The sequence below is a fragment of the Vulpes vulpes genome, unplaced genomic scaffold (assembly GCF_048418805.1).
Source record: "Vulpes vulpes isolate BD-2025 unplaced genomic scaffold, VulVul3 Bu000000731, whole genome shotgun sequence".
In the NCBI taxonomy this organism is placed as follows: domain Eukaryota; kingdom Metazoa; phylum Chordata; class Mammalia; order Carnivora; family Canidae; genus Vulpes; species Vulpes vulpes.
This window is the reverse complement of record NW_027325685.1, coordinates 349,604-412,800: the sequence shown is the minus strand read 5'-3', so window position 1 is coordinate 412,800 and position 63,197 is coordinate 349,604. Positions and strand designations below refer to the sequence as shown.

The 63,197-nt window shown below is 43.0% G+C and overlaps 1 protein-coding gene across 1 annotated transcript; it reads right to left on the bottom strand.

The window, feature by feature from the left end:
* Positions 1-7,511: 7,511 nt before the first annotated feature.
* On the bottom strand, positions 7,512-62,671 carry LOC140596610 (abnormal spindle-like microcephaly-associated protein homolog). The gene is given in 9 exon segments (XM_072745126.1): positions 7,512-9,002; positions 9,004-10,364; positions 10,367-10,448; positions 47,239-47,248; positions 52,555-53,173; positions 53,176-54,455; positions 54,457-55,003; positions 55,006-55,852; positions 62,660-62,671. Coding segments are annotated over 9 exon segments (6,249 nt in total).
* Positions 62,672-63,197: the final 526 nt, after the last annotated feature.

The following is a 63,197-nucleotide window of genomic DNA, read 5'->3' as shown; positions in this document are numbered from 1 at the left end:
TGGCTTTCCTAAAGAAGATGCTCCTTCTCCAGGCATTTGCTGTCAGGTTGGAGCCATTGCCCCAAAAGAAAGCAAACACTGTCGGATCAGTACAATGGCGAGAAAGAAATAGCATTCATCATGTGCCTCTGCCCTTTGTAAACTCTCATGGATGATTGGGGCAGCTCTTTCCCTCCAGGAGGAGCTTCCTATGCCCTGAGATCAACAGTCATGAATGGTGTACTGAGTAGAAAAGGGGTGGCATTCAGCTCAGGAAAAACTGACAGGCACCTCGGTCAGGCCTCTTGGGGGTGGATGGTCACGGCAGAACCAGAAGAAAGAGGCGGAAAACAGGTCCTCACGTACATCTATAAACTGTCATGTTAACCTCCTGTTTCCCAAACCCACCCCTACCACTAGGTGTTTCACTGTTTGCACTGTCCGTTGATAGGACCCGTCTCAGAATTTACGGTAACAGTGAAACTCCTTCAGTATTTTCCATTTTATGTGTGGGGAGGAGAACCCAAACTTTGTTACCCAAGATCCTTGAATCTTGGTGACCAACCATTTCCCCAGCTATATTTCTTCTCATCCCTCTTGGGTATCCCCTTGAAGTGCTGCTTCCAGTCATTTGGACGATTCTGTTCCTGAGTTCATTCTATCCATGTTCCTCCACTTGTTTTATAATTTGACTCTGCCTACAATCTGACAGCTGTGGTTCTTTCCTGGAGCTGCCAAACGACCTGCCTGTATCAGCCCCATTTCTGGAGTGTTTATCAGAAATGCCACCCCCTGTATTGATTTTTTGCATGAGGACTATGGAGTGGCTGGAAGCACAGAGCAGTGCAAGCACCAGGAGCTAAGAGCTAAGGGAGGCTGAATGAGATGCTAAGATCTGTTTGAAGGTGCCAGGTACCTATGGTGGCACCCGGGATTTGGAAAGTGAAGGTGAAGTTCTTGAGTGAAGGGAAATGGAGGAGAAATAAGCCCACATTCTGTACCTGCTTTTCCTTCAGTCTATTTGCTGATTCATACATCAGGGTAAGCATTTGAGAATCCCACATAAAGGAACTGGCAGAGGGCCGTTGCTAACAGGCTGAGAAACCAGCTGAATGAGAAATCTCACTTGTGGGGCAGAAGAGAGAAAAATAGTTTCAGGCTGTGGAGGCAGCCAGGAGCTGAGCCCACTACTCTCTGCCCAGTGTCTCATGAGATCTTGGATATCAAGGCTCAGCTTTCTCTCAGAGCATAGGTGTTCTTCAAGGGAGCAGGGCAAGGATCTAACAGATTCATAAAAATACTGAAAAATGGGCTAACACTGGGCATAATCTCAAGGTGAAGAGAAGATAATGCTTGGGGTTCACCATCCATGAAGGAGAATGGGTCCTGGGAAAGCCACCAGGTTATCAGCTGAGACCCATGAGTCAGGATGACTCTCAAGCTTAAAAGAGTCTTACAAGCCTACAGAGCCCCTGGCTGTCCTCAGCCCCTGGTTGGCTTGGGCAACTTGACCCCACTCTGTCTACCTATTGGGAGGGTGATCTTCTGAGTCTCTTTGTTCCATAGGCAATGTCGGACAGCTCTTTGACACCTCACCAGATATGTCCAGAAACCGCATCAAAGGGGAACAGAAAGAGACCATAAGAGCAAGCTCGAAGGACTTAGTTATTGGAATCCTTAGACAAGGTCTCAGAAGGAGCTATAACAAGGATGATTCAGAAAATACACTGCACGGTGGAGAATTTCACCAGATAATGAATAGAAAAGAATAAACCTGAAATTTGGCAATTAAAGGAATTCCTTTAAGAATAAAAAGGGCATCCTGCCATTTGTAACAAGGTGGTTGAACAAGAAGCATATCCTGCTCTGTGAAATAACCCAGTCACAGGATAGCACAGCATGACCCCACTTAGGGGCTGGAGGCTTGGCCCTGGGGGTTATTGCTCAGTTGAGTACAAAGTTTCATCTGTGCTACATGAACAAGCTCCAGAAGCTTCTGGTACAGCACGGCATCTGCACTTCACAGTACTGTTCCATGTACTTCAAATTAAGAGGGTGGATTTCCGTTAAGTGTGCTTCCCACCAAAACCAAACCAAAGCATCCAAAACCCTCCAAAATTTCCCTTGTGTCCCTTTTATGTTTTGGTTTTTTTTTTTTTTTAAGTATGTTACCTTGGTCGTCATAATATCACTGGTGTTTGCATCTATCCAAACTCCTCAAATTGCACCCATTAAATGTGCAGTCCTGTGTACATCATACCTCTATGATGCTGTCAAAGAAAACCGAAAATAGAGGTGTTCAAAGGCACATTCAATGGAAAAATAAATGATCTGTAACACTCACTTCTCTCCAGGAAGCCATGAGGGAGAAGGGCAGAAGCTGAGATTTCCAACCAATTTTGGGCAGCAGCAGTAGTAGTAGTGGGTCAGGGTCAAGACCACGCTTCTGGTTACTGTGGCAAGGGGTCCCGTGTTAATATTTGTGTCTGAGTTGGCCACCCAAGCAAAATGACGGTCTGCAGTTTTCTTTCCTAACTCTGCTTTCCTTTTCTTTTTATATATATACATTTCAATTCCCTTGAATTTTTCTTATTGTTTGGCAGAGTTTAAATGTCATTATTTTATAGAAAACAGAGGAATGGGAGAAAGAACTGTACTCACAGTTCTGCATAAAATGAAAAATAATCTTAAAAATTTTTCATACAGGACATACTGTGCATTGGGAGAGTGGAGTGATTGGAGCATCACGGCTTTAGAGAGGCTGGCAGGGAGTCGGAATGCAAGCACCATCTCCGCCTCACTGGGAGGTGCAACCTAGTTATGTAACCCCCCGGAGCTCGCTGGCCCATCCTGATGTGGAGCTGAGGATGCATCCCCACCCCTCCAGCGCCACCTGAGAATGAACTGAGATGAGCTGCACACAGCACCTAATGTACAAGTCAAAAGTGCAATGCCATCGCCATCATCATACTGTTGTTCTTGTAATGGATTGTCCTAATCCTTGTCGCCCCTCCGACGGGCAGGTGCTACAGAACTAGCCAAGGCAGGCCCGACCTCCCCAGGGCACATGAGGGGGCTGCCTGTCTTGAAAGAGTCGAAGTCCCTTGGCTTTATCTTCTGAGCGCTTCCTCTGCACCAAACGCCCTCCTTATGTTGCCTGTGTTTGACGTTTTCTTGTACCAAGAGGGTCTTTGATAGAGACCCTTGAGACACATTATTTCATAGTGAAGTGTGCCCTGTGTAGGAGACGGGTCCATGAGCCATGACCTTGGGCTTGATGGGGCTGCTCTCATCACAGAGCTTGGGGGACACTCTGTGTTGAGAAATGGTGGGCAGTCAGCAGCTGGGGAAGGGTTGCAGCCCTGAGTCAGGTGCGTGGCACAACCCAGGTCTGTCACCCTCAGCGTGTGGTAACTTGATGAGTTTCTAGACTTCAGTCAGATGACACAAATTCCTGACTATATTGTGTCTGAACCTTAGTTAACAGCCAATAAATCAGTTTTAATACATGACGATGATCTTACACTTATCAATATCACTGTCCCTTTCACAGAAGGAAGTAGCTTCTAACACTAAAACTCGGCCCAAGGCCTTGTTCTTTCATGTTCTTATTTCACCAGATATTTCTGAGTGCCTTACCATGGAGTGGAAGTGGGCAGCAAGACAAATTCCCTGCTTACATGGAATTTATAGAACTTATTTTGAGAGGAAACCAGAAATAAGCACAGTAACGAACACATGGATAATTTCACGTGGGGCTAAGAGCTGGCATCGTTCAGGAGGAACAGGGTTTTGAGATTGATCGGGTGAGGATGGTCAGGGTGGACTTCCCTGGGAGGGGTTGGGGGGGTAACTATGTGTAGAGTCCTCAACACCTTAGGAGCAGGTCAAGCCATGATGATCCATGGAAGGGAGTTCTCAGCAGGGAGAGATCTGAAGCTGCTGGTAGAGGGAGGCCTGGAGGCTGCAGGGCCCCTTCCCATCACTGATTCTCTGAAAAGGACTACAAGCATCCTTTCAAATGGTCTTTTTCTAGATTGTACCATTTTCCAATGGAACTCATTATATCATGGTAGGTAGTTCTGGGACCACAGAGACACAGAACAAGGTGGGCTGTGTTCTTCTCCATCCGGCTCTGGGTGTGGGCAGCAGGAGACCATCGCAGAGCAGGGCTCCCTTCTGGCGGCCTCAGCCCAGGCACAGGACAGCTCCCCCTGGCTCTAAGTTCCCCTTCCCACAGGAAAGGGGAGAAAAGACAGGAAAGGCTGCATCTCTAGTGCATCTGACCACAATTTAAACGGGGGGGGGGGGGGGGAAGCTGCATTCCCTGCGTACTGAGCGGGAAAAGAAGTGTAGACGTGAAAACCTTTGAATAAGCAATTAACTGGGTGGCAGCAAAGGGCAGCGAAAAGAAAGATGAATTGCCCGGAATAAAGGCCGGGAAGGAAGATGAAAAGTGTTCCTGCGGTAAAGGAACTCTGATGCAGGCCACCACGAGATAAAGAAGCAATTGTTTGATATGAGAACAATGAGGTGGCAACTCTCCAGGCCACAAAGGCAGACACCTCTCATGGCTTCCAGAGGGACAACAGGTGCTTTCACTGCTTGTTGATGAGTTTTAGCTACGCTGTGCCCAGTGCCTACTACGTGCTCCTCTATTCCTCCCTGGACAGCCTGTGCTGAAAACCTCTTTCCTGACTTCCTGGCAGGATCGGTTGCTCTAGATGTTCAGTGGCTCGGGATAAGGTGCTCAGGGGCGTAACTTTATTTCTCTCCCTCTTGCTGGTTGGTGAGCTCTGGAGGAGGCGGGAGTGGGTTCAGGGTTTTTACTCATTTCTAAAAGTGTGTTTTCCTTCTTGTTGGATGGAGACATTCTTTTTAAAAGGAAATTGGGAAGATAAGCAGATAGAGATACAAGAAAGGAATCTAACTGACAGTCATCTACTAAGACCTATTAGCTCAGATTCCAGTAATCCGTAGGACAGAAGTCTCTTCTCTCCAGGAGCTCAATATCTAGAGAGAGCAACAGATACATAAAGCTGCCATTTCAGTATAATGGGTTAAAGGCTTAGCTGGGGGTGTCCTGAATGTTATTGGGGGCGCATGGGTTATTTTTCTTGGCCAGTTGAGAAATCAGGGGGAGGAGAGGCTTCCTGGAGGAGGCAAGGTCTGATCTGATTTGAATCTAGAAGAATAGATAAAAGCTGATCAGGCAAAGGAGTGGGGTGGGGGGGGGCACCATGTAGCGGCAGGCATGTGTGCAAAGACCTGAGGGCCTGACTGAATCTGGTTCTTTCTGCCAATTTCAGGGAGGCAGGGGCTCCTGGTAAGTGAGGTATGAAAAGGGGTTGGCCAAATCGTCTGGGATGGAAGCAGAGGGAAGAGGTGTCCGGGCCAGATCAGCTCAGGCTGTTGGCCATGATGGGTTCCCACTCCCCACAGGCCCTGGGGGGAGGAGCAGGAGACCTGATCAGAGTGACATTTTAAGATGTCATTCCACAAGCCAGGTTTGGAGTGAACAGGGCAGGATGAAGCAGAGAGACCATTAGGACACTGTTGAAATATCTCCTGGTGGAATTATGGTGGCTTCATCCTAGGCAAGGGCTAGAAATGAGAAGAGCCAGTAAAGGTAGAGCAATTCAAAGCAGGGATCCATGGTGCAGGGTTGACAGTAGAGAATCCGTGATGTGTGGGGCTAAATTTCAGACTTTCATCATGTCTACATTTGTATTTAAACTTAAAATGAAAAATTTAAAATGACTTGCATTCTGCAAGTTGTATGAAATAGGTTAACAACTACAAGTCAAAGAATTAGGAACAATTCAAGTGGAATCTTCTGATCTATGTAATTTTTAGGGCCTGATCCAAGAATATATGGGGCTCCTTGTTTTAAAAAAATATATATATTGGGATGCCTGTGTGGCTCAGCAGTTGAGTGTCTGCCTTTGGCTCAGGGCATGATCCTGGAGTCTCAGGATCGAGTCCCACATCGGGCTCCCAGTGAGGAGCCTGCCTCCTATGTCTCTTCTATGTCCCTGCTTCTGTGTGTCTCTCTCATGAATGAATAAATAAAATCTAAAAAATATATATTGGGGAAACAGTACTAGTAAATATTGAGGAGTCTTATGCTCTGAGTGGGTACTACCAGGAAATATTCTAAAACATGAAACTTTTCTCCTGAGGTCTCTGCACAGGCTATGGTGTTTTTCCTGGCTTTTTCATTTTTTTTTTTAACCTAGAACGACATTATTTGAGTGAATTTTACTGTTCATCTTTGTCATCTTTGCAACGTGCCATGCTAGTTTTTCTTTTTTTTTTTCTTTTTTTATTTTTTTAATTAATTTTTATTGGTGTTCAATTTACCAACATACAGAAAAACACCCAGTGCTCATCCCGTCAAGTGTCCACCTCAGTGCCCGTCACCCATTCCGCTCCAACACCCGCCCTCCTCCCCCCTTCCACCACCCCTAGTTCGTTTCCCCGAGTTAGGAGTCTTTATGTTCTGTCTCCCTTCCTGATATTTCCCAACATTTCTTCTCCCTTCCTTTATATTCCCTTTCACTATTACTTATATTCCCCAAATGAATGAGAACATACACTGCTTGTCCTTCTCCGATTGACTTATTTCACTCAGCGTAATACCCTCCAGTTCCATCCACGTTGAAGCAAATGGTGGGTATTTGTCATTTCTAATGGCTGAGTAATATTACATTGTATACATAGACCACATCTTCTTTATCCATGCATCTTTCGATGGACATCGAGGCTCCTTCCACAGTTTGGCTATTGTGGCCATTGCTGATAGAAACATCAGGGTGCAGGTGTCCCGGCGTTTCATTACATCTGAATCTTTGGGGTAAATCCCCAACAGTGCAATTGCTGGGTCGTAGGGCAGGTCTATTTTTAACTCTTTGAGGAACCTCCACACAGTTTTCCAGAGTGGCTGCACCAGTTCACATTCCCACCAACAGTGTAAGAGGGTTCCCTTTTCTCCGCATCCTCTCCAACATTTGTTGTTTCCTGCCTTGTTAATTTTCCCCATTCTCACTGGTGTGAGGTGGTATCTCATTGTGGTTTTGATTTGTATTTCCCTGATGGCAAGTGATGCAGAGCATTTTCCCATGTGCATGTTGGCCATGTCCATGTCTTCCTCTGTGAGATTTCTCTTCATGTCTTTTGCCCATTTCATGATTGGGTTGTTTGTTTCTTTGGTGTTGAGTTTAATAAGTTCTTTATAGATTTTGGAAACTAGCCCTTTATCTGATACGTCATTTGCAAATATCTTCTCCCATTCTGTAGGTTGTCTTTTAGTTTTGTTGACTGTATCTTTTGCTGTGCAAAAGCTTCTTATCTTGATGAAGTCCCAATAGTTCATTTTTGCTTTTTTTGCATTTTTTTATTGTTACATATATATTTTTTAATTTTAATACAGAGTCAGATTTTAGAAACTGTACAAAGGAGAGCCAAAAACACTTTACACATTCATGATTAGCTTTAGTATTTTTTACGGTACATACTGAAAATGTTTTTTACTAGTAAGGAATGCCAAGTGTGTCCATCACCATTTGAATAGCTTGTAGGGGATTTGTGATTTCTTCCATGTTATCTCTTCTCAAAACCCAATCTGGTTTAAGTCTTGAAACTATTCTGTTTCTTACAGGTGTTTCTGGAATAAAGGGAGTACTTATAGAAGAATTCATCTTTTGTTTATAAAGTGTTCTTTCAGTATTCATTTTATGTTTACGAGCTGTAAGCTTGTAGAGACTATAAATACGGTCAACAACTTTGGACTTACTTGGAACACTAGAGGCCCTATTCGTTGTCTTCAATAAAACAGCTAACAAACAGTAGGTTTTTGTAAAAATGCTTCCACCCTTGTCTGCAACTTTGTCACCAGGTTTTTCTCGGTACATTTGCAAAAGGTCCAGCAGTGTATCTATGCAGTTTTCTGCATCAGAAACTGCTGCAGTAGTTTTCTCATACTTAGCGACATTAAGCACGACTTGTACAGCATATCTGATGACTTCCATACAAGGAATGCTACGATTACAACTTCGGATCAAAACAAATATTTTAGAAACTGCTCCACTCTGGGCCATGTTCTCGCAAAAAAGTGGAGATAATCTAGTAACTACCTCTAGGTGCTTTAAGGCCTCAAGAATAGCAGAAAGGTACTTCTAGGTCAAAAGATAATGAAGTGCAAGCACAGTTCTTTTGTAAAGTTTGTTTTCTTCTCGAATCTCCCTGTTAACAAGTTGAAGACTTAGTCGTATAGCTTTAATTTTTGTACAATCATTTTTCTTCCTCCAAGAGTATCCTCTCCATAATGCCTGAATTCTACTGATTGCATTATTAAATTTTTCCTGTTTTTTACGGAGGAGGAAACGGCGTACTGCTTTCTGTATTACTGATGCAGCTCTATTCTGCTGGCTCATACATCCTGGAACTTCATGCTGACTTGTGAGGATGCGAGGGTATTTCTGAGCAAACCTCTTTTGCTGTAATCTTGTTCAAAACCACCTCTGGATACAGATGACTGCATTAACCTGCTTGTTAGTATTCTTCATAGACATGTGATGTTTATATGCTCTTTGAATTTTAAGAGCAGACAGGTGATAATATGCAGGTGCTGTGAAGTGAAGAAGTCTGATTTTGGTTCTTTGTTCTAAAATTCTTTTTCTTACTAACCAACCATGCACCAGTGCTTGTAGAACAACTGTAGATTTTTTAAATTCTACTTATTTTATCCTTTGACATTTTCCAGCCTTCCTGGCTCGTATATATCTCTGTATGGTCAAAGCAGCAGACTTCTGCCGGAGAAAGACCTGCCTTGCTTTGTATCTTCTAAAATTCGCTTGGATCAAACAAGCAGCTTGATATCTTTTCATCATTAAGAAGTGTTCACGAGCTATTCTTCCAGAAAGTATAGCTCTCCATTTTCTCTGAATGATAATTGTTGATGCTCTCACATTCAGAAACCGTGTTCTCTCCAGTTTGGTGTAGAAGCAACCTTGAATGATTTTTAACAGCTTTTAATACAGCTAGATAGTCTTTACGTGCTTTCCAATACCTATACCAGGCTTGAATCTTGCAGGCAGCTTTCACTTGATGTAAATATTTCCTGGCTTTATAGCTCCTCTACACAGCCTGGATTTTTATGGTGCTATCTTTAATTTTCTGAAACCTCCGTTTCTGTATAAATCCTCTCGTTCTAGCTTGAATCATGATAATGCTGCTCCTAATTTGTAAATATACTTGTCTTTGATGTTTTGTAGACAAAAAGGCTCGGTGGTGATTTTGTAAGACGACTGCTGCCTTCCTGTACAATAAAAACTGCCTTCTTGTTTGCCACGTCCTGAAGTACTGCTGGAGGGTCACCGCAGCTCTTTTCTGCTGGACAAACCTTCTCCGACACACGGCCATCTGAAGGAAGTACTGAATGCGCAGGGCAGCACACTTCTGTGTTTCCAATTTCCTTGTGACCATCTCGCAGAAAGCTCTTTGAGTCGCTACTAGAGCCTCTCTCTGGGGGTACTCGGCCTCTTGTGAACAAGTGACCAGGGAAGCTCCACGCCACTTCTGAGTCCTAAGTGCTGAGCCGTGAACAGCTGCACACTGAGCTTCGGTTCTGCAAGAGCAGAAGGCAGACTGCTTAGCACTGGCTACCACGTTTACCTCCGAGAGAGTTTTCAGTCTCTCTCTAACCTTCATGCCCCGAAAAGCAGCCTGAATAATTCGCACAGACTTCTGAACTGCCAAAAAATTTTCCCCTTCCACTTTTACTCGGATATAGGACCTAAAATAGTTCTGTATTACAGCAACGGCGGTTTTCTTTGCTTGATAATCGAGTTTGGCTCTGTGCATTCGGTAGAATGACTGAATTCGTGTGGCAGCTGGGTGCCTATGCTGCATGTCCTCTTGCACCTTACAACTTCTATATGAAGACTGTGTACACACGACTGCCCGGGTGCGCACTGCAGTTAGTGCCCTGTATCGTCTTTGGACAAAAATTACATTTGCTCTCAAGTGGAGATAATGCTTCCTTACTTTGGAGGCTTTAAAATGCTTCTGAATAATAGTGGCAGCCTGATGCTGTTCCTGAATCGGTTTCCTTAGGATCATGTCCCGGAAATCTGCTTCAGTACAGGCTGCTGCTGCATTCCTGAGTGCACTGTGTTGAAGAGCTTTCTTTTTATTTGCTCTATATTTTTCTTGTATTACTTTTGTAGCCCACTGGATCTCTTGGTAAAAAAGATACTGCCTATACATTCTGTATGTGCTTTGTATTACGATAGCAGCTCTGTGTTTTTCCCTTAAAAGCTGTCTTGCTTTCATTCCCTTATATGCAGCCTGAATGATCAAAGCAGAACGTCTCTGTCGAACAGAATTTCTCTTTGAAATTTTGCAGCCCTGTATGTTCGGTAATGTTGCTGAATTAAAATGGAGGCATGTTTCCAGGTCTGAAATGTCTGAAATTTGGATTGCATCTCATTTAATTGATTTTTAATTTCTGCCTGATTGGATCTAAATCACCAAGTAACATATGTTCTGTGCATTCTCTAAGTGGCATGGATGAAAACCGCAGCCTGTGCATCTCCTGCAGCTTCTTCTTTGCCACCAGCCTTCGGTAAGATGACTGGATTGTAATGACCGCTTTTTTTAATTTCAAGAATTGGTGCAAGTGATGCCTGGCACAAATGGTGGCCTGGGATTTTCTCTGAACAAAAACAGTAGCTCTTTTGAGGGAAATGAACCTTTTCTTCACCACTAAAGATCTAAATGTGTGCTTTGAATAAGGGTCGCAGAGGAATGCATGTTTTTCAAATGTTCCCTTTGCCTTTGTGGATGTATCTTGCAAGAAGTTACAGTGGCCAAGTTCAAAAAGTGTGCTGCCTGTGTTCTCTTCTATGATTTTGATGGACTCTTGTCTCACATTTAGATCTCTCATCCATTTTGAGTTTATCTTTGTGTATGGTGAAAGAGAGTGGTCCAGTTTCATTCTTCTGCATGTGGATGTCCAATTTTCCCAGCACTATTTATTGAAGAGACTGTCTTTCTTCCAGTGGATAGTCTTTCCTCCTTTATCGAATATTAGATGACCATATATTTCAGGGTCCACTTCTGGGTTCTCTATTCTGTTCCATTGATCTATGTGTCTGTTTTTGTGCCAGTACCACACTGTCTTGATGACCACAGCTTTGTAGTACATCCTGAATTCTGGCATTGTGATGCCCCCAGCTATGGTTTTCTTTTTTAAAATTCCCCTGGCTATTCGGGGTCTTTTCTGATTCCACACAAATCTTAAAATAATTTGTTCTAACTCTCTGAAGAAAGTCCATGGTATTTTGATAGGGATTGCATTAAACGTGTAAATTACCCTGGGTAACATTGACATTTTTACAATATTAATTCTTCCAATCCATGAGCATGGAATATTTTTCCATCTCTTTGTTACTTGCTCAATTTCTTTCAGAAGTGTTCTATAGTTTTTAGGGTACAGATCCTTTACCTCTTTGGTTAGGTTTATTCCTAGGTATCTTATGCTTTTGGGTGCAATTGTAAATGGGATTGACTCCTTAATTTCTCTTTCTTCAGTCTCATTGTTAGTGTATAGAAATGCCATTGATTTCTGGGCATTGATTTTGTATCCTGCCACAGTACCAAATTACTGTATGAGTTCTAGCAATCTTGGGGTGGAGGCTTTTGGGTTTTCTATGTAGAGTATCATGTCATCAGTGAAGAGGGAGAGTTTGACTTCTTCTTTGCCAATTTGAATGCCTTTAATGTCTTTTTGTTGTCTGATTGCTGAGGCGAGGACTTCCAGTACTCTGTTGAATAGCAGTGGTGAGAGTGGACATCCCTGTCCTGTTTCTGATCTTAGGGGAAAGGCTCCAAGTGCTTCCCCATTGAGAATGATATTTGCTGTGGGCTTTTCGTAGATGGCTTTTAAGATGTCGAGGAAAGTTCCCTCTGTCCCAACATTCTGAAGGGTTTTGATCAGGAATGGATGCTGTATTTTGTCAAATGCTTTCTCTGCATCTAATGAGAGGATCATATGGTTCTTGGTTTTTCTCTTGCTGATATGATGAATCACATTGATGGTTTTATGAGTGTTGAACCAGCCTTGTGTCCCAGGGATAAATCCTACTTGGTCATGGTGAATAATTTTCTTAATGTGTTGTTGGATCCTATTGGCTAGTATCTTGTTGAGAGTTTTTGCATCCATGTTCATCAGGGATATTGGTCTGTAATTCTCCTTTTTGGTGGGGTCTTTGTCTGGTTTCGGAATTAAGGTGATGCTGGCCTCATAGAACGAATTTGGAAGTACTCCATCTCTTTCTATCTTTCCAAACAGCGTTACTAGAATAGGTATGATTTCTTCTTTAAACGTTTGATAGAATTGCCCTGGGAAGCCATCTGGCCCTGGACTCTTGTGTCTTGGGAGGTTTTTGATGACTGCTTCAATTTCCTCTCTGGTTATTGGCCTGTTCAGGTTTCCTATTTCTTCCTGCTCCAGTTTTGGTAGTTTGTGGCTTTCCAGGAATGAGTCCATTTCTTCTAGTTTTCCTAATTTATTGGCGTAGAGCTGTTCATAATATGTTTTTAAAAACGTTTGTATTTCCTTGGTGTTGGTAGTGATATCTCTGTTCTCATTCATGATTTTATTAATTTGAGTCTTCTCTCTCTTCTTTTTAATAAGGTTGGCTAATGGTTTATCTATCTTATTAATTCTTTCAAGGAACAAACTCCCGGTTCTGTTGATCTGTTCCACAGTTCTTTTGGTCTCGATTTCATTTAGTTCTGCTCGAATTTTAATTAACTGTCTTCTTCTGCTGGGGGTGGGGTCTATTTGTTGCTTTTTCTCTAGTTCCTTTATGTGTAAGGTGAGCTTTTGAATTTGAGTTCTTTCCAGTTTTTGAATGGATGCTTCTATTGCGATGTGTTTCCCCCTCAGTACTGCTTTTGCTGCATCCCAAAGATTTTGAACAGTTGTATCTTCATTCTCATTAGTTTCCATGAATCTTTTTAATTCTTCTTTAATTTCCTGGCTGACCTTTTCATCTTTTAGCAGGATGGACCTTAACCTCCACGTGTTTGTGGTCCTTCCAAACTTCTTGTTGTGATTAAGTTCTAATTTCAAGGCATTATGGTCTGAGAATATACAGGGGACTCTCCCGATCTTTTGGTATCGGTTCAGACCCAATTTGTGACCCAGGATGTGGTCTATTCTGGAGAAAGTTCCACGTGCACTTGAGAAGAATGTGTATTCAGTTGAGTTTGGATGTAAAGTTCTATAGATATCTGTGAAATCCATCTGGTCCAGTGTATCATTTAAAGCTCTCGTTTCTTTGGAGATGTTGTGCTTAGAAGACCTATCGAGGGTAGAAAGAGCTAGATTGATGTCACCAAGTATAAGTGTATTATTATCAAAGTATTTCTTGAAATTGGTTATTAATTGGTTTAAATATTTGGCAGCTCCCACATTCGGGGCGTATATATTGAGGATTGTTAAGTCCTCTTGTTGGATAGATCCTTTGAGTATGAGATAGTGTCCCTCTTCATCTCTCACTATAGTCTTCGGGGTAAATTTTAATTTATCTGATATAAGGATGGCTACCCCTGCTTTCTTTTGAGGACCATTTGAATGGTAAATGGTTCTCCAACCTTTTATTTTCAGGTTGTAGGTGTCCTTCTGTCTAAAATGAGTCTCTTGTAGACAGAAAATAGATGGGTCCTGCTTTTTTATCCAGTCTGAAACCCTGCGCCTTTTGATGGGGTCATTAAGCCCGTTCACGTTCAGAGTTACTATTGACAGATATGAGTTTAGTGTCATCATGATATCTATTCAGTACTTGTTTTGTGGATTGTTCCACTGAACTTCTTCTTAAAGGGGAATTTTAAGAGTCCCCCTTAAAATTTCTTGCAGAGCTGGTTTGGAGGTCGCATATTCTTTCAGTTCCTGCCTGTCTTGGAAGCTCTTTATCTCTCCTTCTATTCTGAATGAGAGCCTTGCTGGATAAAGTATTCTTGGTTGCATGTTCTTCTCATTTAGGACCCTGAAGATATCCTGCCAGCCCTTTCTGGCCTGCCAGGTCTCTGGAGAGGTCTGCTGTTACCCTAATATTCCTCCCCATAAAAGTCAGGGACTTTTTTTCCCTTGCTGCTTTAAGGATCTTCTCCTTATCTTTGGAATTTGCAAGCTTCACTATTAAATGTCGAGGTGTTGAATGGTTTTTGATTTTAGGGGGGGATCTCTCTATTTCCTGCATCTGAATTCCTGTTTCCCTTCCCAGATTCGGAAAGTTTTCAGCTAGGATTTGTTCAAATACATATTCTGGCCCTCTATCCTTTTCGGCGCCCTCGGGAACCCCAATTAAACATAGGTTTTTCTTCCTCAGGCTGTCATTTATCTCCCTTAATCTGTCCTCATGGTCTTTTAATTGCCTGTCTCTTTTTTCCTCAGTTTCCCTCTTTGCCATCAACTTGTCTTCTATGTCACTGACTCGTTCTTCCACCTCGTTAAGCCTCGTCGTTAGGACTTCTAGCTTGGATTGCATCTCATTTAATTGATTTTTAATTTCTGCCTGATTAGATCTAAATTCTGCAGTCATGAAGTCTCCTGAGTCCTTTATGGTTCTTTCTAGAGCCACCAGTAGCTGTATAATAGTGCTTCTGAATTGGCTTTCTGGCATTGAATTGTAATCCAGATTTTGTAACTCTGTGGGAGAGAGGGCTGTTTCTGATTCTTTTTTTGGAGGTGAGGTTTTTCTTCTAGTCATTTTGCTCAGTGCAGAGTGGCCAAAAACGAGTTGTGTTGGGAAAAGGAGAAAAAAAGAGAGAAGGAAAGAAAAGAGAAAAAGAAAAAAGAGAAAGTAGAACAAAAGGGGGGGAAAGAAGAAAAAGAAAGAAAAAGACAGGAGAGAAACAAAGGGGGGTGGGGTGGGGGAAGCAATCAGAAATCAAGGAGAAAGAAAAAAAAAACACAAACCAAAACAAAAACAAAAAAACACGGGGAGTATCTTCTGATTCTGTATACTTTGAGTCCCTTGACCTCCCCTGGAACTGGTCCGTGTCGCTGGTCTTCTGGGGGAGGGGCCTGCTGTGCTGATTTTCAGGTATTAGCACTTGGGGGAGCTGCTCTGCCCCTTCCTGGTGCAGGGCTCAGTGGGGGGTGTTCACCCGGTGAGGCCCCAGGGGGAACAGCCGCAGTGGCGGGGCCAGCTCTGCAGCCCTGGAGTCAGCACCCGCAGTAACTCCGGGGTTCTCCGTCTGCAGGGCCTGGGGGCTCCGGGGCGGGGCCGCTGATCTGCTCAGCTCCGGGCAGGAGAGTCCTCGCTGTCCTAGGCCCTCCTGGCCTCTGCCTGTCCCCGGGGAGGCTGGATCCTGGGCTGTGTCCCGGGCCCTGTGCTCCGGGGCCTGCGCTGTTGGATTCGCTCCCGCCCGCAGCCCCCTCTGCGGAGCCGCCGCCCGAGCCCCTCCGAGCTGCTCCGGGTCCCGGGTCTCGCCGTGCGTGCTGTAGCCCTTAGGGAGCTCGGCGCACTCTCAGGGGTGCAGGTGCCTGTTAGTTTCCCGGCAGCCCGAGGGCATCCCCGCCCTCCGGGGTCCTGCTCTAATTCCTCGCGGCCCCTCCCCCTTGGAGGCCTTTTGTTTCTTCATTTCTTTTTCCCGGTCTTCCTACCTTGATAGAAGTGTGAACTCTTCTCACTGTAGAGTTCCAGCTCGACTCTCTTTAAATCTCAGGCCGAATTCGTAGATTTTCAGGATGATTTGAAGGTTATCTAGGTAATTTGTTGGGGACAGGTGACTTGGGGACCCTCCTCTTCCACCGTCTTGCCCCTCCTCCAGCACAAATTTATTTTTCAGAGTTCTGGAGAGGGAAATCCAAGATTCAGTGTCCGGTAGGTATAGACCTGCTTTCTGATTCATAGACGGCTTTCTCACTGTAACCTCACATGGCGGAAGGGGTCAGGAATTCACTTACAATCAAACCTGAGCTCTGGCAACACTCTTGAGCAGAAGCAATTTTCCTTTGGCTTTTCCTACCTAGTTCTCCACATGTGACACTTGAAGAAAGGTTTTGCCTTAAAGATGAGACATTAGTTCTATCAATAGCCAGCATCAAATATTTTACTGTATTTCAGCAAAACTTTTTATTCCATGGTCTCTACTGGATTCCCCCCTAATCAGGCTCTAAGATAGAAGACTTTGAGACAAGGGCTTTGAGTGGGAAGAAATGCTGGCAAAGAAATTGGGGAGGTGATCTAGAAAGATGTGACAGCAAGCAGGACGCGGAGGTTCCTAATAAACCAGTTGCTATGCGGATAAATGAGACTAATCCTCCAGAAAAGTTTTAGGAATTAGTATAAAACAGACTTCAGAATTATCCTGGACTGAGAAATATGGGTTATGTATACTCCTGACACTTATTAGTCACTTAGAGTACCTCTGGTGAGCTGTTAATTCTAAGCTTACCATGTTAGACAACATGGGTTCTGCAGCCCAAGGGCTGCCTCCAAAGAAGATGCAGGATTCAGGATGTCAGCCCAGGGTGCATAGAACTTGACATGAGGATTCAAGGAACATGGTGGAGGATTTACCATGTATTTCCACTAAGGATTGAAGTAGTAGGTATTAAAAAGGCCTCTTTATATATTGCCCACAATGCAGAGTAGGAGCTGATACTAGTGGATTGTAGAGCTAGAGGTGGATTTTTGTCCTTTTGCATTAAAATGGTATCTTTAGAGGGAGGGGAAGACTCAAGTGTTAGCATCTTCCTCAGATGAAGAGGGGTGAGTAGTAGAATTGGCCTTGTTCTGTCTTGAATCAAGCAAGCGCTTCATGGAAATCTCTTGAAAGCCTAATCTCAGTCTCAGATATGTAGGAACCATAAGAAATACCTGGTCAACCTTCAGGCCTGCTTGATTCTTTGCTCAAGCATACTAAGAGAACAAGGAGCACGAACACTATTTTGAGAAATAGGACCAAAGTACCCCCAAATATGAAGAAAAACATGAATCTATTCAAAAAGTTCAATGAAGCCCAAGGAGGATAAGCCCAAACAAATCCATATCAATATGTATTATCAAATTTTCAAGACCAAGGACAAAAGAATCCACTCATCATGTACAAGGGTATCCTCCAGTAAGATCAACAACAATCATTAGATTAAGAAGGCCAGAAGGCTGAAGGATAATACTTAAAGTACTGAAAGGAAGGAAGAAAAAAAAAAACCCTGTCACAGAATTCTATATCTGACAAAACTATCCTCCAAAACAAAGTCAGATTGATATTTCCAGATAAAAACTGAGTCTGTCATTAGTTAGCCCACAAAAAATACAAAAAAACCCCACAAATCCTAAACAGTCCTTCAGACTTAAAGGACATTAGACCATAACTCCATGTAAAGAAATCATTGGTATGGGTTCCCTATTAAGATGACGTAAACATTGTGGAACAGAGCAGTGATGGCTGCACAAAATTGTGGATATCTAAATGCAATGGAATCATATATTTTAAAATGGTGAATTTTGTTAAATTTCATAACTTTGAAATGTCTTCTGGGAGAACAACTGGAGAGCTATATAGGATCCATCTGAATGAACTATTGTGTACTCAAAGGATCCTCCTATCAGTAAAACCAAGATGTTAAAACCACATAATCATATTTCTAGAACTTCTAAGAGTATTAGAAGATGTGTTTGGCAGAAATATGTGTGCATAATAAATGATTTTGGTGGAACTGGCTTCAACTCAACCTTAATGAGCCGATAGTAAAGTTTTGGCTCATTAGCAGTTTCAGATGGATGCAGTCATGACCCATACTGAGATTGCCTGGGAGATCCCCAGACACTGAAAAAGGTCAGATGCTGTCAATCTTTCCAGATCTGATTTAATATCAGGATTTAAGAATGAAGAGTAGACTTCCGGTAAACCCACTGACCCCTCTTTAATTGTAGTGGTCTTAGAGGGGGGCTGGAGATGCTTTGTCAGCAGGAGCCGTCTATTCTTTGGCAGTAATGGTCTCCTTCTGCTCCTTCACACCAGAATCTCTGAAGACAAGGTCCCTTTATTCTCTTATGCCAGGTCCTCCAGGGTGAAGCCTCTATGGCCACTGTTGTAGCTTCTGTTGTGGATCATTCCTGAAGAGGAGATATGTGCACTCTATGCAGTGTATTTGGGATTGTACAGGTTCTCTATCTGGGGGGAAATGATTACAGCCTGAGCCTAGGAGGTTGAAGGAGTCTGGCCATAGTCTTTAACAGTGAAAGCTGTTGTAGACTGAGCTTTTCAGGAAGCAGCTTTTGAGAGGGAGTTGAATATACAGAAAAGCGTACTATGGAGTGCTATCAGGAGCAATGTCTGTAAAAGAAGTGATCCAGCAGGACTGGGCGGAGAAGTTAATCTATCACTTAGGAACATAAAGGCCTGGTCCTCTCAAGCATCTTGGTGATTCAGAACTCTCAACTCCACTGGAATGTGTCCCTGAGAATGGTGCTTGGCCTTTGCTAAGTAGATCTTTGAGGCAATCCCATAGAAGAGTACAGGATTTTCCTCACGTAGCACTTCAAGTAGCTGGGCTGGGGTGGGGAGAGAGATGGGTTCTTTGCATCTAAAGAGGAATGTGGGTAACATATAATCATGTCCACTATAGCCTCTGCACCACCCAGAGCCACTTCTTGGAATAAATTCTAGAGGGAGTTTCCCTAAGTTCAAGTAGGTTTCTTCCTGAAGAAACTAAAGACTGGAAAGACAAATCCTGTGAAGGAGTTCTGTTGGAGTTTCAACTGGTACATAGCGGCCCCTTCCTCTGTCCAGATTTCTCTTACCCTTATATACCCTTTTGGTGGATTCCCTGGTGGCATGACAAGGTCCTCCTCTCTCCTGGACCTGAGCTGAAATCCTGTATTTCTCAGGCTATGGATGCTGTGTACTTTATCATCAAATCAGATCACCAAGAAACCTACAAATAGGTTGTCTCCTATCCCACTGTATAAGAGCAACCCTGCTTCTTCCTGGTGACTAAAGCCAATTACCTCTGCCAAGACGATGTCCTTGTCTGATGGCCCGTTAACTCAAGGAGACTTGAGGGCTGAGGCAGCAACCATAGCTCATTTTTAAAGTAGGTCTTTGTCCCTTGATACAAGCATGTGCCTTTTGGGAACCAGTAACTCTAAATCTAAGTCCCAGAGATGTAGGATCAGGAAGAAATACAAAAGCACAACAGGGTCACTAGGAGTGCTGGCAAATAGGAGGCATGCCTACTTGGAAGCCTTTTGAGTGACCACACCCTAATGCAGTATACTTTAAGGCTGAACCTATCTATAGGGGTGTACCATTCAAACAAGTGCGTTTTAAGTATAAAAAGGGGGGATCCCTGGGTGGCGCAGCGGTTTGGCGCCTGCCTTTGGCCCAGGGCGTGATCCTGGAGACCCGGGATCGAATCCCACATCAGGCTCCCGGTGCATGGAGCCTGCCTCTCCCTCTGCCTGTGTCTCTGCCTCTCTCTCTCTCTCTCTGTATGACTATCATAAATAAATAAAAATTAAAAAAAAAAATAAGTATAAAAAGGATGGATTGTGATTACTACTGCCATGGGCCTGGGAACCAGTATTGCCTGCAAACCAGTGCTTCAGCTTTGAGGAATTGTACGGATGTACTGAAAGATTAACCCAGTACTGAGTTGTCTACTCCCTGCATGTTCTAAATAAGGGTTTGGCCCCTGCCTGGCTCTTAAGAATCTGACACCTTGGGATGTTCTGCCGGATGAGTGGTTTGTTATTTACTTGGAGCCCATGAGCCACATGAAACAGTCTGTTAACAATGTGACTTATGGGGGACTTGGGCCATGAGGTATTGGCTTGACCTCTGGAGAGGGCTAGGAACCACATGCAGAAGTAGACATCCCAGGCCTACCACCGATTAAAAAAAAAAAAAAAAAAAACCTGGCTGCCAAGGCTCACATGAGTTGCCCTGTTTCCATGTGAATGCTCACACATTACTGGGAGAGCTAAATATCTGACCCCACAGGGAGAAGACCACTAGAAACTTGTGGCTGATATCTCCTGGACTCTGCCCCTTGTACATGCGGGGCATGAGTAACAGTCACTACAATGGCGCTTCATGTGAAATCTTATTCTTGGCTTCCTCTTTCTTATGCTGCTCATCCCCACTCCCTTGTTACTTCCTTATGGAAGCACTTTGCTTCATAAACCAGTTGCATGTATCTTATGTTTCTGGGATAATTGCAAGGCAGTTGCTACCAGAAGCCCTCCTTGGAAGGAGGGTTTATGGAATGGGATCTCTTGAAGGCGAATTGCTTACCAGTCAAATGATAAGGATCTCATCCCTGGAGATAAGTGGATTATTGACAGGAATGGTAAAGCTAGAGTGGTGGTTCTCAAAATGTGGTTCCCAGGCCACCAGCATCAGCATCTTCTGGGAATGTTTTTAGAAATGCAGGCTCTTGGGCCCTATCCCATACCTGCTGAATCAAACTGAGTGGGGCCTAGTCAGTTGTGACAAACCCTGTAGGTATTTCAAGTACCTACAAAAAGGCTGACTTCCATCTCTGAACCTAGATGGGAGGGGGATGCATTGTGTTGTGACCTCTCTAGCATGCGGCAAAGAGTAAGGGAGGCCGAAGGAACAGCTGGAGTGAATAAGAACTGGAACTGGTTGAGTATGGCTGGGCAGGTCCTGTATATTAAGGCTCAGTGTAAATGTTGAAACGGCCCCCATGGTGATAGTTCTCAAAAACCTGCATTTCCTACAGCCCTGATCTCATGCAGTGAGCCTAGTTTACAGGGTTCTGTGGAGTTGAAGGCCTGTTATCTACAGACTTATTTCCAGACTTAACACCCAACAGAACACAGCTTCATCCCCAGCTTTTTGCATGTTGCTATATCCCTTCTAAAGAACATACTCACTATACTATGTTGACTGTTTGGAATTTGTTTAAAAAATAACAGAAGGCTGGATATGTGGCCTGACAAGGACTCCAAGCCAAATTTAAAAGCTAGAAAGAGACTAGTAGGATGAAAAAGCCCCATTCCAAGGGGAGATTTTTGATTGTAGGGAATTGGTCACCAATTCATATGCTGTACCTCACTGGCTTGTATTAGTTTTCTTTCTATTCACTTCAATTTGGTCCACATTAATAGAATGTCCAATATACTTGATGCTAAATAGAAGTGTCCATTTTAGCATAGCCCTTTGGACTCAGAAGGTCATGGGTTTCTGCATGTTTTACTCCACACTATTCTGAAATACAACTTCCACTTGTTGACTTATTTGCTTGTCTTAGAATCTACTTTCGAAAGGGTTGCCAGATAATAGTGCTCAGTGAAACTTGAATTTCAGAAAAACAGCTGTTTTAATAGAATGTCCCAAATATTACATGGGACATAATCATGCTATAAAAATCACCTCTTTTTTTTTTTTTTAAATCACTTCTCATTTAAACTTGGCAAACATCCTGCGATTGGAAAGCTCTGTATACTTACACAAAGTAAGGTATGTTCTTGTGCTTTAAACACCTGCTACATCCTAGCTTCTAAACTAGAAATTCTATTCATTATTCTTCTAGCAATCTTCTGAGAAATAATTTCTAACTTATACAGGGACCGTGATAGAGCCAGGATCCATTGTACTAGTTCTACCTCTTAGTAGTTGTGTGGGCTTGAGCACAGTAGTTGGCCCCTCTGAGCCTCAGATTCCAAGACCAGGGAGTAAATATTCTGGTGCCTTCTACCAGCATAAATAAGTCTGAGTCCACTGGCGGGATCTTTGCTCAGAGTGGAGAGATTCCACACTCTGTCACTCCAGACAGCTCATCGACTTTGTCTCCGTCTCTGCATTTTCCCATGTTTCTGAATTCAAAATGAACATTAAGTGAATGTCCTGTGCCTGCATGAGTGTCATTCATGTGTGTGGTGTATACACATGAATGTCATGTCCCAGAGGGCATTTTAGGCTTGTTTCTTCAACTGCCCATCACGAACAAGCCCCTGTTAACAAAACTGAGTATTTAAATCCATTAGCATAGTGGAAATGAAGACCTATCTGCCTGATGTCTGTTTCCCTAGAACGGGGTGGGGGGGGGGACTTCCTTCTACCCTAAATTCTAAGAATTAAACCTGCTATAAGACAGATTAAACTGAGACAGACATACAGATTTAATATTTTTACACATACACTGGAATTTTCAGAAGGAAAAAGAAAACCCAAGGATGATGTTAATCCTGGGGGCATCTAGGTGTCTTGGTCAGTTGAGCGACCAACTCTTGGTTTCAGCTCAGGTCATGATCTCTGGGTCATGGGATGGAGCCCCTTGTTAGGCTCAGCAGGGAATCTGCTTGGGATTCTCTCTTCATCTCCCTCGCTACCCCTCCTGCTCATGTTCAATCTCTAAAATCTTAGGTATAAATTCCAGGGACTTTTTTTCTTTCTATGCACAGAAAAAGTACAGGGATGTGACCAGCCAGTGTGGTTAGCCTGGGGGCCGTAATTTGTGGGACAACAGCTAGGATATACATGGACAAATGGAGGTTAAGGGCTCATTTAGTGGGTTGGTTTGTACAGGCTCAGACTGGTGTCATCACCTAGTCCCTGGTGACAAAATTCCCTTGAGAGAGGTGCTCACTCTGCCCTAGGAAGAGCAGAACATTTTTTAAGACTTGCTTTTGGGCAGAAATTGGGGGGTGGGTGGTCAGAAAGCTATCTTACATCTTTCAGGTTCCTTCAGTTCAAAACCATGTCAGCACAACATAGGCACAGAACCTCTTCACCAAGAATTGACTGCACTCATGGCAGTCCTAACGCAGGCCTTGTGGTCCTCTTGTCCCCATCCAGCTTATGACACTGCTGCAGCGTCTGAACCCAACTCCCTGCCTCCAGTGGTCTTACTATCCTCTGTGGGGTGAGAATGGCCAGAATGAACTAGAGTGGCTCCCAGTGCATAGAGGGTAAAGCCCAGACTCCAGCTGGCACAGAGGGGCCTTTTAGGCCTAACATACTACCTTCTAGTTCTCACTCACTTTGCCTCAAACACCTGCCCTGCCTCCTTCCTTCCATGTCTCCATGCCCATACTCCATTTTAACATCAGCCAACCAAAATTGGGAGAGGTCTTTATACTAGAGACAGGTTAATCCTGTTTCAAACTCTGCCCTGTTGTATATGAGCTCTGTGGTGATACTGGGCAAGTTGCTAAACATTTACTTGTTTGTACGATGGTAGTCCATGTATGTGAGAATTTGTAAGCTATCACAGGAAAACTGACAGGTGAGCACACAATGATGTGTGGTGTAAATACTGACCTAACCCAATTCTACTGCCACAATGAGCATGGTTCCAATGTCTTATTCCCACACCTCCTCTTCCAACCTAATTCTACCAATGCTATCCATTCTCCTGGATCTCCCAGTACTTTGTACCCTGTACTTGGCCTACTTTGCCCTTTCTTGTAGACTGATAGCACAATCCTCATCTGATTCAATTTTATATCCCCAGAGGACTTGGCAGCCAGGAAAGTCTCCATGAACACTTAAATGAACAAATGTAATGGATTGCTTTGGATTCCAGTACAGTCACTGAGTTGCCACCCCACAAGTGTACATGGAACAATGAATGACTCTACTCCAAGTTCCATAGGACGCTGGGGTTACAATAACAAATTTGCCACTACTCTATCAGCAAAGCCCACACAAACTCAGTTGCAATCCCACACATAGAGAACAAGAAACCTATAGTCATATTAGGCAATCTGAGGCTTAATCTCAAGTGTTTTATGAAGTAGTTATCTGAGGTTGCCTTGGTTGACCTTGCTCTCCAAGTGTCATCAGGCAAACTAGGTCTGTGACCAAAAAAGTACCAAATAATGGTGTGATGTCCTAAGAAAAGCTTTGTTATTTTCAGTTGAAATTATACAACAAGCTGGTTATAAAAGTAGTCTTTCCCGAAAACCTAGCCAGAATTTCATAATTCAGCATTTGTTACCAACTTGAGCTTTCAGTTTCTTGGTTCTCAAGATGTGGATCTCCTAGCTTAAGAGATGGGAATCTCAGAGACCCAGAGTTTAGCACTGTAAGGTTTGAAGTCAGTAAACAGCTAACAAATGAACAAGTGAATCTGTTTCCTCAGCACCTAGCCCCTCAGCCAGCAACCCATCAGAAAGTATGTAATAAGTGTTGGAAATCCTACACAAAACATAGAGAATGTTCTAGTAGGCTGTCAGAAGGGCAATCCCTTCCAAATATGGTAGAGATGAAATCAAAAGATGAGGATGTCCACCTTAGTAGATGGATTGTGATTGTAGTCCTTCCAAACCCTAGACTGATGTTTGGTTGAATGTTTGTGTAGTACCTACCAGGTACTAGCTGGGCTATTTGTCACATTCCTATATTGATTTAATCTTCAGTACATCTGAGGTGTGAGGAGTAGTCTAATTTTGAGGTGGGCAACTAGAGACCTTAAGTAGATGTCCTAAGTCAACCTCTTATAAGTAGCAAGGTCAGGGCGGTCTAGGTTTTTTTTACTCCAAAACCAATGCTTTCAGCATTTTGGAACTTCCTGTCACATGATTCCTATTATCTGAGCTTCCTGCCACCAAGTTAGATGCTGAATACCTTGGAAAATTCTGTTCCTTATAACACTGACTAGTCACCAACCAGCAAAACTTTTTCAGGTAGCCTAGATTTTCCTATAAAGAATAGAGACCTACAGCATATAAAGTTTAGCCAAAGTGGCAAGTAGATTCTTTGCTGTGATAAATCAGCTTCACTTTGGAATTCATCAAGTTAGAATTCATTGGATTTCACCAAAGCCTCTTGCTCCCTTGGCTGTAATGCTGCATGATCCTTCAAAACAAGAATTTCCCTGACCTAGAGAGAACCCCTGCCCATCTTACTGTACCCAGACCTGCATCTGGAGCCTGGAATGTGAGCTGGACTCTGCTTTCCTGGTTTTCTGAAATGCTGCTGAAGGAGTTCAGAACCTACTACCACCAAATCTCTCTAGCATGTTGACCATTTTGAGTTAGTCACGTTAAAAAACAGCAATCCCTCCTTTAAAAGCAGGATATAAATTCCAATGTGAAAGGCATCCTACCTGAGAAGGAATACCCCATTCCGATCAAGGAGGTAAAGCTGAAACCCAGAGAACTCTACACAAAGAGACCTTGTCAAAAACTGTTATCTCCCTTTAGCCTCCCCACAGAGTGGTTATTCTCCCACAGCTACCTCTTCATTCAACCTAATAGAAATTGTTTAAGTTTTACCTTTTTCTTTGGGCCTTTCCTTAGAAAGTCTCCATGGCAAGTAAGCGTTGTATTAAATGAACATACTTTTCTCCTGTTAATCTGTCCTATGAGGATCTAATTCTCTAGGAAGCCAAAAAACCCTGAGAGGAGAAGGTAGAGATCCTGTCCTTACCTGACTGCTGGGAAGCAGACCCAGGAATGGGTGGCAGCTAGCTCTCTCCTGAGGTGGCTTGCCCAATGCCACGTCTCTCCCAGGGGAAGATGAAATCTTCATTCTTACTAAAGTATAAGCAAAAATACCTGAGTCTGTCAGAACTGGGGTGGGGGCTGGCTTGGAGAGCATCTGGCACAGGATCCTAATTTGACAGATGGGAAAACTGAGGTACGCAGATGGGTGGATCCCTTTGTATCACAAGGCACTTGGATTGCAGAGCTGAGGGGTGCGTCCAGGTCTGGTGCAGCCAGGACTCCTGTTCTGCGTCATGATGCATCTGTCTCCCGGGGCATGGGCTAGAAGTCCGTTAATCTGGAAATGCTCATGTGCAGTTGGGGAAAACCACAAATCAGTATGGCTACTCCATACACATTTCTTGGGCTTCTCCACTTCTGGAGAGAATCTGACTTCCAGGGACACTAGATTCTGAAGCTAAACATAGAAAATGAGTATCCTGGACTGGTCAAATGCATGCAAGGGGTGACAGAAGAATGTAGATAAAGGAGTCTGACGGGGTGGATGTCTCCTGTGGCCCTTCAGAGGATGGAGTGCTAGATTGGCCCCCAAGGTCCTGTCCAGAGCTAGAGATGGAATGTACAACCTTATATTTCCTTCTAAATCAATGTGGCTTGAGTAGCAAAATATTCTGGGCCTCAGGTCCCCCATCTCTAAAATACGAGGTTTTAACTGGATTGCCCTTAACATCCTTATCAGCTTTATCATGCTCAGATTTGGGATTTTAAGACTATTTTGGCTTTTCCAATTGTATATGCATAGACTGGATTCCTGCACGGAGCCAAGAGGAGACATAAAAAGCATGCCCACCAGACTATCATCATGTACTACACATCCAGGAGGTCCACTTGGCTCTTCCTTCAGGGAGAACTCATGGCTTCAGCTACTGGAAGTCCCACCAGCAACAGCAGCTGTCTGCTGTCCCCTCCTTTTAGGGCTTTCCTGAGCTGACCCCTGCCTTGCCTCTCACCTGAACCAAGCATGTCTGTTGCTTATCTTTGGCACATGGCCTGATTCCAGTATATTTCCCTTTGCACACATGTTGACCATCTTACTGTTAGGTCACTAACCTGACACATCCTATAGCAAGAGTGTGCCATGGGACAAGGGCTGTGCTAGGCTCTGGGAGCTTCAGATGTGGCCCCTACGACCATTTGTGGCATCTCCTCTGAGGATGTCAGTCACTCCCACCGAGTCAGTGGGTATTGATGGCAGGGCCTGCTTCTCCACAGCATTAGACTGCATTCATGGCTGGTACTAGCAGCTGAGGCCAGATGCTCAGCAAACGCATCCCAGACAGAGCAAATGACTTAGGCTCCTGCCACACTACTCCACATTAGGGAATGAGCCCGCACCTTTGGACAGTGGCTTTCATCTCACATTTGTGATGTGAATGGCAACTGAGCATACCACGCTCCATAAAACCTGTATGTTGGCTCTCTTCCTACCTCTCTAACCATTCAATTCCCCATAGAGCATGAGGCTCACGTCCCTGCCCCACTATGTGGACCCCATATCTGTGATCACCCCTGCTGCCTTGTGCCTGAATTTCCAGTGATGCCAAATACCAATTAAAGATCTCACATGTAAAGAACACAGGATTTGAGGGAATCCCAACTATGTAGCAAATCTATAATGATGCCAAATCTCACCAATGAATGAAGACCTCAGAACAAGCAGTCCTTTGAGTGTCAATATCAGTGGTTAAAGGAGAGAACAACACTATTGCTGAGGCAGGGTGGGATAAAACCCTCTCCCTGCCCCTCTTTGGTGTAATGACTCTTCTGGAAAGCAATCTGACAAAGTATTTCCAGAGCCACAGAAATATTCAGTCTTTCACCCAATAATTCACTTCTGGGATCTGTGCCTAGGGATATAATTCTATGTTTGAGAAAGAAAAGTGACATCTATATAAATTTCCTGGGGCATTATTTTTTAATGGGGAAAAAACTAGCCAGATCCTTAAATAATAGGGAAATGGGTATATTAATTATAGTATACACACACAATGGACTGCTACTTATAAATGAGTCTAAAGCAATGTGGAAAAATACTTCTGGAGTAAGCAGGGGGAAAAACGGGTCACCAAATTTGTGCCATGATCTTACACAAAACCTGAAATGCCTAAGAGCGTGTCCTGAAACCAATACAAATAAGCTTTGTGATGTAATTGAGGGGAGGCTGTTAGACCTTATTTTCTGGCTTCCAAGTCTCCCATGTAGCTACACTACTTTAAAATGGTAAAAAATATATTTCAAAACTAAAATGCAGAAATGCATATTGAGGAAAAGCTGATTAAGGGGGTAAGAGGAAATTTTTACTGCTTGAAAGAAACATCAGGAAACTCTAATGACTACCCTCCTTATGGTTGACTACACAGGGAGACCCACAGCTTAAAATTTAGCTCTAGGAAACAACCCTGCCTCACCTTCTGCTGATCAGACTCAGCTGGAAGAAGCTTCAAAGAGTAATGCACTGCATCTTCTTGAACTAGAGGCTTTTTAAAAAATATGTAAGTCATCGTCCACACTTATTCTAGATCTTGGCAATGGAGCTACAGCTGCAACAGACCACTCTGTAAACAGAAATACCTACTCTCAACCCTCAGGGTATGCATTTGTCAGCTTAGAGCTCACAGGGAATTTTTACCTGTTAATGATCCTTAAAAATACTGTCAGATATAATTTATATATATATATACATACAGGTGTTATTGGAGTTCGATCTGCCAACATAGTATAACACCCAGAGGTTGGTCATACTGTTAGGGACGAATAAGTGACCCAACCGAGATCACTCAGCTATAGGTGAGAGGTGCTCCCAATCCCTTTGAATGGGCTCAGAGTTCAGTGAGCAATTTGGGTGAAATCAAATTCCCTAAGGGGAATTGCATTTTATTCCCCCTTTACAATTTACTAGCGTTGTGTCCATAGCTAGTTGATTAGTCTCTCTTCAAGATGTCTATTACCCAGAGATAACATCTATTTCACTTGGTTGCTAGGATAAAAACAAACATTCTAACATCTTTAAACTTGCCAACACAATCATGTCACTTTGAGGATGTATTACAAGTGAGCTAAATCATGACCTAAAAAACATTTATTGCCTTAAGAAAATCAGAATATGCACCCCCATGTATGGGTGCTCAATAACCTTTATTTTTGATCAATATTCAAGGCTTTTCTAATATGTTTTATATGGAAAATAGGCATTCTTCTATGAAATCAGGGCAATCCATGAGATATAGTATAACTAAATTCTTTAAATACGTTTTCATAAGTTAGGTAAAAGAACCTAGAACCTTAGGGAATTTGACTTCCTTAAGGATTCAGGCTTGAGAACATTTGATCCCTAGTGACCAGTGGGTTGAATTGTGTCCCTCAAGACGATGATGAAGTCCTAATCATGGATACTTGTGCATATTTCCATATTTGGAAATGGCCTTCACAAAGATAATCTGAGGTACAATTGGATTAGGTGAGCTAGGATTTCCAGGTCCTAGTTCAATAACTCCCTGTATGAGAAAGGGGAATCTGGACACAGATGCATAAGGTCTGCATACATAGGGAAGAAATCCATAAAAGATAAAGGCAGAGGTTGGAGGGGACTATCTATAAACCAAGGGATGCCAAGGATTGCTGGCAATCACCAGAATCTGAGAGTCGACAAATTCTTCTTTGGAGCCTCCAGAAGGAACAAAGGTTATTGTCCACTTGATTTTTGAACTTCTAGCCTCCAGAATTATAAGACAAATCTGTTTTACCCAGTTTGTGTTAAGTTGTTATGGCAGCTTTAAGAACACAATAACCCTGTGTCCAGCACTGGGTAAAATTTTTGCTGTCTGCTGACCAAGAGGGTATCATAGTTCTATTTCTGGCATATTATTTGGTCTCCAGTTAACCTTGAATGCAAGGCATGATTGTACCAGCTAACAATAGAGAACTAGATGCATCCAGAGCTGCTGGCTGCCAATGGAGAGGCTAGTGATGGCTTCAGTTATGAGGTAGCGGTAATAGTGGCCATATCACGAGTTCTGTGAAGCAGTAACCAGGAAACTCCAGAGCTTTAGGGAGCTTCTGGTCTGTACCTTGTCTGTTGTACCTGTTTGCTTGTTTTGAGAAATGAAAAGCAAAATGAGAGCTTTGTTTACAAGCAATGGCAAGTCCTTGTCAAATATCCCTTGTGCCCCAATCTTGGGCACACAAGACGTAGCTCTAAGAATGTTATCCTCCACATTCTTGAAGTTTTCAGAAGTCCCTGTAGACCCTCAACCTGCAGGGCCCTCACAGTGCTTCACTCTTTCTTGCAAGTCTCTGCTCAGATACCCCTGATACTCTCCAAAATAGAGCTTTGAACAGCTCCACCTAGAGATGCTGCTCTAGACCTAAAAACACATATGAGATAATGAGCACTCATTGCTCTTTGCCTGTGATGCAGGAGACACATGGGAGATGCTGACAAGTAGTTAGTGGCTCAGAGTCCCAGCTTGTCCAAAGTAGGTGCCACAGGTCAGGCTGCCAGCATGTGCAACACTTCAGGAGAGCTGTGAGCAGCACCTGCTTCAGAGAACTCCTTGGCATCCTCATTGTCTTGCTTCCTGTTTGGAGAGGGGTCTTTAATGGAGGCAGGGCCTGCCCAGGCCTGCTTAATGGCTCCAGGAGGATGCCTGTAATTCTTAGGGTGTCAAGTTCTTCTATCCTTCTTGAGTGTAATTCTGTTTGGCTTAAACACTTTTGAGCAGCTAGATGCAGTACAGGATCAGGAGGTCAAGAGGAATTAGCACTTAATGGGCAGCTACTCTGTACTACACATTCTCTATACCTCATGGCATCTTCTGTGCAGTCTTCTCTGCTGGTATTACATTCTCTGTGTTCTAATGTGGAGAATAAAGTGAGCTACCCAAGTACAAAGTGACTTAGTCTGTTGATAAATACCTATTAAGCAAACACCATGTGCTAAGCACTGTTATGTCTCGTCATTTGGAGCGTGTTAGCTCAAAAACTTTGGACTTTGGAATCCAATTGTTCTGCATTCAAATTCCAACTCAATCCTCTTACTAGCTGTGATTCCTGTGTGGAAGTTCCTTATCCTTTCTATGACTTAGCATCATATCTGTTCATTTAGGATACTGATGCCTCTTTGACAATCATTGAGGTGTTTAAAGGAGATTGTGGTGATGTTATGCCAGGCACATAACATATTAATGGCATAGTAAGTGCTAGAAAGTAACCAAGTAAAATAAAGGCCAAAGCCTTTCTGAATGTTGTTGCAGACAATAAGAATTGGGGGGGGGGGCATTTGAGGAAAAACACATGATGTGGTATATTTATGTGGAAGTGCTTAATGGCACTGATGGTGTTTCTCAAAATTGTGCATGAATATTTCCAGTAAGCTTTTAAAATATAGGTCCTAGCTTTTCCCCTTAGATTAAGGATGTCTACTTATTAGGAATAAGACAAGGAGATGTAGTTTATGTATACAATGGAATATTACTCAGCCATTAGAAATGACAAATACCCACCATGTGCTTCAACGTGGATGGAACTGGAGGGTATTATGCTGAGTGAAAAGTCAATCGGAGAAGGACAAACATATGTTCTCATTCATTTGGGGAATATAAATAATAGTGAAAGGGAATAGAAGGGAAGGGAGAAGAAATGGGTAGGAAATATCAGAAAGGGAGACAGAACATAGACTCCCTAACTCTGGGAAACGAACTAGGGGTGGTGGAAGGGGAGGAGAGCAGGGGGTGGGGATGAATGGGTGAAGGGCACTGAAGGGGGGGGCACTTGACGGAATGAGCACTGGGTGTTATTCTGTATGTTGGCAAATTGAAACCAATAAAAAATTATTTTAAAAAAATAAGACAAGGATGTCTACTCTCACCACTTTTATTCAACATAGTACTAGAAGTCTTAGCCATGGCAAATGGACAAGGGGAAAAAAGAGCATTCACATTTACAACAAAGTAAAATTTTTACTATTTGCAGATGACATGATACTACATATAGAAAACCCTGAAGTCTTCAAAAACTAAAACGAAGGACACCTGGGTGGCTTAGTGGTTGAGCATCTGCCTTTGGTTCAGTGGTTCAGGGCATGATCCGGAGTTCTGAGATGGAGTCTGGCATTGGGCTTCCTGTAGGGAACCTGCTTCTCCCTCTGCCTATGTTTCTAAGTCTCTCATGAATGAATAAAATCTTAAACCTAGAACTGAAATGAATTCAGTAAAATTGCAGGATACAAAATCCATATACAGAAATCTGTTGTCTGTCTCTATACCCATAATGAAGTAGAAATTAAAACAACTTAACTTACAAAATATACCATAAAAAATAAAACATCTAGGAATAAACTAAGGAGATGAAAGACCTGTACTCCGGAAAATTATAGAATATTGATAAAAGAAATTGAATACCAAAAAATGGAAATATATTCCAGATTTATGCATTGAAAGAATATTTTTAAAACATCCATACTACTCAAAGTGATCTACAGATTTAATTCAAACCCTATAAAAATACCAACATTTTTTCCCAGAATTAGAACAAATAATCCTAAAATTTAATAGAACCACAAATGGCCTTGAATAACCTAAGCAATCTTGGAAAAACAAAACTGGAGGTATCACAATCCCAAATTTCAAGCTGTAGTAAAGTATGGTGCTGACACAAAAATACATCAGAATAGAACAGAGCTGAGAAGCTCATGATTATATGGTTAGCTAAATCTACAACACTGGAGAAGGCAAGAATACACAATGGGGAAGTCTCTTCAACAAACGGTACTGGGAAAACTGGACCACTTTCTTGTGCCACACACAAAACTAAAATGGATTACAGACCTAAACAGGAGGCCTAAAACCATAAAATTCCCAGAAGAAAACATAGGCAGTAATCTCTTGGACATCAGTCATAAATACTTTTCTAGATCTCCTTTGGCAAGGGAAACAAAAGCAAAATTAAATTATTGGGACTACACCAAAATAAAAAGCTTTGGCATAGCAGAGGAAACCAACAAAACTATAACCCATCATATGGGAGAAGATCTATCATTTGCAAATATCTTAAACTTACGAATGATACATCCAGTAAGAGGTTAACAACCAAAATATAGAACTTCTACAACTCAACACCAAAACACCAAATAATCCAATTTTAGAATGGACAGACATTTTTCCTAAGACCTGCAGATGGCCAACAGACACATGGAAAGATGCTTAACATCACTCATCAGGGAAATACAAATCCTAAACCAGAGATACCACCTTACGCCTGTCAGAATGACTAAAATTAAAAACAGAAGAAACAAGTGTTGAAGTTGTGGAGCAAAAGGAACCCTCATGTACTATGGGTGGGAATGCAAACTGGTGCAGCCACTGGGAAAGGTTTAGAGGTTCCTCAAAAAGTTAAAAGTAAAGCTACCATATGATCCGGTAATTCCACGACTTGAGCATTCACACAAAGAACACAAAAACACTAATCTGAAGAGATACAATGCCCCCCTAAATTGCAGCATTATCTACAATATCCAAATTATGCAAGCTAGATGGTAGATGGAGTATTACTCAACCGTAAGGAAGAATGAAATCTTGCCATTTGCAACAGCATGGACAGACTTAGAGGGTATAATCTTAAATTAAACAAGTCCAAGAAAGACCAATACTTTGATTTCACTCATGTGGAATTTAAACAAGTGAACAAATGGGGGAGAAGACTCTTAACTACAGAGAACAAACTGGTAGTTAAGGTGGGGAGGTCAGTGAGGGGATGGGTAAAATAGGTGAAGGGGATTAGGAGCACATTTATGATAAGCACTGGGCAATGTATATGATGTTTAATCACTATATTGTATACCTGAAACCAATATAACATTACATTAATTATATTGAGATTCTCAAAATAGCTAAAGATAATAAAATGCAGATCCCATGCCCCAAGATGAGATCTTGATTATCTTGTATGAATCCAAGGATCAGTAATCCAAGCAACACTTAATCATTCTCTGCAGGTGATCAGTCTGTAAATCCTTTGAGAAACCCTAGTACAGACACATGGATTCAGAACAGCTTTGCTCAGTTTGGAAATCTAACCTACTTTGTGACTTGAGTGAGTCACTTTAAGCTGTATTGTATTATTGATGAGTCTGAAATTCAGAGCTTACCATTGCTGTCACACAGTCATGGAAGTGGACATTATTGGGGGCTGGTAAAGCAAAATGTTGCAAAAACATTTTGGCTATTTTTCATAATGAGTCCTGGCTCTGTCGCCCTATTAGAAACTGGACAGACCCTTTCAGCTGGGAGCATAGGACAGGGCCTTACAGTGCCACATGGCCAGGTTAGTCCTTGGTATTGGCAGAGATTGTGGCTCAAAACAAATACCTAGAACTCAAACCTTTCATTTTGAGGGATGTACAACTGACTTAGGGGGTTAATTTTAAGGTTACATAACTCTGAATTTAAAGAAATTAGCTAGAATGGTCCCTTGACCTCCCACATCTCAGGTTTACACTTGTAACAAAGGGATTGGAAATGCTTTCAGACTTGCTTGTATAAATATTTTCTGGATACTGATGCTGTAAATGACATCAGACAACATGGTAAGGGGAAGATTCTGAACCCCTGTTTTCTCCACTGTAAAAACAAAACAATTTCTAACATGCTTTACTCATGAGTTCAGTAAGACGATGAAACCAGATATGAATGTAGAACTCTAAAAGCTAAACAGATCTATGCAAATATTAGAGGGAAATACTCTCCTTAATCCCAGAGAGAAGGGGGCTCATGGAGTCTCTTGACCAGGATCACCTGGCCAGCTAGGATGCATGTTTTAGAACGTCTTTCCTCTGTCCATACGCCTGATCTTTCCAGGTACCCTCCCGTTCTGAGGGTCTACCTAGATCTCCCCATCTTCCCCACAGAAGCCTGATATCAAATTCATCACCCTCACTTTTCAGCACCTTGGGATCCAGGGACTGTCTACCTCAGGGGTGAGACCTAGGGGTGGGGGGAAAGCCATGTGGAGATGCTCTAGTTTCCTTCAGTTCACTGTAAATATTCATCATTAGAAGCACAGAGAAATCACTTCGTTATTAGTATGCAATGACCCTGTGCTAGAATATTTTATCTGCTTGGAAGAAGATACAAAGTAGGTCGTCTGAGTAGTGACTTGGGAAGATGTGAAGGTCTTCCATGTGATGCTGCTGATCAAAGGAGCACTAAAACATATTGGGAAGACAGATCTGGGGTCTGATCCAGCCCAGTCATTGGAAAAGCTAACACTAGCCGTTCAGCTTCAAGTGCAGGTCCCAGAGTCACGAACTCCCACCTGCTCCCCTGTAGAATGCAGTACTTATTTCTTATGGTTGAATTCAAACCACAGAAAAATAACCTGACAGTAGGCGCTAGGAAATAATTTATTTCACATCTCACAATACTATCTTGGGGAGAGGACCACATTCACAATGAGCCAAGGAATAGCATGCCTCTAAAACCCTGACCGGAGCATGTTTCCTAGCTGTCCTCTCTGAGCCAGGGCTTCTCAGGGTTTTACATGCATACAAATCACCTGTGGAGCTAGGTAGAGACGGATTCTGCTTCAACAGGTCAAGCTGGATCCTGAGATTCTACATTTCTAACAAATTCCCATGTGATGCCAGTGCTCCTGGTCCATGGACCATACTTTGAATAGTGAGGGCATTTTAACAAGATATCCACATGATTTGCATGTACAGCAAAGTCTGAGAAGCTGTATAGTACAGCTGAAGCTGTAGGCATTAAAGAACTTTTAGGAATATCCTGAGAGCTATGGCATGATAAGCTGTGGGCTAGCTTCTGGGAATAAGTTATTTTCTCAGGGGACAGCTGATGCCATTATGTGCATACAAACATTGGTAGTTCCCCAGGGTAGCAGACAAAGGATTATAATATGTGGAAGTATTCGAGATCAGCTATATTTGTTACTTAATCCTCACATTAACTCTGAGGCAGGGACTATTATAATTGCCAACTTCTAGATGAGGCTAATGGTTATGGTCTCAGATTCTACAGCTAAGTTTAAATAAACTTATTGTGTTCAAAGTTCACAGGTTTAGGCTGTCCTGAATCCCCGGTTCAGCACTCTGACAACGATGAGAAGCAGAGGGGGGTCTCCATCGTGCAGGATGGCCAATGACCTTGTGCTAGCATCCATGCTGGGCATTTCTGGGTTCTCTCTCCCCTGCACTTGAAGCTGAATGGCTAAGCCTCGCTGCTCCTGCTGTCACAGGCCCAATCCCCTTTCTCCTTCCTTTCCTGTTCTGCTAGACTTGGCTGACACCTGAGCATCAGAGGCTGGAAGGAAAATGCAGGCTACCCTATTCTATCCCTGCCTGGGGCTGTGAGGTGTCTGAACTGAAAACTATGACATGCCCCTCAGCACCATGGACAGGATCTCCAGCACGATTATTCCCTTCGCATTTTGCCCCCCACCCCACAAGGCTACTTGAGGGCATATAAGCAACCAAACTTATTTTCTCCTAAACCCTTTAATTATTGTAAAAATAGAAGGCCTTCAACCACAGTTATCCAACTGGATAACCATGAATAATGCACATTAATGCACAGGCTAAGAATAGGAGATGGGGCTGCTGATTAAGTCAGCCATGAGCAACCAGGATGCAGGGGTTAAACTATGTGTGTGGGGACTTCTAAGAGCTATTTATCCAAATACACACCTCACCTACTCTTTCGATGTAGATACCATATAAAACATCAAATAGGTTGTTTAAAAATCCCTGGACCTGCAGCATCCCTTTGAATGCTGGGCTCCACCCTTCAGAAATTTCAATCTGTTTGAACAAATCCTCCAGGTGATTCTGATCTAAGAATCAGTTTTATTTCAACAAAAGGCTTTAAATATCAGTAATTTTACCAGACCTTGAAATGTCTCAGGATAATGGAAGGAAATAGTATTGGCCAAAAGTACTCAACTGGGGTTGAGTGGGGCGGGGGATGGGGTGGTGGTTGGGGGGGTGTGGTTCTAGAGTCAGTCCCACTCAAGTCACCTGTTAGTTGTGGTCTTGGGCAAGTTGCGTCTTTAAAGAGTTGAGGGTTTGGCAGAGGGTCTGCTAATGCTCAGACAAGGATGTCACATAGTAATAGCTCAATGAACAATTATAATTCTCTCCATCTGATGTCCCCTTTTAAGCAAGAAATCACTATCCTGTGCTACATGAAATCAAAGCATTAGCTAACCAGTTCCTCGTGGCCCACAAATCTTTGTCCTGCTATTGTTAATGCCCCCATTGTACGCACTCAGAATAAGTGAAATGGAATGTATGCCAGGTGTCCATTCCACACCACTTATTTTACTTGTATTGTTACTCCAGGGAAATGGAAATCCTCTCCCAGAGAATGGAACCCACTCACACCTATGCACTGCTGGGGGACAGTCTTTGAGGATAATAGCTACCTGAGTCCCTCTCTTCTCACAGCCCACTCACATACAATGGGTCAGTTGATAGCTTCTACTTCTAGCTCCAAAACTTCCTTGAATCTCAGATCTCCGATGGAAACTCACTTGAACCAACATCTGGATCTTTCTGTTTTTCAAAATCCCTTCACTCATGTGCTGCTCCCACTGTACGAGGAATCCCACGACTCTTTGGGATCTGACACACATCATGATATGCACCTAGCAAAGTAAGACCCAGGGCCTCCCTGTGGATGCTTTGTGGGTGTGCTGTTCGGAGGAAGAACAGCCTAGGGGTTGGCCCATGATTTCTGGTCTAATCAGAAGTTGAGTTGGCTGGAGACATCACCATCAGCTGCTGCCTCTGCCCTATGAGCCACAGACCAGCAGAGTGGCCTTTCTGAAATCCAATTCTTTTGTTTAAAGACTCCTCCACAAGAGGGCAGCCCCAGTGGCTCAGCGGGGGATGTGAGGCAATGTCTGGAGCTACTTTTGGTTTCTGTTACTGGGTAGAGGCCAGGGGTTTTGGTAAACATCCTACAATGCACAGGACAGTTTCCCTACAACAAAGATGTATCCAGCCAAAACTATCAGTGCCCAACTTGAGAAATCCTGAGCTAAATCCTGAACTCAAATGTCCTCTCTTCCAAGAAGCATTCTGGGCTTGTACCTTCTTCCCCAAGGGGCTTGCGTGCTCTTGCTCTGGGCTTCCATAGAGTAACCCAGAAGGCCATCAGAGCACTTACAACCTTTAAATTCATTAAATTACAGTAGCTGGTCACTATCTTCTAGATCAAGAAGTCCTCCCAGGAAAGGACCAACATTGGGTCTTTTTTTTTTTTTTCCCTTTTCAACCTCAGATGCAGAGTGTTCATCATATCAACTAATAGAAATTACCTTCTCTGGTCTACACAGCATCTAACAGAGGTTTGACACAGTAGGTAATATTTGCCCACTCAATGATACATCTGGAAATTATAACGTACTTTAGTCCTGTTATAATCTCTTATGGTTAAAAAAATTTTTTTTAAGGGTACTGGGTGCTGTAGAAAATACAGGGCTCTCACCTACTGTGAGGAGTGGACTTCTGTCAAGGCTAAGCCGGGGGGTTGCCAGTACTTCTTGGTCACTATGCCAATGGCTGAATGGGGCCACTTGACCTTTGCTATGGACTTTGAGGCAGACAATCTTTGGGAACGATCCTTCTTTGCCTCTGATCTGAAGGCACTGAAGCAACACTTCAGTATTGGACAAGAAGTTTTTGGGACTTCAGGGAAACTGGATTTGGAACAAGTAGACCTAGACCCAGACTTATCGGAGTAGTGGCACCACGAATACTCAAGGGACAATATGAACCTACATCTTGCACAACCACCCTAATTTGAGCCTTGGGTTTTCTTTCCTCATTACATAAGTAGTCCCCCCTTACCTATGTGCTGAGCCTTGGGACCTGCTGTACAATACTCAAGCACCACACCTACCACCATGGACATCCAGCATTTTGTTGGAACACTTGAAAAAGAAGCACCCTCTGGGACACAGAACAGCCCTGACTGTAGTTTTACACTTCCCATCCCCTGTCAGGTTTATGGCCCCAGTGAAAACTGGAAAAAAACATAAAAGACAAACTTAAGGGTGTGCAATCCAAAATTCAGGCTGCAGCTGAGTCAGCTAACTCAGTAAAATTCAGCTGAATTTCTTTTATTTGCTTACCGAACTTTTTCCAGTGTCACAAGCATGAAATTGGAGCATAAAATTCATATGAGGTTTTATTCATTGCCATATGCATTTTAGAGAAGATGCTGAAGAGGTGGCTTCTAGGTAATGCTGTTCCCAGCCAAATCTGAGTTCTTGATCATTGACATAAGCATAGCTTTGTGGGACAGGTTATCTGCTTGTCCCCCCACATCTTCCCTATAAGTCTCTGGATGAATTCCAGAGTCTATTCAGGCACTCTTACACCCCTCCATAGATGTCCCTAGACCTGAGACTCAGCTGTGCAAACCTCAGGCCTGTTACTCCCCATTCTCAAATGTCAGTCTTGTCAAGGAAAAAATAGGATTTCATAAGCTCTCCAGCTGCTTATTTCAATGATTGTCCACTACATGTTACGGCCCACTGACTAGCTATGTGACAGCCGGCCATCCCTGTACCTAATTCTTAACATCTGCACTTGCCAAACATTAATGTTTTCCTCCTCCCAAGGATAGGGATCTCATAATTTAGAAGTTTAAAGTATTCACATTCCTTATAGTTGATTAGCACAGAGTAAGGATCTAATACATACTAGTCATAGATGAAATTAGCAAGAGAAGTGTTGGTAACAGAAAACTAAAATCGGAAATACAATTCCCTGGGGACATGAGATTCCACAGTGATGAATTTGCTTGGCACATCGCAACTCTGAGAGAGGCGATTCAACAGAGAAGCCAACTCTGAGATGTCCACACAAAGCTCCCCACCTGGAAGAGAGTTTGCCATTCTGAAGTCACATCACATTTTGTCCTCATTCTTGCACAACTGGGAATAAACTGTATCTTTGTTGTTCATCATGTATTAGGATTAAGATCTTCACATAAAAATACGTGTACACCTTCATGTAGAAGTACGATCATTTTCTTGTTAGCATAAGATACTAACCTCCCAAATCATTGTCCTGATGCATTAGTTTTTTCAATGTGTGTATCCTTAGATGCAAACAGGTACAGCTTTACAGTCTGCTCTTCTATTTGTACCTAATTGTGTATATTCCTCCACTTTTAGTATCCTCCTAACTCTACTTTTATGCGGCTGCATAATCTGCCTGACAAATAGAATTCTACTTACCGTTAGATGACTTCTAGCCTTTCATCTTCTTTATAAAGTCCTGTTAGATGACTTTTTTTCTGGATATGAACTTAAGAACTGTTATTTGCCTAGAATGACTTCTTAGGAGTGTGATAGTGGGTCAGAGAGGGTATGGCATACTTCTTTCTACTTCCTAACCATTCTTCTCGAGGTGCAGTAGACTTACAAAGCATTCTGGTTAACCCCTAGGCTACTTTGCTCACAGGACTTTACTGCCCCCTCCCTCCCTGGTGTGCCCTATGGCTTGGGTCTGGTTATTAGAACCATCACTCCTTTCCTATCTGTGAAGCAAGTATGGGATGTTAACTTCCATGCAACTATCTTGAAATAAGTTATTTTCTTGCCTTGCTCCTTCTCTTCTTGGGTTTATGAGCTCCTGGAGGGTAGGACAAAGTTTTAGAGACCTGTGAACCTACCACGCTTCAGCACTCAACTGGCAGCTCTTAAGAGAATAGACCCTTCACTTTGGGCGGGGGTGAGGGAGGGGGACTTTAGCCAATTTCATCTAGTAAAGAAAGGAAAATATTGAAGTTAATGTAACTAATTTTTTAATGTGAAGCTAGGTGCCAAAATCTATTGGATTTCCTCAGGCTACTTCTAACATGCATTATCTGCCCTCTTGAATCTCCAGATCTAATTCTGAAGAAACAGACTCAAATTGCTCAGGCAAATAAGTGCAAGTTATCCTGCAAGTTAGCCCAGATCTATTACATGAGCACATGCTTACATGACAGGAGTCCCCCCTTGTCCTGCTTAGCTCCTAGAGCTACAGGTTCCCAAGGGAAGTAGGATAGCTTAGATGATGGTAGTCTCCAGAACATCCCTTCATCAGGAATACCTGCATGAAGGACCCTGGAGTGAATACTTGGGCCCCATGCCACTAGAGGGTGCTGCATGCCCAGGAAGAGGCAACCATGCTGTCCTCTCCAGGTTCCTCTACCAAGTCTGGCTGTGGTCCTGAGAGCAGTGGGTCTCTCAGGATTCACTGGAATAGAACTCAATGGAAATAGCACAATTTAGAAAATGCAACAAAACCAGCCCACGTCTTTTTTTCTACTCCTAGATTCCCTATCCTAGTGGAATCCAGCCTCCACATCTAAACCAGAATGACTCAGCTGCCCCCACAAGGCAGCCTTGCATCAACATCCACCTGTGCTTGTTTGCTTATATTTCTGAGGATCCAGAGACTAAACATCTGGAAAGGGCCTACAGAAGGTCCTTGCATCCCATGTCCCCTTTCCCTGCCTCTCCAATGGACCAGTCAACTCAAGGCAGAGCTATTGACTAGATCTTAACTCATCATTTATCCTAAGAGAATAATATGAACAAGAGATAACATTTATCCTCCCAACAACCATGCAAGTAAGAACTATTATTACCCTTTTATTTTTAAGATCTATTTATTTTTAAAGGGCATGCATATGTATATGCACAAGTGGGGCAGAGGGAGAGAATCTTCAAGAAGACTCCTCACTTAGCATGGAGCCCCACATGGGGGTGCGGAGGTGGTACTGATCCCACAACCCTGAGATCATGACCTAAGCGACCATCTCCTGATTTCAGCTCAACAGACTGAGCCACCCAAGAGCCCCTTATTACCCTCCTTTAAGAAGAAACAGACTTAAAACAGTTAATCTCAGTCAAAGCCAGAATGTGAAGACCAGTCTGTTTGGTGCCAGAGTCTGGCCTTCCTACTGAGTCACTGAGCTGCCTTTTGGCCCTCTGACTACCCTGAGTTCAGTCTGATGTATGGAAGTCAAGATGTTCATTCGTTGGCTCGTTTATTTAGCAAATTATTTGCTTTATTGTGGTAACATGCTCTACAGAAACCTGCATAACTCTAGTGTATATACATTTTGAGCTTAGACTCATGCGAACACCTGTGATACTGTCATCACAACAAAGGTACAAAACCTACCCATCACCTCCAAAAATTTCCTTGTGCCCTTTTGTGGGTTTTTGTGTGTTTTGGCAAGAACACTTAATGTGAGATGGATCTTCTTAATGCATTTTTAAGTACACCATATACTGTATTGTGAAGAACAAGTACCATGTTGTACAACAGAGCTCTAAAGTTATTTTCCGTAACAAACTTCTTACCTGTCAACCATCCTCTTCCCCTCCCCCACCATTCCATTCTCCGGGTCCTCTGAGAATCCTTATCTCTGTGGCATCAGCTGTAATGTTTTTCACTTTTGATTACATTTATTTGAATCTCTTGGCTGAGCTTCAAGTTTGTCAATTTTATCTTAAACAGATCTTATTTCAATCCTTTTTCTAGTATTTCATTTATTTATGCTCTAGTCTTATTCCTTCTGCTAACTTTGGGCTCACTTTGTTCTTGCTCTAGCTCCTTGAGGTACCATGTTGGGCCGTTTGAGATCTATCTTCTTAATCTAGGCCTTTATTGTTTTAGAACTTTCCCCATGTACTACTTTTATTAACAGCTACTGTATGCACTTCACTCTGAATAGACCTACAACATAATCTGGCATGAAGACGGACCCAAATGGTGGCAAATCTCACACCAGGGTTGTTCCAAGCACTCTACTCAAGACCCCAGAGGACAGAGGAACTCCCAAACATGGGTAGTGAGGCCCTCATCGGCAGACACCACTGAACTCGGGAGATGAGATTAGTTTCCAAAATGAGGGACTAGACTGAGGCATTGAACAGTAGCCTTGGAGCAAAGGAGGGAGAGCACCAAGGAGGTCCAATACCCTGGATCTGGGGGAGACAGAGGTTCTGAACCCTAGACCTGAGACGCAGCTGTGTGAACCTCAGGCCTGATACTCCCCATTCTCAAAAGTCTGTCTTCTCACTTGTAAAGAGAAAAATGGGATTTTATAAGCTTTCCAGCTGCTTATTTCAATAATAATCATCCATTGCATTTTATGGCTCACTGACTAGCTAGCTATGTGACAGCCAGCCCTCCCTGTACCTAATGCTTAACATTTACACTTACCAAACGTTAATGTTTTCCTCCTTCGGAGGATGAGGATCTCATAATTTAGAGGTTTAAAGTATTTGCATACCTTGAAGTTGATTAGCACAGAGTGAGGATCTAATACATACTAGTCATAGATGAAATCAGCAAGAGAAATGTTAGTAACAGAAAACTAAAATCGGAAATACAATTCCTTAGGGGCATGAGATTCCACAGTGATGAATTTGCTCGGCACATAGCAACTCTGATAGAGGCGATTCGGCAGAGAAGCCCCCTCCATGCACATGAGTCACCAGCCGCCTCTGCTGGCCTGTGATGCCCCAGCCTCCACTTCTCCAGAGAGGGAGAGGGTAGGCTGAGACTGATCCTCGGGACCACAGGGTGATTGGGCTGGGGGCGGAGTGATTGTTCATCTGACAAAATGAGGAGTTTGGACAAGATGATGCATAAAGGCCCTCCCAGGTGGGGAGATCTGAGATTTGGCAGAGGCCCAGCCAGAGGAAGTGACTCACCCCAAATCATACAGCTAAGCCTAGGCAGAGTTTGAATTTAAACATTGCTTAAAACAATGCCCAACTACAAGTGTCCGTGGGGACCAGACTGGAAATCGGGGATTTCTGGACTGCAGTGTCTCCTGCAGTACTTGGAGCAGAATGTGCTCACATGCAGGGGGTGCAGGGTAGGGCCATGTCTGAGTGCCTGTGTTTTGAATGTGGTGACAAAGCAATGTCTGAAGCCCTCAGGAAGTTCCCAGAAATGAAAGCGAAGAATGAGGGGGAGCAGGGACCTCTCTGTTCATCTAAAGGAGGCAAGATGGTTGTCTGTGCCCTGGCTAGTCAGACATGCACAGAAAAGATCTTGCAGAGCAGAAGCGCTGGTCCTCGTAGAACATAGAAGAGAGTCAGAGACCAATGCTTGTGCCAGAAGGTGCTGCTCTGAGCCTGGGAGTTCTCACCCCAAAGACTGCAGAATCACCCTCTGAGGCTGGGCCGTCCTCTCAGCATCCTTTGCCTGGGCCATACCTGTACATGTCCCTGCATTAAGAAAACTGGAATGGTATTATAATTCCTTAATAATAAGGCTCCCGATTCTGAGCACTGGTGATGTGCTTGGTGCTTTATGCTTCTGAGTTCAGTTGATTGGAAATGAGGATGAAAACTACCTTACACAATTTTTGTGAAATAAAAACACAAACTGCTTTTTTAAATCTAGGATCCAAGAGTTAGAAATCGACAGTCTTAAGAAAGGTCTGCCTGACTTTAAAAGTGTATTTTCTAGAGTCGCCTGGGTGACTCGGTTGGCTCAGGTCATGAGCTCCCCATCATGAGATCAAGCCCCAAGACAGGCTCCATGCTCAGTCCGTTTTAGATTCTCTCTCCCTCTGCCTTCCCCCTGCCCCCACTCTCTCAAAATAATCTTTTAAAAGTTTTTCTAAGATACCAGTTTCTCTCAAGCTTCTTATCCTTAAGTCCTGGTTTAATACATAATGTGCAAATATACATATTATCAAGTATAGTCGTGTGGACATGCATTTGTGCTTATAGAAAATATATGTTCACTGTGAAGTAAGGAGAAAATTCAAATATTGGCACCATCACCCTCGGATAAATAATGTTAAAATTTTTGTCTCTCTGTGTGTGTGCACGTGCACGCACACAGTCAATGCATATTTTCTCAATCTGCGTTGTAAAATGAATATATGGTCTGTATGTCGCATATGATCACCTATTTTACCAAATACAAATTTGAATACTTGTCATGCTAGTCTAGTATGTGGTCATACAGCAGCTTATTTCACCCACTTCCCCCTCCTTTCTCCCCAATGCGGGGCATTTTAAGTGTTTCCAGTTTGATTCACAAATTAAACTGTAAAAAAACAAAAAACAAACAAACAAACAAAAAAAAAAAACACTTGGGCAAATAAATATTAGTGTGCGGATCTCAGGTTATCTTCCTGGACTTGTAATTCCACTTCTGTGGATACATTTAAAGGTTTTGGGAGTTCTTACAGCTATTGGTAAGTCTGCCTACAGGAAGGGAATGGGCTCGGCCCATCAACCTGCATCTCCCCACTGTGACAAGACAGCTTCTTGCCATAACTTAACAAAGCAGCACTTGGTGATGTGCTCCTATGTGATTAGCTAACATGAGCGCCCCTATGGGCAGAGACACATGGCCCTGCAAGCTGTTGAAATCCTCTTGTGAACATACAAGTCTCTGGATGCCAGGGAATTATTCAAGGTGGAGGCTCCCTGGTATGACTTCCCGCAGCCTAGCCCAGCAGGGAACTGGCTTTCCTAAAGAAGATGCTCCTTCTCCAGGCATTTGCTGTCCGGTTGGAGCCATTGCCCCAAAAGAAAGCAAACACTGTCGGATCAGTGCAATGGCGAGAAAGAAATAGCATTCATCATGTGCCTCTGCCCTTTGTAAACTCTCATGGATGATTGGGGCAGCTCTTTCCCTCCAGGAGGAGCTTCCTATGCCCTGAGATCAACAGTCATGAATGGTGTACTGAGTAGAAAAGGGGTGGCATTCAGCTCAGGAAAAACTGACAGGCACCTCGGTCAGGCCTCTTGGGGGTGGATGGTCATGGCAGAACCAGAAGAAAGAGGCGGAAAACACATCCTCACGTACATCTATAAACTGTCATGTTAACCTCCTGTTTCCCAAACCCACCCCTACCACTAGGTGTTTCACTGTTTGCACTGTCCGTTGATAGGACCCGTCTCAGAATTTACGGTAACAGTGAAACTCCTTCAGTATTTTCCATTTTATGTGTGGGGAGGAGAACCCAAACTTTGTTACCCAAGATCCTTGAATCTTGGTGACCAACCATTTCCCCAGCTATATTTCTTCTCATCCCTCTTGGGTATCCCCTTGAAGTGCTGCTTCCAGTCATTTGGATGATTCTTTTCCTGAGTTCATTCTATCCATGTTCCTCCACTTGTTTTATAATTTGACTCTGCCTACAATCTGACAGCTGTGGTTCTTTCCTGGAGCTGCCAAACGACCTGCCTGTATCAGTCCCATTTCTGGAGTGTTTATCAGAAATGCCACCCCCTGTATTGATTTTTTGCATGAGGACTATGGAGTGGCTGGAAGCACAGAGCAGTGCAAGCACCAGGAGCTAAGAGCTAAGGGAGGCTGAATGAGATGCTAAGATCTGTTTGAAGGTGCCAGGTACCTATGGTGGCACCCGGGATTTGGAAGGTGAAGGTGAAGTTCTTGAGTGAAGGGAAATGGAGGAGAAATAAGCCCACATTCTGTACCTGCTTTTCCTTCAGTCTATTTGCTGATTCATACCTCAGGGTAAGCTTTTGAGAATCCCACATAAAGGAACTGGCAGAGGGCCGTTGCTAACAGGCTGAGAAACCAGCTGAATGAGAAATCTCACTTGTGGGGCAGAAGAGAGAAAAATAGTTTCAGGCTGTGGAGGCAGCCAGGAGCTGAGCCCACTACTCTCTGCCCAGTGTCTCATGAGATCTTGGATATCAAGGCTCAGCTTTCTCTCAGAGCATAGGTGTTCTTCAAGGGAGAAGGGCAAGGATCTAACAGATTCATAAAAATACTGAAAAATGGGCTAACACTGGGCATAATCTCAAGGTGCAGAGAAGATAATGCTTGGGGTTCACCATCCATGAAGGAGAATGGGTCCTGGGAAAGCCACCAGGTTATCAGCTGAGACCCATGAGTCAGGATGACTCTCAAGCTTAAAAGAGTCTTACAAGCCTACAGAGCCCCTGGCTGTCCTCAGCCCCTGGTTGGCTTGGGCAACTTGACCCCACTCTGTCTACCTATTGGGAGGGTGATCTTCTGAGTCTCTTTGTTCCGTAGGCAATGTCGGACAGCTCTTTGACACCTCACCAGATATGTCCAGAAACCGCATCAAAGGGGAACAGAAAGAGACCATAAGAGCAAGCTCGAAGGACTTAGTTATTGGAATCCTTAGACAAGGTCTCAGAAGGAGCTATAACAAGGATGATTCAGAAAATACACTGCACGGTGGAGAATTTCACCAGATAATGAATAGAAAAGAATAAACCTGAAATTTGGCAATTAAAGGAATTCCTTTAAGAATCAAAAGGGCATCCTGCCATTCGTAACAAGGTGGTTGAACAAGAAGCATATCCTGCTCTGTGAAATAAGCCAGTCACAGGATAGCACAGCATGACCCCACTTAGGGGCTGGAGGCTTGGCCCTGGGGGTTATTGCTCAGTTGAGTACAAAGTTTCATCTGTGCTACATGAACAAGCTCCAGAAGCTCCTGATACAGCACGGCATCTGCACTTCACAGTACTGTTCCATGTACTTCAAATTAAGAGGGTGGATTTCCGTTAAGTGTGCTTCCCACCAAAACCAAACCAAAGCATCCAAAACCCTCCAAAATTTCCCTTGTGTCCCTTTTATGTTTTGGTTTTTGTTTTTTTTAAGTATGTTACCTTGGTCGTCATAATATCACTGGTGTTTGCATCTATCCAAACTCCTCAAATTGCACCTATTAAATGTGCAGTCCTGTGTACATCATACCTCTATGATGCTGTCAAAGAAAACCGAAAATAGAGGTGTTCAAAGGCACATTCAATGGAAAAATAAATGATCTGTAACACTCACTTCTCTCCAGGAAGCCATGAGGGAGAAGGGCAGAAGCTGAGATTTCCAACCAATTTTGGGCAGCAGCAGTAGTAGTAGTGGGTCAGGGTCAAGACCACGCTTCTGGTTACTGTGGCAAGGGGTCCCGTGTTAATATTTGTGCCTGAGTTGGCCACCCAAGCAAAATGACGGTCTGCAGTTTTCTTTCCTAACTCTGCTTTCCTTTTCTTTTTATATATATACATTTCAATTCCCTTGAATTTTTCTTATTGTTTGGCAGAGTTTAAATGTCATTATTTTATAGAAAACAGAGGAATGGGAGAAAGAACTGTACTCACAGTTCTGCATAAAATGAAAAATAATCTTAAAATTTTTTCATACAGGACATACTGTGCATTGGGAGAGTGGAGTGATTGGAGCATCACGGCTTTAGAGAGGCTGGCAGGGAGTCGGAATGCAAGCACCATCTCCGCCTCACTGGGAGGTGCAACCTAGTTATGTAACCCCCCGGAGCTCGCTGGCCCATCCTGATGTGGAGCTGAGGATGCATCCCCACCCCTCCAGCGCCACCTGAGAATGAACTGAGATGAGCTGCACACAGCACCTAATGTACAAGTCAAAAGTGCAATGCCATCGCCATCATCATACTGTTGTTCTTGTAATGTCCTATTCCTTGTCGCCCCTCCGACGGGCAGGTGCTACAGAACTAGCCAAGGCAGGCCCGACCTCCCCAGGGCACATGAGGGGGCTGCCTGTCTTGAAAGAGTCGAAGTCCCTTGGCTTTATCTTCTGAGCGCACCTTGGGCTTGATGGGGCTGCTCTCATCACAGAGCTTGGGGGACACTCTGTGTTGAGAAATGGTGGGCAGTCAGCAGCTGGGGAAGGGTTGCAGCCCTGAGTCAGGTGCGTGGCACATCCCAGGTCTGTCACCCTCAGCGTGTGGTAACTTGATGAGTTTCTAGACTTCAGTCAGATGACACAAATTCCTGACTATATTATGTCTGAACCTTAGTTAACAGCCAATAAATCAGTTTTAATACATGACAATGATCTTACACTTATCAATATCACTGTCCCTTTCACAGAAGGAAGTAGCTTCTAACACTAAAACTTGGCCCAAGGCCTTGTTCTTTCATGTTCTTATTTCACCAGATATTTCTGAGTGCCTTACCATGGAGTGGAAGTGGGCAGCAAGACAAATTCCCTGCTTACATGGAATTTATAGAACTTATTTTGAGAGGAAACCAGAAATAAGCACAGTAACGAACACATGGATAATTTCACGCGGGGCTAAGAGCTGGCATCGTTCAGCAGGAACAGGGTTTTGAGATTGATCGGGTGAGGATGGTCAGGGTGGACTTGCCTGGGAGGGGTTGGGGGGGTAACTATGTGTAGAGTCCTCAACACCTTAGGAGCAGGTCAAGCCATGATGATCCATGGAAGGGAGTTCTCAGCAGGGAGAGATCTGAAGCTGCTGGTAGAGGGAGGCCTGGAGGCTGCAGGGCCCCTTCCCATCACTGATTCTCTGAAAAGGACTACAAGCATCCTTTCAAATGGTCTTTTTCTAGATTGTACCATTTTCCAATGGAACTCATTATATCATGGTAGGTAGTTCTGGGACCACAGAGACACAGAACAAGGTGGGCTGGGTTCTTCTCCATCCGGCTCTGGGTGTGGGCAGCAGGAGACCATCGCAGAGCAGGGCTCCCTTCTGGCGGCCTCAGCCCAGGCACAGGACAGCTCCCCCTGGCTCTAAGTTCCCCTTCCCACAGGAAGGGGGAGAAAAGACAGGAAAGGCTGCATCTCTAGTGCATCTGACCACAATTTAAACGGGGGGGAAAGCTGCATTCCCTGCGTACTGAGCAGGAAAAGAAATGTAGACGTGAAAACCTTTGAATAAGCAATTAAATGGGTGGCAGCAAAGGGCAGTGAAAAGAAAGATGAATTGCCCGGAATAAAGGCCGGGAAGGAAGATGAAAAGTGTTCCTGCGGTAAAGGAACTCTGATGCAAGCCACCACAAGATAAAGAAGCAATTGTTTGATACGAGAACAATGAGGTGGCAACTCTCCAGGCCACAAAGGCAGACACCTCTCGTGGCTTCCAGAGGGACAACAGGTGCTTTCACTGCTTGTTGATGAGTTTTAGCTACGCTGTGCCCAGTGCCTACTACGTGCTCCTCTATTCCTCCCTGGACAGCCTGTGCTGAAACCTCTTTCCTGACTTCCTGGCAGGATCGGTTGCTCTAGATGTTCAGTGGCTCGGGATAAGGTGCCCAGGGGCGTAACTTTATTTCTCTCCCTCTTGCTGGTTGGTGAGCTCTGGAGGAGGCGGGAGTGGGTTCAGGGTTTTTACTCATTTCTAAAAGTGTGTTTTCCTTCTTGTTGGATGGAGACATTCTTTTTAAAAGGAAATTGGGAAGATAAGCAGATAGAGATACAAGAAAGGAATCCAACTGACAGTCATCTACTAAGACCTATTAGCTCAGATTCCAGTAATCCGTAGGACAGAAGTCTCTTCTCTCCAGGAGCTCAATATCTAGAGAGAGCAACAGATACGTAAAGCTGCCATTTCAGTATAATGGGTTAAAGGCTTAGCTGGGGGTGTCCTGAATGTTATTGGGGGCGCATGGGGTATTTTTCTTGGCCAGTTGAGAAATCAGGGGGAGGAGAGGCTTCCTGGAGGAGGCAAGGTCTGATCTGATTTGAATCTAGAAGAATAGATAAAAGCTGATCAGGCAAAGGAGTGGGGTGGGGGGGGCACCATGTAGCTGCAGGCATGTGTGCAAAGACCTGAGGGCCTGACTGAATCTGGTTCTTTCTGCCAATTTCAGGGAGGCAGGGGCTCCTGGTAAGTGAGGTATGAAAAGGGGTTGGCCAAATCGCCTGGGATGGAAGCAGAGGGAAGAGGTGTCCGGGCCAGATCAGCTCAGGCTGTTGGCCATGATGGGTTCCCACTCCCCACAGGCCCTGGGGAGGAGCAGGAGACCTGATCAGAGTGACATTTTAAGATGTCATTCCACAAGCCAGGTTTGGAGTGAACAGGGCAGGATGAAGCAGAGAGACCATTAGGACACTGTTGAAATATCTCCTGGTGGAATTATGGTGGCTTCATCCTAGGCAAGGGCTAGAAATGAGGAGAGCCAGTAAAGGTAGAGCAATTCAAAGCAGGGATCCATGGTGCAGGGTTGACAGTAGAGAATCCGTGATGTGTGGGGCTAAATTTCAGACTTTCATCATGTCTACATTTGTATTTAAACTTCAAATGAAAAATTTAAAATGACTCGCATTCTGCAAGTTGTATGAAATATGTTAACAACTACAAGTCAAAGAATTAGGAACAATTCAAGTGGAATCTTCTGATCTATGTAACTTTTAGGGCCTGATCCAAGAATATATGGGGCTCCTTGTTTTAAAAAAATATATATATTGGGATGCCTGGGTGGCTCAGCAGTTGAGTGTCTGCCTTTGGCTCAGGGCATGATCCTGGAGTCTCAGGATCGAGTCCCACATCGGGCTCCCAGTGAGGAGCCTGCCTCCTATGTCTCTTCTATGTCCCTGCTTCTGTGTGTCTCTCTCATGAATGAATAAATAAAATCTTAAAAAATATATATTGGGGAAACAGTACTAGTAAATATTGAGGAGTCTTATGCTCTGAGTGGGTACTACCAGGAAATATTCTAAAACATGAAACTTTTCTCCTGAGGTCTCTGCACAGGCTATGGTGTTTTTCCTGGCTTTTTCATTTTTTTTTTAAATTTTATTTATTTATTTTTTTTTATTTATGATAGTCACAGAGAGAGAGAGAGAGGCAGAGACACAGGCGGAGGGAGAAGCAGGCTCCATGCACCGGGAGCCTGATATGGGATTCGATCCCGGGTCTCCAGGATCGCGCCCTGGGCCAAAGGCAGGCGCCAAACCGCTGCGCCACCCAGGGATCCCTTCATTTTTTTTTAACCTAGAACGACATTATTTGAGTGAATTTTACTGTTCATCTTTGTCATCTTTGCAACGTGCCATGCTAGTTTTTCTTTTTTTTTTCTTTTTTTTTCTTTTTTTATTTTTTTTAATTAATTTTTATTGGTGTTCAATTTACCAACATACAGAAAAACACCCAGTGCTCATCCCGTCAAGTGTCCACCTCAGTGCCCGTCACCCATTCCCCTCCAACACCCGCCCTCCTCCCCCCTTCCACCACCCCTAGTTCGTTTCCCCGAGTTAGGAGTCTTTATGTTCTGTCTCCCTTCCTGATATTTCCCAACATTTCTTCTCCCTTCCTTTATATTCCCTTTCACTATTACTTATATTCCCCAAATGAATGAGAACATACACTGCATGTCCTTCTCCGATTGACTTATTTCACTCAGCGTAATACCCTCCAGTTCCATCCACGTTGAAGCAAATGGTGGGTATTTGTCGTTTCTAATTGCTGAGTAATATTCCATTGTATATATAGACCACATCTTCTTTATCCATGCATCTTTCGATGGACATCGAGGCTCCTTCCACAGTTTGGCTATTGTGGCCATTGCTGATAGAAACATCGGGGTGCAGGTGTCCCGGCGTTTCATTGCATCTGAATCTTTGGGGTAAATCCCCAACAGTGCAATTGCTGGGTCGTAGGGCAGGTCTATTTTTAACTCTTTGAGGAACCTCCACACAGTTTTCCAGAGTGGCTGCACCAGTTCACATTCCCACCAACAGTGTAAGAGGGTTCCCTTTTCTCCGCATCCTCTCCAACATTTGTTGTTTCCTGCCTTGTTAATTTTCCCCATTCTCACTGGTGTGAGGTGGGATCTCATTGTGGTTTTGATTTGTATTTCCCTGATGGCAAGTGATGCAGAGCATTTTCTCATGTGCATGTTGGCCATGTCCATGTCTTCCTCTGTGAGATTTCTCTTCATGTCTTTTGCCCATTTCATGATTGGGTTGTTTGTTTTTTGGTGTTGAGTTTAATAAGTTCTTTATAGATTTTGGAAACTAGCCCTTTATCTGATACGTCATTTGCAAATATCTTCTCCCATTCTGTAGGTTGTCTTTTAGTTTTGTTGACTGTATCCTTTGCTGTGCAAAAGCTTCTTATCTTGATGAAGTGCCAATAGTTCATTTTTGCATTTTTTTATTGTTACATATATATTTTTTAATTTTAATACAGAGTCAGATTTTAGAAACTGTACAAAGGAGAGCCAAAAACACTTTACACATTCATGATTAGCTTTAGTATTTTTTACGGTACCTACTGAAAATGTTATTTACTAGTAAGGAATGCCAAGTGTGTCCATCACCATTTGAATAGCTTGTAGGGGATTTGTGATTTCTTCCATGTTATCTCTTCTCAAAACCCAATCTGGTTTAAGTCTTGAAACTATTCTGTTTCTTACAGGTGTTTCTGGAATAAAGGGAGTACTTATAGAAGAATTCATCTTTTGTTTATAAAGTGTTCTTTCAGTATTCATTTTATGTTTACGAGCTGTAAGCTTGTAGAGACTATAAATACGGTCAACAACTTTGGACTTACTTGGAACACTAGAGGCCCTATTCGTTGTCTTCAATAAAACAGCTAACAAACAGTAGGTTTTTGTAAAAATGCTTCCACCCTTGTCTGCAACTTTGTCACCAGGTTTTTCTCGGTACATTTGCAAAAGGTCCAGCAGTGTATCTATGCAGTTTTCTGCATCAGAAACTGCTGCAGTAGTTTTCTCATACTTAGCGACATTAAGCAAGACTTGTACAGCATATCTGATGACTTCCATACAAGGAATGCTACGATTACAACTTCGGATCAAAACAAGTATTTTAGAAACTGCTCCACTCTGGGCCATGTTCTCGCAACAAAGTGGAGATAATCTAGTAACTACCTCTAGGTGTTTAAGGCCTCAAGAATAGCAGAAAGGTGCTTCTAGGTCAAAAGATAATGAAGTGCAAGCACAGTTCTTTTGTAAAGTTTGTTTTCTTCTCGAATCTCCCTGTTAACAAGTTGAAGACTTAGTCGTATAGCTTTAATTTTTGTACAATCATTTTTCTTCCTCCAAGAGTATCCTCTCCATAATGCCTGAATTCTACTGATTGCATTATTAAATTTTTCCTGTTTTTTACGGAGGAGGAAACGGCGTACTGCTTTCTGTATTACTGATGCAGCTCTATTCTGCTGGCTCATACATTCTGGAACTTCATGCTGACTTGTGAGGATGCTAGGGTATTTCTGAGCAAACCTCTTTTGCTGTAATCTTGTTCGAAACCACCTCTGGATACAGATGACTGCATTAACCTGCTTGTTAGTATTCTTCATAGACATGTGATGTTTATATGCTCTTTGAATTTTAAGAGCAGACAGGTGATAATATGCAGGTGCTGTGAAGTGAAGAAGTCTGATTTTGGTTCTTTGTTCTAAAATTCTTTTTCTTACTAACCAACCATGCACTAGTGCTTGTAGAACAACTGTAGATTTTTTAAATTCTACTTATTTTATCCTTTGACATTTTCCAGCCTTCCTGGCTCGTATATATCTCTGTATGGTCAAAGCAGCAGACTTCTGCCGGAGAAAGACCTGCCTTGCTTTGTATCTTCTAAAATTCGCTTGGATCAAACAAGCAGCTTGATGTCTTTTCATCATTAAGAAGTGTTCACGAGCTATTCTTCCAGAAAGTATAGCTCTCCATTTTCTCTGAATGATAATTGTTGATGCTCTCACATTCAGAAACCGTGTTCTCTCCCGTTTGGTGTAGAAGCAACCTTGAATGATTTTAACAGCTTTTAATACAGCTAGATAGTCTTTACGTGCTTTCCAATACCTATACCAGGCTTGAATCTTGCAGGCAGCTTTCACTTGATGTAAATATTTCCTGGCTTTATAGCTCCTCTACACAGCCTGGATTTTTATGGTGCTATCTTTAATTTTCTGAAACCTCCGTTTCTGTATAAATCCTCTCGTTCTAGCTTGAATCATGATAATGCTGCTCCTAATTTGTAAATATACTTGTCTTTGATGTTTTGTAGACAAAAAGGCTCGGTGGTGATTTTGTAAGACGACTGCTGTCTTCCTGTACAATAAAAACTGCCTTCTTGTTTGCCACGTCCTGAAGTACTGCTGGAGGGTCACCGCAGCTCTTTTCTGCTGGACAAACCTTCTCCGACACACGGCCATCTGAAGGAAGTAGAATGCGCAGGGCAGCACACTTCTGTGTTTCCAATTTCCTTGTGACCATCTCGCAGAAAGCTCTTTGAGTCGCTACTAGAGCCTCTCTCTGGGGGTACTCGGCCTCTTGTGAACAAGTGACCAGGGAAGCTCCACGCCACTTCTGAGTCCTAAGTGCTGAGCCGTGAACAGCTGCACACTGAGCTTCAGTTCTGCAAGAGCAGAAGGCAGACTGCTTAGCACTGGCTACCACGTTTACCTCCGAGAGGGTTTTCAGTCTCTCTTTAACCTTCATGCCCCTAAAAGCAGCCTGAATAATTCGCACAGACTTCTGAACTGCCAAAAAATGTTCCCTTTCCACTTTTACTCGGATATAGGACCTAAAATAATTCTGTATTACAGCAACGGCGGTTTTCTTTGCTTGATAATCGAGTTTGGCTCTGTGCATTCGGTAGAATGACTGAATTCGTGTGGCAGCCGGGTGCCTATGGTGCATGTCCTCTTGCACCTTACAACTTCTATATGAAGACTGTGTACACACGACTGCCTGGGTGCGCACTGCAGTTACTGCCTGTATCGTCTTTGGACAAAAATTACATTTGCTCTCAAGTGGAGATAATGCTTCCTTACTTTGGAGGCTTTAAAATGCTTCTGAATAATAGTGGCAGCCTGATGCTGTTCCTGAATCGGTTTCCTTAGGATCATGTCCCGGAAATCTGCTTCAGTGCAGGCTGCTGCTGCATTCCTCAGTGCACTGTGTAGAAGAGCTTTCTTTTTATTTGCTCTATATTTTTCTTGTATTACTTTTGTAGCCCACTGGATCTCTTGGTAAAAAAGATACTGCCTATACATTCTGTATGTGCTTTGTATTATGATAGCAGCTCTGTGTTTTTCCCTTAAAAGCTGTCTTGCTTTCATTCCCTTATATGCAGCCTGAATGATCAAAGCAGAACGTCTCTGTCGAACAGAATTTTCTCTTTGCAATTTTGCAGCCCTGTATGTTCTGTAATCTTGCTGAATTAAAATGGAGGCATGTTTCCAGGTCTGAAATGTAACCTATGTTCTGTGCATTCTGTAAGTGCCCTGGATGAGAACCGCAGCCCTGTGCATCTCTTGCAGCTTCTTCTTTGCCACCAGCCTTGGGTAAGATGACTGGATTGTAATGACCGCTTTTTTTAATTTCAAGAATTGGTGCAAGTGATGCCTGGCACAAATGGTGGCCCGGGATTTTCTCTGAACAAAAACAGTAGCTCTTTTGAGGGAAATGAACCTTTTCTTCACCACTAAAGATCTAAACGTGCTTTGAATAAGGGTCGCAGAGGAATGCATGTTTTTCAAATGTTCTCTTTGCCTTTGTGGATGTATCTTGCAAGAAGTTACTGTGGCCAAGTTCAAAAAGTGTGCTGCCTGTGTTCTCTTCTATGATTTTGATGGACTCTTGTCTCACATTTAGATCTCTCATCCATTTTGAGTTTATCTTTGTGTATGGTGAAAGAGAGTGGTCCAGTTTCATTCTTCTGCATGTGGATGTCCAATTTTCCCACCACCATTTATTGAAGAGACTGTCTTTCTTCCAGTGGATAGTCTTTCCTCCTTTATCGAATATTAGATGACCATATATTTCAGGGTCCACTTCTGGGTTCTCTATTCTGTTCCATTGATCTATGTGTCTGTTTTTGTGCCAGTACCACACTGTCTTGATGACCACAGCTTTGTAGTACAACCTGAATTCTGGCATTGTGATGCCCCCAGCTATGGTTTTCTTTTTTAAAATTCCCGTGGCTATTCGGGGTCTTTTCTGATTCCACACAAATCTTAAAATAATTTGTTCTAACTCTCTGAAGAAAGTCCATGGTATTTTGATAGGGATTGCATTAAACGTGTAAATTGCCCTGGGTAACATTGACATTTTTACAATATTAATTCTGCCAATCCATGAGCATGGAATATTTTTCAATCTCTTTGTTACTTGCTCAATTTCTTTCAGAAGTGTTCTATAGTTTTTAGGGTACAGATCCTTTACCTCTTTGGTTAGGTTTATTCCTAGGTATCTTATGCTTTTGGGTGCAATTGTAAATGGGATTGACTCCTTAATTTCTCTTTCTTCAGTCTCATTGTTAGTGTGTAGAAATGCCATTGATTTCTGGGCATTGATTTTGTATCCTGCCACGGTACCAAATTACTGTATGAGTTCTAGCAATCTTGGGGTGGAGGCTTTTGGGTTTTCTATGTAGAGTATCATGTCATCAGTGAAGAGGGAGAGTTTGACTTCTTCTTTGCCAATTTGAATGCCTTTAATGTCTTTTTGTTGTCTGATTGCTGAGGCGAGGACTTCCAGTACTCTGTTGAATAGCAGTGGTGAGAGTGGACATCCCTGTCCTGTTTCTGATCTTAGGGGAAAGGCTCCAAGTTCTTCCCCATTGAGAATGATATTTGCTGTGGGCTTTTCGTAGATGGCTTTTAAGATGTCGAGGAAAGTTCCCTCTGTCCCAACACTCTGAAGTGTTTTGATCAGGAATGGATGCTGTATTTTGTCAAATGCTTTCTCTGCATCTAATGAGAGTATCATATGGTTCTTGGTTTTTCTCTTGCTGATATGATGAATCACATTGATGGTTTTATGAGTGTTGAACCAGCCTTGTGTCCCGGGGATAAATCCTACTTGGTCATGGTGAATAATTTTCTTAATGTGTTGTTGGATCCTATTGGCTAGTATCTTGTTGAGAATTTTTGCATCCATGTTCATCAGGGATATTGGTCTGTAATTCTCCTTTTTGGTGGGGTCTTTGTCTGGTTTCAGAATTAAGGTGATGCTGGCCTCATAGAACGAATTTGGAAGTACTCCATCTCTTTCTATCTTTCCAAACAGCTTTAGTACAATAGGTATGATTTCTTCTTTAAACGTTTGATAGAATTGCCCTGGGAAGCCATCTGGCCCTGGACTCTTGTTTCTTGGGAGGTTTTTGATGACTGCTTCAATTTCCTCTCTTGGTTATTGGCCTGTTCAGGTTTCCTATTTATTCCTGCTCCAGTTTTGGTAGTTTGTGGCTTTCCAGGAATGAGTCCATTTCTTCTAGATTTCCTAATTTGTTGGCGTAGAGCTGGTCATAATATGTTTTTAAAATCGTTTGTATTTCCTTGGTGTTGGTAGTGATCTCTCCTTTCTCATTCATGATTTTATTAATTTGAGTCTTCTCTCTCTTCTTTTGAATAAGGTTGGCTAATGGTTTATCTATCTTATTAATTCTTTCAAGGAACCAACTCCCGGTTCTGTTGATCTGTTCCACAGTTCTTTTCGTCTCGATTTCATTTAGATCTGCTCCAATTTTAATTAACTGTCTTCTTCTGCTGGGGGTGGGGTCTATTTGTTGCTTTTTCTCTAGTTCCTTTATGTGTAAGGTGAGCTTTTGAATTTGAGTTCTTTCCAGTTTTTGAATGGATGCTTCTATTGCGATGTGTTTCCCCCTCAGTACTGCTTTTGCTGCATCCCAAAGATTTTGAACGGTTGTATCTTCATTCTCATTAGTTTCCATGAATCTTTTTAATTCTTCCTTAATTTCCTGGCTGACCTTTTCATCTTTTAGCAGGATGGTCCTTAACCTCCACATGTTTGTGGTCCTTCCAAACTTCTTGTTGTGATTAAGTTCTAATTTCAAGGCATTATGGTCTGAGAATATACAGGGGACTATCCCGATCTTTTGGTATCGGTTCAGACCCAATTTGTGACCCAGGATGTGGTCTATTCTGGAGAAAGTTCCACATGCACTTGAGAAGAATGTGTATTCAGTTGAGTTTGGATGTAAAGTTCTGTAGATATCTGTGAAATCCATCTGGTCCAGTGTATCATTTAAAGCTCTCGTTTCTTTGGAGATGTTGTGCTTAGAAGACCTATCGAGGGTAGAAAGAGCTAGATTGAAGTCACCAAGTATAAGTGTATTATTATCAAAGTATTTCTTGAGTTTGGTTATTAATTGGTTTAAATATTTGGCAGCTCCCACATTCGGGGTGTATATATTGAGGATTGTTAAGTCCTCTTGTTGGATAGATCCTTTGAGTATGAGATAGTGTCCCTCTTAATCTCTCACTATATTCTTCGGGGTAAATTTTAATTTATCTGATATAAGGATGGCTACCCCTGCTTTCTTTTGAGGACCATTTGAATGGTAAATGGTTCTCCAACCTTTTATTTTCAGGTTGTAGGTGTCCTTCTGTCTAAAATGAGTCTCTTGTAGACAGCAAATAGATGGGTCCTGCTTTTTTATCCAGTCTGAAACCCTGCGCCTTTTGATGGGGTCATTAAGCCCGTTCACGTTCAGAGTTACTATTGACAGATATGAGTTTAGTGTCATCATGATATCTATTCAGTCCTTGTTCTTGTGGATTGTTCCACTGAACTTCTTCTTAAAGGGGAATTTTAAGAGTCCCCCTTAAAATTTCTTGCAGAGCTGGTTTGGAGGTCGCATATTCTTTCAGTTCCTGCCTGTCTTGGAAGCTCTTTATCTTTCCTTCTATTCTGAATGAGAGCCTTGCTGGATAAAGTATTCTTGGTTGCATGTTCTTCTCATTTAGGACCCTGAAGATATCCTGCCAGCCCTTTCTGGCCTTCCAGGTCTCTGTGGAGAGGTCTGCTGTTACCCTAATATTCCTCCCCATAAATGTCAGGGACTTTTTTTCCCTTGCTGCTTTAATGATCTTCTCCTTATCTTTGGAATTTGCAAGCTTCACTATTAAATGTCGAGGTGTTGAACGGTTTTTGATTTTAGGGGGGGATCTCTCTATTTCCTGGACTGAATTCCTGTTTCCCTTCCCAGATTCGGAAAGTTTTCAGCTAGGATTTGTTCAAATACATATTCTGGCCCTCTGTCCCTTTCGGCGCCCTCGGGAACCCCAATTAAACATAGGTTTTTCTTCCTCAGGCTGTCATTTATCTCCCTTAATCTATCCTCATGTTCTTTTAATTGCCTGTCTCTTTTTTCCTCAGTTTCCCTCTTTGCCATCAACTTGTCTTCTATGTCACTCACTCGTTCTTCCACCTCGTTAAGCCTCGTCGTTAGGACTTCTAGCTTGGATTGGATCTCATTTAATTGATTTTTAATTTCTGCCTGATTAAATCTAATTTCTGCAGTCATGAAGTCTCCTGAGTCCTTTATGGTTCTTTCTAGAGCCACCAGTAGCTGTATAATAGTGCTTCTGAATTGGCTTTCTGGCTTGAATTGTAATCCAGATTTTGTAACTCTGTGAGAGAGAGGGCTGTTTCTGATTCTTTTTTTGGAGGCGAGGTTTTTCTTCTAGTCATTTTGCTCAGTGCAGAGTGGCCAAAAACAAGTTGTGTTGGGAAAAGGAGAAAAAAAGAGAGAAGGAAAGAAAAGAGAAAAAGAAAAAAGAGAAAGAAGAACAAAGGGGGGGGAAAGAAGAAAAAGAAAGAAAAAGAAATGAGAGAAACAAAAGGGGGGTGGGGTGGGGGAAGCAGTCAGAAATCAAGGAGAAAGAAAAAAAAACACAAACCAAAACAAAAAGAAAAAAACACGGGGAGTATCTTCTGATTCTGTATACTTTGAGTCCCTTGACCTCCCCTGGAACTGGTCCGTCTTGCTGGTCTTCTGGGGGAGGGTCCTGCTGTGCTGATTTTCAGGTGTTAGCACTTGGGGGAGCTGCTCTGCCCCTGCCTGGTGCAGGGCTCAGTGGGGGGTGTTCACCCGGTGAGGCCCCAGGGGGAACAGCCGCAGTGGCGGGGCCAGCTCTGCAGCCCTGGAGTCAGCACCCGCAGTAACTCCGGGGTTCTCCGTCTGCAGGGCCTGGGGGCTCCGGGGCGGGGCCGCTGACCTGCTCAGCTCCGGGCAGGAGAGTCCTCGCTGTCCTGGGCCCTCCCAGCCTCTGCCTGTCCCGGGGGAGGCTGGATCCTGGGCTGTGTCCCGGGCCCTGTGCTCCGGGGCCTGCGCTGTTGGATTCACTCCCGCCCACAGCCCCCTCCGCGGAGCCGCTGCCTGAGCCCCTCCAAGCCACTCCGGGTCCCGGGTCCCGCCGTGTGTGCTGTAGCCCTTAGGGAGCTCGGCGCACTCTCAGGGGCGCAGGTGCCTGTTAGTTTCCCGGCAGCCCGAGGGCATCCCCGCCCTCCGGGGTCCTGCTCTAATTCCTCGCGGGCCCCTCCCCCTTGGAGGCCTTTTGTTTCTTTATTTCTTTTCCCCGGTCTTCCTACCTTGATAGAAGTGTGAACTCTTCTCACTGTAGTGTTCCAGCTGGTCTCTCTTTAAATCTCAGGCCGAATTTGTAGATTTTCAGGATGATTTGAAGGTTATCTAGGTAATTTGTTGGGGACAGGTGACTTGGGGACCCTCCTCTTCCACCGTCTTGCCCCTCCTCCAGCACAAATTTATTTTTCAGAGTCCTGGAGAGGGAAATCCAGGATTCAGTGTCTGGTAGGTATAGACCTGCTTTCTGATTCATAGACGGCTTTCTCACTGTAACCTCACATGGTGGAAGGGGTCAGAAATCTCTTTGGGGTGTCTTTTAAAAAGGCACTAATGCCATTCCTGAGGCCCCTACCTTGATGGTCTACTCACCTCTCATAGCCCCACCTGCAAATACTATCATCGTGGGAATTAGATTTCAACAGATATATTTTAGAAGGACCCAAACTTTGTTTATAACACCTGCTCTGCCACAAATACCCCAATTTGAAAAGTGCCTTTAAATGTTTGATTAACATCTGCAGGAAGAATTAAATCAAAACTGCTAAATATTGGGGAACCTGGGTGGCTCAGTGGTTGAGTGTCTGCCTTTGGCTCAGATAGTGATCCCAGGGTCCCAGGATCAAGTCCCGCGTCAGGCTCTCCTCGCTAGACTGCTTCTCCCTCTGCCTATGTCTCTGCCTCTCTGTGTTTCATGAATAAATAAAATAAAATATGTTTTCAAAAAGCTTTAAAAAAACCCTGCTAAATATTTTCCCAGTACTGTAATCCAGCCAAGAAAAGTTGAGGTGACATTTTTGATTAAGAAGTATTTGTTAGGTAAAGCAATGTTTTTTAAATGTCATTCTTCATTACAACTATATACTGTTGTTGAGATCATAAATTCTTTTTCCTTAGAATGCTTTGCTGAATCTGACATGTATAGTCATCTAATTTCACTTATAAATAATTTCGATGAACTTCTGCCCTAATTATGGTCTATATCAATAATATCTTTTCTGTCCATGTTCTTTGCCTCCTTTCCCCTGTCTCTGCTATTTGTGTGTTCTATCCCCTGGATACTTCTCCTTTACTTCCATGGTACCTTACTATTATGTTCCTTGGTGGTTTTCAAGGTCGTACCTCCTGCTGTGCACTATTATGTACATTTCTGTCAGTGAGTGACAGCAAAGAGGAATTTCTAGACTCTTGATCTTGTTAAAGTCACTGTCACAAAGATCAGAATTAGAATCAGTTTCAGTTTATTGCCCACTAAAATCAGAAACAAACACGTTGTAAAAGCACACAGATTCATTCAAAAGAAGCGTAGGCGGACCAATTTTCAAATCTTTTTAAAAAATTCTGTTATTCTAGAACTACAGGTTATTTAGAGAATAATTTGCTGGAGTACATACTTCCCATTTTGGGTCTTTGCTTTTTATTTCTTTACAACTTTGGTTTTCTAACAACTAAGCTAGTGAACATAGTAAAGTTGAAAGTGTCTTTGTGCAGGATTGTTTAACAGAATTTCTAAGAAATGCCTTTTACATGGCTTTCCTTTGAGGAACTTTATCACAAGAAATATGCACCTGATACCCACAACTCTTGGGGGCTATAAGCAAAAGGGCCAAATATTAAAGAGGATGTTCTAATTTTTCATTAAAATTATTTATTCCCAGTCTGAATTTTCCTTTATTCTCAGTGTATTTGGTATAGAATGACAGGATTTCTAAGAGTTAAAGGAAAATCCACTTTATTGTTTTTTAAATTTTTATTTATTTATGATAGTCACAGAGAGAGAGAGAGGCAGAGACACAGGCGGAGGGAGAAGCAGGCTCCATGCACTGGGAGCCTGATATGGGATTCGATCCCGGGTCTCCAGGATCGCGCCCTGGGCCAAAGGCAGGTGCCAAACCGCTGCGCCACCCAGGGATTGCGGAAAATCCACTTTAGATGTTTCCTTATTAAGATATAAATAATGTTCTTGCCACTGTGATCTATTGTTACTGGTTTTATTTCCAAAGGTGAGATTTTTTTGTTCAAAGAGGTTATGACTTACGGGGCTAGACATTTTGTGGAAAAGCTAAAAAAGTGATTGGAAGTATTAGATGAGTAAGATAGAGAATTCACCATATTTGGTGAAAGATAAGGATCAGACAGCAAAAATCAAATCTATTTTTGGAGGTATAGTCTTTTGTTGCAATCTGCTAGGCTGTTAGAATTAGAAAATTGTATTATTCCCAGTCTGCTACGAATGTGACTAGTTAGACTAAAAAAAAATAGTTTTCATGATTTTTCTGCTTTGATGTACATATTTCTTACATGATATTTTGCAATAATAAAGGACTCCCAAGGAGTTATTTGGTCTATTGTTATAATAATAGTTCTTACCTTACTGTTGAAAACTTTGCAAATAAAATATAACTAAAATCCTAATTTTAAGCATTAGCCATGGAAATGAGATGGGAATTTATGCATTTAAAATTTTATTATTAAAAAAAACAAATAAATAAAATAAAATAAAATAAAATAAAATTTTATTATTTACCTTATGGCCTTGAAATGGTTTAATCTACTTGTGTATGTGTGTTTCCTCA